Source organism: Tripterygium wilfordii, chromosome 17, assembly GCF_013401445.1.
Source record: "Tripterygium wilfordii isolate XIE 37 chromosome 17, ASM1340144v1, whole genome shotgun sequence".
Classification (NCBI taxonomy): Eukaryota; Viridiplantae; Streptophyta; class Magnoliopsida; order Celastrales; family Celastraceae; genus Tripterygium; species Tripterygium wilfordii.
The window spans coordinates 11,060,886-11,131,302 of record NC_052248.1 but is presented as its reverse complement, the minus strand read 5'-3'; the positions used below and the strand labels follow the sequence as shown (position 1 = coordinate 11,131,302).

At 36.5% G+C, this 70,417-nt stretch overlaps 4 protein-coding genes across 4 annotated transcripts; 1 reads left to right on the top strand and 3 right to left on the bottom strand.

The window, feature by feature from the left end:
- Positions 1-9,881: 9,881 nt before the first annotated feature.
- LOC119981921 (seed lectin subunit I-like) lies at positions 9,882-10,383 on the bottom strand. Its single transcript, XM_038825059.1, has 2 exons — positions 10,365-10,383; positions 9,882-10,261 (listed from the first exon to the last, which is right to left on the bottom strand). Exons 1-2 carry the CDS (start codon positions 10,381-10,383, stop codon positions 9,882-9,884), a joined length of 399 nt encoding a protein of 132 aa, XP_038680987.1.
- Positions 10,384-18,366: 7,983 nt separating this feature from the next.
- On the bottom strand, positions 18,367-23,469 carry LOC119981920 (anti-H(O) lectin 1-like). Its single transcript, XM_038825058.1, has 3 exons — positions 23,400-23,469; positions 18,850-18,942; positions 18,367-18,746 (listed from the first exon to the last, which is right to left on the bottom strand). Exons 1-3 carry the CDS (start codon positions 23,467-23,469, stop codon positions 18,367-18,369), a joined length of 543 nt encoding a protein of 180 aa, XP_038680986.1.
- A 13,132-nt stretch (positions 23,470-36,601) lies between these two features.
- Positions 36,602-36,913, top strand: LOC119981919 (probable aquaporin PIP-type 7a). Its single transcript, XM_038825057.1, has one exon. The coding sequence runs from the start codon at positions 36,602-36,604 to the stop codon at positions 36,911-36,913; it is 312 nt and encodes a 103-aa protein (XP_038680985.1).
- A 1,389-nt stretch (positions 36,914-38,302) lies between these two features.
- LOC119981918 (lectin DB58-like) lies at positions 38,303-39,221 on the bottom strand. Its single transcript, XM_038825056.1, has 2 exons — positions 39,092-39,221; positions 38,303-38,682 (listed from the first exon to the last, which is right to left on the bottom strand). Exons 1-2 carry the CDS (start codon positions 39,219-39,221, stop codon positions 38,303-38,305), a joined length of 510 nt encoding a protein of 169 aa, XP_038680984.1.
- Positions 39,222-70,417: the final 31,196 nt, after the last annotated feature.

The following is a 70,417-nucleotide window of genomic DNA, read 5'->3' as shown; positions in this document are numbered from 1 at the left end:
AGATCTGTCAAAAACAAGGCAGAACAACTCGACATAGTCCAGATTGAGCAACGACGAAGAAGGCGATGAAGAGAGGAGAAACTCGACCAAAAACGGAGAAGAAGGCAACGAAGAACAAATTCAGATCGAGAACAAGAAGAGGAAGAAGAAGAAGAAGAAGAAGAAGAGAAAGAATGAGATAACTTTTAGTAGAGAAGAAGGAGAGAAAGAGAGGAAGTTGGATAGTTGGAGGGAGAAGAAGAAGAAGAAGAAGAAGAAGAAGGAGGGTATTGTAGGTATAAACTAAAAAATATCTTAAGTCAGATGACCAAATTACCCTTAAATTGTACTTTTTTACAATTTTAAAAATGTCCATGACCTTTTTACAATTAAGTTGTCTAAAGTGCTCTTATTGCCAATTGTCCGAAAAATGGAAGCCTATTTCTTGGACCCACAAACATGCAAAAAATCCTAAAAGCCCATTTCTTGGGTCATAAGCCCATAAAAATTCAAACCCAAACCCAATACAACAAAACCCTAGAAAATATCTAAAAAATAGGAGAATTAAATAAATAATAAATAAAACCTTTAAAAAGGAAAGGTGACACCTTTTAGGTTTTTGCAAAAACATTGGAAAATACCAAAATATTAGTTTCTTAGGATTTCTAAGGGGAAAATAAATAGGGTTTGGGGGGACATTTTGATAAAATGAGAAAATAGGGTTTTATGTGGATATGGTATAAAAGAAAGAGAGCTTGTGGGAGAGAAAGGGCAGCCGACAAGACAAATAGGAAAAGGAAGGTGAAAGAAAAGAGAGGAAGTCGGCTGCACAAAAGAGGAGAACAAAAAAAAAGAAGGGTTTTTCGGGGTGAGAAAGCAGGAGAAAGGAAGGCAGCCGCACAAGGGGAGGAAGAAAAACAAAAGAGAGAAAGGGGAGGCGGCACAAAGAAGCAAAAGGAGAGAAAAGGCACAGGGGTAGTGAAGAAGTTTTGGGGCATAAAAAAAGTGGAGTCACCGGACAAAGGAGAAAAGAAGGAGAAGAAGGAATTTCACTCTCTTCGGTTTTGTTCTTCCGAGAAGGTAATAGATCCACTCAGATTGACACTTCTTGTTACTTTTCATTATTTATGTTCCTGTAGTTCTACTTTGCATCTCTTTATTTCTGATTCCTTGGATCTGGCTTTCTTTCCTTGGATTTGATTGTTGGAGGTTTATGTCCTTGTTTGCTCACTATTGAAATAAGGTTTTTTCTCACTTATGTTGGTCCGGTTGTAACATATGTTCTTTGGATGTTGTGATGTATTGTGTATATATACGAGTTTATATATATATATGTGTGTGTGTATGTATATGTATATATGCTGGGTTTTTGATATCTGTATGTGTGTGTTTGTATATATACCGGTTTATGTGTGCTTGTATATATGTGTTCATATGTGTTTGTATATGTATATACGGTGTGTGTGTGTACAATGTGTTCTTGTATGTATAGGTTTTGTGTGTGTATATATATATATATACAGTATATGGTGTGTATATATATAGTGTGTGTGTGCGTATATATATAGTGTGTGTGTATATGTGTGCAGGGTGTGTGTGTATATGTGTGCAGTACAGTGCGTATGTATACATGCAGGGTGTATGTGGTACATGTGTTTGTATATATACCTATTTGTATGTTTGTATATGTGTGTCTATATGTTTATTATGTATATGAGTATGTATGCTTAATTTAATTTGAATTTCTATGGCATTTGAGTACCAATTTGACCCCATTATTTTTGTGTTTGATGTTGGGCTTGAACCGGGCTTGATCCAACTTGGGCCGAAGGGCAACTTAGAGGACTTGGGCTAAAAGACATACATGGAGGAATTGGGTTGGATTTGAGCATTGGCCTTCATGGGTTATATTTGTATTATATTTATATATCCATCATCACCTATGGAGGTGATGATGGATATATATTCTTTTTGACCCATTTTTTACCATCAATTAGTTGGGAGTTTAGTTTATTGGCTATTCCACACGTGGTTTTTTTTTGTTAGACCTTGACAACTTATTGTGATGTTGATTGGACACGAAAGTCCTGCAGCTTGTTTCACGACTTAAAAGTTAGTTTATTAAATTATGTTAAGATATATACTCAACTTGGTCATATCCAAGTTCGATGATAAAATGAAAAAATAAATAAATTGGCTTGTTTTTTAAAAAGAAAAAGGAATGGTTTCCACCTTTAGAAATTTATTAAATTCATTTTGGGTGGTCAGACAATTTTCAATCTAAGTAAAAAGGGAAGATAAATAAATTGGGGAGTTTTAGAAATATGGTTGGTAAGGTTATTTGATCTTGTTAAAAGATAGATTTTTCTGTGTGGAGGCTAGAAATCATAGATTTTGTACTCTAGTGATTTTAACATCCTAACCTAAAAAATCATTTCAGGTGCTCGAGCAGCTCGATATGGAAAAGAAGAGAGCGCAAGAACTTAGCAAGATGAGGAAGGCTAACCAGGCAGAGTGCTTGTGGTAGAATCCAGTGAGCGAAATGAACAAAGAACAACTGGGACAATTGAAGCTCGCCTTGGAGGAGCTTCAGAAAAATGTGGCAAAACAATCTCAAACTATTCTTTTTCAAAACTTGAACAATGACACCCAGTCTTTTGGTCCTGGTCAAGTCATGCTTCCTACAGCAGGGCTTAATGACTCGGATATTTTTTGTCTTTCAAAAGCAGATGCAGATGTAGATAAAAATGGTAATGTGTTCGATTTCGACCCCAATGTGGTGCCTCCTCCTGCTGCAATGCCTTCGGCATATAATTTCGGATTTGGAAGTAATGGGTTTTATTAGCTTTCTGGTGGTCTGTGTCCATGGCTCTTTATTGTTGAAAAACTATTTCCTTATGACGTTGTGAACTTGTGATAGTCTTATAGTTATGGAGTGGGGTAGGCTGCTATTGTAAAATAATAGCAGCCCATACAGTTCGTCATTTTTGAGCTATAAAATATTTCTTAAAAGAATAAATAGAAAATATGTAAGGATTTTGATCGTTGGATCATGTATTTAATCATCGGATCTTTTAAAAATGAGATAACATGTTACACACTTTGCATCCAACGATTTAGAATCACTTAGGACATAAGACATGAGATTCAAAATCATTGATATTTATTATTTTTTAGGAATTTTAAAAAATTATTGATAATCAAAAAAATGAGGAAGAGGAGGGACTGCTATAAGCCTACCCCAGTCCCTTGTTGTTTTCATTACTGTAAAAAGTCACGCTATTTTTATTTATGGTTTTGTGTTTGTTTTAATAGATTTTTATTTATGGCTTTGTGTTTGTCTTAATTCGACCCATATTAACCCGACCCGACCTCATTTTATTATATAATGTCGTTTTATACTTGTATAGACCTGTATGCAGTATATATATATATATATACACACACTTTTATACTTGTATACAGTATTAACAAGAATCAAACATTGAGTTTGTTTCATATATATGTGTGTGTGTGTCTATATATGTTAAGAGTTAGTAGACTTTTCTTCTTTTGAATATTGTGAAGACTTCATTTATGTTTTAATTACACCAAAATGATTTAGGTGGATAATTTTAGTTAAAATTTTAAACTAATGATAAATAACCCGACCCAACCCGACCCAACCCAACCCATCTTCAAATGAGGTTGGTTAAGGGTTGAAGAAAATCTCACCCGACCTTATGCGAGTTGGATAAGGTATTTCCCTAAATCTGGCCCAACCCAACGTACCCATGTTCACCCCTATGGATAGCAATGAGGGGAAAAAAAGCCCAAAAGAGGAAAAGTAGCTTATGGATATAGGATAATATAATGCATCAAATCCACCTGACCAGCCCTTTGAATATCTTTCCAACAAGTTGAGAGTAAGGAAGTTCCAGATGTGGGGGAGCCATACCTCACTGTTAATGTTGGAGTTTTCACATATAAATTTCCTTTAATAGGACTCCCTTTCCTAACCAAAGCACCACTTCTAATTAAAAAGTAGTGCTCCATTCTTTTTCTATAGAGAACCAATTCCGAGCTCGTCCTTTTTCTTATGAGCAACCACCTTTGACCAATTCACGAAAGACCTGCAACTTATTTCACGGGTTAAAAGTTAGTTTATTTTTCACAACTAATAACATAATTTATTTTGACAATCAATAAATTTTGTCAAAAATAACCTTTGTATCCATTGTAGGGCATCGATTTAGAGTCACAATCGTCAAAAACTCTATCCAATTTCACAATTCTGTATCATTCGAGTGCCCATAGAGTTGCTCTAGCGCCAGATACTATGGTTACTATTAAGTAGTCCACCTAACTTGGCTCTCAAACTCGACTCTAAAGCCATTCGAGGGTCGGGCTTGCCCGGCCCACCCCAACAACGGTCCGGAACAGCTCACATTACACCTCCACTAATGTACAAGTCACTTAATTTAATTTTTTTAAAAAAATTATGGCATTTAACAAGATTGGTGAAAGTCAAAGGAAAGGCCACTGATTTTGAATTTTTTTATGGACAATAAAGTGAAATTCTTTTGCTACAAACCAATCCTAATTTCCCAAAAACGAACCAATGATGACTCAAGTAAACAAGAGCAGGTACATGGGCCTACAAAACCATTCCAATTGCTTGTTAAATTGGTGAATGCTAATGCGAACTGCGAGGAGTTCAATTTGGGTTGACATGATTCATCTCCAGCAATCTGGGCTACCTTTGGGTGACTCTACATACTAAGTGAGGCTCTTTGGTTAGAATCTCTTAGATTGTCTGTTTGCCATTTATTTTTCTATTGATTTCATTTTCTATATCGTTAAGCTAAACTTTGAGTTTCTTATAGTCTGTTTTGTGAAGGGTTAAGTGTAAATAGGTCACTAAAAGATAGGTCAGTTTGCAATTAGATCACCCAAAGAAAACAATTTCAAATTGGGTCACTCAATGTTCCAATTTTAAGCAATTGGGTCATTCCGATCAACTTTCGATCGATTTAACACCGGAAATTGTTGACATGTCACATTTGTCCAAATATAAAATAAAATATAATTTAAAAAGCCATGTGGAATATCAAAATATATTTAAAAAATGATATGAATCTTTTTAAAAAATTAAAAAAATGTGGCACATATAAAAAGGCAAAATAAAAAAGATTGAATAATAAAAAGATGGGGAAATAGGTAGAAGGATAAAAAACAACATTTATATCCCATCAATGACAAAAAGCAACATTTATATCCTATCTTTCTTCTTTCTTCAGCGTTTCTCTTCTTCCTTCCTTCAACGCCTCCCTTTTTCTTCTTTCTTCGCTACTTCTTCTCTCTTCTTCCTCGATCAACTCTTCTTTCTTTGCTTGCGACATAGATCGACATTTCTCTTCTTCTTCTTCTTCCTCCTTGCGACTAAGATCGGGATTGGGGCTCTTTATTCTTCATTCACTTTCGGTAGAGACGGATCTTCAAAGCAAAGTTTTGATCTAGAGAGAGAAATAGAGAACGAACATGAAAAGACATTGTTCTATCTTTAGTATATGATATTATATCTGTTTTGTATCTGTCAATATTCTTCTGAAATTGAATTTGAATATGCACATATATATGTTTCGAATATATTCTGATATGTCACGTGATATGTTTTTGTCCTTTTGAAACTTCAAACAGATAACATTTCAAAAAGACAGATAACATTTTGACAAGACAAATAACAATTGGCAAAACATATAGCATATGATAAATATCAAATTAATTGATACCGATAACATATCACCTGCGGTCTGTAGATCTCAAATCAGAACTAAAAAATCACGAAAATCACCACGGAAAATATCAAAAAATAATGATGGGATGACAGATCGAAGAAAAACAACAAGATATACAAGTCCCGTGATGAATATGAGTAGATCTAGTTCGCTCTAGTTCGAATACAAAAAAAGGATGAAATATAACTTAAAAAATGCCATATAATTATTGAATAAGTCATGAGGGGCAGAGATGAAGCTTCCGACGGCGGAGACAAAACTTCGGACGGAGGTCAGAGATGAATCACATATAGGAGAAGTGTGTTATGTTTGAGGATGAAGATTAGAGTATTTTAGGCAATAAAACCATATATTTTAACATTTTATTCTTTTATGGAATAGTGTTTTAAATTTTATGGACTTTATGGAGTAAAACTTTTAAGAGTATCCTTATTGGAATAAAACTTTTAAGTCAGGAGCTTATCACCAATTTTCCCTAAAAAGATTGAAGCCTTAGATCAGTTGTCCACACAAGGACTTGAAGAATAAAAAGAATCCTTAGATATGTATAGTAACCGGTTTCCGTCCGGCGGAATTAAAAAATAATAATAATAATAGTGAAAAATAAAATGAAAAAGAACATAAGAGTAATAAGTGCCCAAAAACCTATTTCTTAGGCTCACAGGCCTACAAATATGTAAAAGCCCGTTTTTGGACCATAAGCCCATAAAAATTCAAACTCAAACCCAATGCAACTAAACCCTAAAAGTTATCTAAAAAATAAGGAAATTAAAAGATTTTGGAAATAAAACCTTAAAAAGGAAAATGTTCCAAATTTTTAGGGTTTTGCAAAACAGAAGTGTTATGGATCCCAGCAACTGGGATCCCAGTTATCCCAATTGCTTAGGTGTATGCACAGGATTTAATGTGCATGTGGAGCCCATCACAAGCACATTAAATCTTGTGCATACACCTCAGCAATTGGGATAACTGGGATCCCAGTTGCTGGGATCTTTATCTTTTTCGTTTGCAAAAAGAATGAAAAATACAAAAAGGGTTTTTCTTAGAGTTTCTAAAGAGATAAGAAATATGGCTTAAGGGGGGCATTTTGGTAAAAAGAGGAAAAATAGGGTTTTAGTCTCATAATATAAGACCATCTCCAACCCAAGTGGTATATGAGATTGTATTCTTCCTAACTTCTAAAATAACACTTTTAGAAGAAAATTTTCTTCTCCAACCCAAGTGGTATATGGGGTTGTATTATACAACTTCTCATCATGAAGTGCTAAATATAGCTCCCAAATGGGAAGATGCAAAATTTTGGAAGGAAATAAATTTTGGCAGTTAAGAGAGAGTTTCACATTAAAAAAATTCAAAAATATAAAGAAATCATTTTGCATCCCCATTTCCCACCCACAATTGGAGTAAATGAATTATACCACCCTCACTTTTACACTATTCATGGATGCAAAATTTAAATTGCATCCCCAATTTCCAACTTATGGTTGGAGATGCCCTAAGGAAGAAGAGGGAGTCTCAAGGAGACACACAAAAGGGAGAGCCGCACAACAATTGAGAGGGGGAGGAAAAGAAAGAGGTGTGAGAGACACACAAAAAAGAGAGGGAGCCGCACAACAAAAAGAGAGGGAGAGAAAAAAAAAGGTTTTTGCTTTTGGTGTAAGAAGAGCAGCCGAACAAACAGAAGAAGGAAAAAAACAAAAGGGGTTCTTGACAGAGAGAAGCACTGTACAGAGTAAGTAGAAAGGGAGAAAGTCACTCGGTTCTACTTCACGGAAGGTAATACCCTGCACTCAATCCGATTGATCTGTGTTGGCTGGTTCGGTTTCTTTGATTATACTTGCCTCTGTTTATATTCTGTGTTGTTTATATTGTATTGTCTCTGGTTCGGGTCCTATATTGTTTATCGTTTATATCTGCAGTGTTATATTGTTTGTTGATATATTGTTTATATTGGTTCTGGTTCGGGTTCTTGATGTTTGATATACGGTGGCTTCTCCATTTCTTTCAAACACATATATGTGTATATATATGAGTTTATATGTATATATGTATGTGTGCATATATTATATGCAGTGTGTGTGCGTGTATAGGTCGTGCGTTTATATATATATATTGTCTGACTGTATATATATATATATGTTGTATGTGTATATATGGTTTTGTTCGTGTGTATATATATACAGTGTATATATGTGTGTGTATATACCGTGGGTTTGTGCGTGTATACTTTATACGTGTATTATGTGTGTATGTGTACATGGTATGGTTGTGTATATTGTATATATGTTTATATGTGTATGTGAATCTTTAAATATGGATTTGGTTTGATATTATATTTGAATACCTATTTGACCCCTCTTTGTATTTGGTTTGCGATGTGGACCAGGCTTGGCTCCATTTGGGTCGAGTCGAACTCTATTTGGGCCGGGATCAAGTAGAGCTTGAGTAATTTTAGGATTTTGTTTGAGTTATTTTTTATATTTTATTTTACGTATGTATATTTGGCCCTTATTTTTTATTTTACGTATGTATATTTGGCCCTTATGTTGGGTATCTCATACACATTGACATGCATAACTTGGACATTAATTATTTGGATTTATTATGAGTGTATGAGTTTAAAATTGAATGTAGATCATTTCAATTAAGGAAATCATAGTTTGATTCCCTTTATTTGGATTATGGGCCTTATTTGATTTCATTTATAAGTTTGTCATAAGTTGACAATAATAATTTAAATTGATAGGTGACATTTTCTCAATAGATCATTTATACCATAAGTTGGTATTTAAAATTAAACCTACTAAAAGTTGGTAGTGTATTTTCATTAAACCTATCAAAAGTTAGTAGTGTATTTCTAAACAAAAAACTAACAAAAGTTGATAGTAATATTCCAAACTGTTTTCCAAAAACTATCATAAGTTGATAGTATTTTTCATATAAACTTTTTCACAAAACAATTATATCTTACAAAGAGCAAGTTTCCATGAGATAGCCGTTAAATTAATTAGGGTAACCGTTTTCTCTGGTTCGCAGGTCTTTACGGTGTCCAATTGCACCTTAAACCAATTGGTGGCGACTCTAAACATTTTTCATCCTCCATCGCCGGTCCGCGTCGTGACTCCGGTTGCGACAATATGTTGTTCACCCGTCCTCATAGCAAGACTGAAGCCATTAGATTTTTGTAGGAAAAGCTTTGTTTAGAGTTTAGGAATGGGGAAGATTGAGTTTAAGCGGATTGAGAAAACAACTAAACTGTTCGGTCTCCCTCTGCAATAGGTGCAATGTTCGGCTTTGCAGTCGAGAAGTCGACATATTGGTTGATTTTTTGTTGCTGCTGTTGAGGAGTGGGATTTTCTGGAGTTCTGTATCTCGGCGGATCTCGTCTTTGGATTCAAGTTTTGAAAAAGCTCCGCCCTCCTTAATGACAAAGGGGAGCAAGTTGGAGAAGTTCCGATTCTAGTCGACAAGATCTCAGATGGAGAGGGTGACTGTGATGGAAGTTTGCTAGTGAAGAGAGAATGGGTGGGGGTGAGGGTGGGTGGGTTAATCTGATTTTTTTTTCAAAATTAATTGTAAAAACAAGTCAATAAAAACCCACCAGTCATCGGCAGTTAACTGACAAGTAAGCAAATTCCGACGATCAATTGATCGGAATTAGATTCCCATGGCTTAATTGCTTAAAATTGAAATATTGAGTTACCCAATTTGAAATTTTTTTCTTTGAGTGACCTATTTGCAAACTAATCTATTTTTCAGTGACCTATTTGCACTTAACTCATTTTGTGAAGATATCAAATAATCTCCGCACTAATGTAATATAACATTACCATCCATCTTCTGAAAATAGGTGTAGACTGTGGAAAATAAATGCCATGTCCATTTTTCATGATAAGGAAGACGGTGGAAAATAAATGACGTCTATATTTCATGACAAGGGCTAAAATAAGAGAAGGACATCACCATTCCTTATTGGACTTGATATATGAATGGATTACACAGCCTTCCTCCTTTATTTTTGCAAGCTTAAGAATTTATAAATTGCATAGAATTGGATAGCGTTTCTTATTGTGTGATGTATATCCCAGGAAGTAGCACATGACACTAGTTGTGCATTGATTCTCCTCATTTCTTGATTGGAAATGATGCTAAATTCCAGTTGAGAATCTGATGGCGCTCAGTGAGAAGCCCTGTTGATGCTGTGAATCCCACATAGATGAAGCTTGGTAGGGTATTTGGGATGTCAATAGGCACCTCAAGAAAAGTCTCACCTATTGGATCAGATGCATATCCAACGTGCACTCTAATTGACTTTGTACTCCCATCCAATACTATTAGAACCTTGATATCTCTTCCACTTTTCAGGTCAATTCCGGTATAATTGAGACTCCTAGCTTGAATTGGATGTATTACACTTTTAGTGACAATCGCAATGTGATTTGCATCCAAATCACCTGTATTCTTGTATGTGTCAAACTCCACAGCTAATTGACCAGCAGCATGACCTGCATTTACCTCCAAATGTCTTGGTTTAGTTGAATATATAATGTATGTATCGATGTTACATCATATAATAAAGATAGGAACCACAACTTCACATTAGATTACCGTCTTGTGTTGGATCCATTATTCCTAGATAGGAACCACAGCTGTCAGATGGCGAGGGACTACTGCATGGTGCAATAATAAATGTTAGTCCGTCTGCAGATTCAGTTGAATAAGGGGAGGTAAGAATCCTGAACGTGAATTTAGTAAGGATCACTACTGGCCATGCAAGCAAAGGGTATCTGTATAGAACCCTGCCAACTTGATTTAGTGGTAAGGTTGGATAACCTGGTTGTGGTTCTGGGGTTAGGCTTAAGTAGCCGTCGTGACTGGTAACAGAACCCGTGCAAGTTAAGTTACCATCACTGCAACTTGCTGGGGTGAATGAGGGAAAGCTGAAACCAGTGGTGATTTGAGGGACTGGAAAAGGAGCTGGGGTGAATGAAGAAGCTTGGTTAAGAAAAGCAAAGAGAAACAGAAATAGAAACATGGTTGGTTAGCATAAATTTCATCGACTATTTCGCTTATAACTCATAGTAAGCAATCGGACTTACTCCAATATATATAGTGGGGTTTGATGATAGTAGTCGATGAAATTTATGCTAGCTGCATTGTTGAAGGAAGATTAAGTTACCTTCAACAAGAAAAAGTTGGCTCTGTAGTTAGCGTAGCTTACAATATTTTTGTTTGTATTTCCTATCTGGATCCAAAGATTATATTGTTGGGTTATATTAATATCTCCAAGGCAACATTGTATTTGCAGATTGATGTTTGGAAGACTCACAAAGATATAAAGACAGAAGGTACAGTCCATCTAGAAAGACTTAGACATTTCAATCCGTCTTTCAACAGGGAACGTACCCCGCATAAGCAAATGGATGGAACCTAAGGTACTTTTGTGTTTATTTATAATTCTGCTTTTGAAATAGCCAGACGGCACAGACTACAAAATTTGAAAAATATTGTGGGAGCTAGTTCTGGTAAGATACTTTGTCATCAACTGCTTGAAGTCTATATGCCAAAAGGGCATGGATCTTGCATGTTGTTTACTATATATATATCTGCCAAACATGTAAGTCCATACACCAACAAAGGCATAGTTTCACATTGTTTCCAAGAAACTATGCTGAAATGGAAGATATTTTTAACCTTGAAGCCACAATAGTTTCTTGATTATCATAGTTCTAGAAAGTTGGCTACTATAGATGCTGCCGGATCTTTGACTAGTTCGTAGGTGTGCGTTGATGATTTTTGTTCTTCTTGCTTATTCACTTTTACCGGGTTTGGGGCGTGACAAACTCTATTATGATTGTCAACTTCCACAGTTTTTGAGTCTATACTTTCATATGAAGGATGTGTGCTCTCACATATTTTCTGGGTTTGGAAGTAGTGTTTCAAATATCGATTGGTATGTGGTATATCCGGTTCAACCGGTCAATCGACGCAAAGATAATATAAATATATTGCACAAGACCAGAATAACAAAAATCATGTTTCTTTAGTGGTTAAGTCTTAGTATTTTTTACGCCCATGTTTAATTCTCACTAATAGTATTTTTAACATATTTTTCAACCCATACAATAAACATCACATGATGAAAAAATTGAAAGAATTTTACAACCATTACTCTCCTAAATAAAATCTTAGGTTACTGTTAAATACATTGTTAAAAAGGGATAAGAAATGATAAAGCCCTTCTACTTTTTAAAATGGGCAACCTGAGCCTTGAAATTTTTTTTTCTGTCAATGAAGTCCCTCTATTTTGAAAAGTGGATCACGTTAGTCCTTTCATCCAATTTTCTGTCAAATATTGCTGACATGGACCCCATTTGTTGACATGCCTAAGTTTTAAGTAAAAGAGGAAAATAGATGTAAATTTTAATCTGTTTTTAAAAAAATAACAGAGAAATAGACAGAAAAATAAAACACAAAATCTAAAGAAAGGTGCAGCTTTTGCGCACCTCGTCCTACAGCCCCCTCATTCTTCTTATTCGGTCAATCGGTTGCAACTCTCAATTCCCACTTTTTCCAAGTACGTATTCATGTCTCCGAGCTTAGGGATATTGTTTTCAGCTATCTTCTCCAACTTTTTTAGCTCTCAAATGCAAGTTTTTTGGGATTAGCGATTTCGGTTGGGATGTATGTTTTGGGGTTTCGAAATGGGGTTATGTTTGGCATACGGGGTTTCGTTTTGATGTTTTATTATGTGGGTTTCAATTATTGGTTTAGGAACTATCTTCTTGGTTTTTATGTTGCCAGATTTAAACCACAGGGCATTCTGTAACTGATTGAAATAAGGGAGTCAATTGACCCATTTTTTAAAACCGTAGGGGCTTATTTGTTCCATTTCTGAAAGTACAAGGGCTCCAAAATATCAATAAGTTAAAGTTTCCAGAATTTCTTTCCTCATCTGAATTTAATAATGTAAATTATTGGTCAATGACATCTGGATTACATGTGGAGTATTAAAATTTTTTTAAAAAAATTACATGTCATTCATTAATTGCAATGACAACAATATTTAACGAAAAACGGGACGGAAGGGCTAATGTGGTTCACTGTTCAAAGTAGAGGGGCTTCTTTGGCACAAAAAAATTGATTTTGAAAAGTAGAAGGATTTTATCATTAGATGTCCCTATTAAAAAAGTCACTAAAGGACTCTTTTTGAAAACTTTAGGTATTAGTTTAAATTTTCTAAAAAGTTCATTTTAGTTTTAAAGAATATGTATATAAAAAATTTCAATATCAGGAAAACCATCTGGTTCAATCGATTTTTGATCAGCACAGTACAACCCAATATTTTAAATTGAATCGTATTGATGAATTGATCAATACCCGGTTCAACAAGTTGAGCTGGTCGATCCAAACCGATATTTAAAATAATTTTTCAGCATAAGTATACTGTCGATATTATTACCGTAATAAGTTTTTCAGATGCTACGCCGATTGATACACCTATGGAGGTGAATCTCAAATTGTGCAAGGAAAAAGGGGATGATGGATATATATTCTTTTTGACCCATTTTTTACGATCAATTAGTTGGTAGTTTAGTTTACTGGGCTATTCCACACGTGGCTTTTTTTTGTCAGACTTTGACAACTTATTGTGATGCTGATTGGACATGATATCCCAATAGTCCCTATATACTACTGATTGGTGCATTTTTTGAGGTTATGCTCTGATTTCTTGGAAGGTCAAGAAACAAGATATGGTTTCCAAATCAAGCTATGTTAGGCAGTCACAATGGTGAGTTTTTACTGGCCTATAGATGATAAAATTCTTAAATTTGTTGTAGTTTTGACATATAAATTTCCTTCAATAAGACTCTCTCTCCTAAGCAAAACACCGCTTCTAATTAAAAAGTAGCACTCCATTCTTTTTCTATAGAGAACCGATTCCGAGCTCGCTCTTTTTCTTATGAGCAACCACGTTTGACCAATTCACGAAAGACCTGCAACTTATTTCACGACTTAAAAGTTAGTTTATTTTTCGCAACTAATAACATAATTTATTAAATTATGTTAAGATATATACTCAACTTGGTCATATCCAAGTTCGATGATAAAATGAAAAAATAAATAAATTGGCTTGTTTCTTAAAATGAAAGAGGAATGGTTTCCACCTTTAGAAATTTATTAAATTCATTTTGGGTGGTCAGACAATTTTCAATCCAAGTAAAAAGGGAAGATAAATAAATTGGGGAGTTTTAAAAATATGGTTGGTAAGGTTATTTGATCTTGTTAAAAGATAGATTTTTCTGTGTGGAGGCTCGAAATCATAGCTTTTGTACTCTAGTGATTTTAACATCCTAACCTAAAAAATCATTTCAGGTGCTCGAGCAGGTCGATATGGAAAAGAAGAGAGCGCAAGAACTTAGCAAGATGAGGAAGGCTAACCAGGCAGAGTGCTGATTGCAGAATCCAGTGAGCGAAATGAACAAAGAACAACTTGGACAATTGAAGCTCGCCTTGGAGGAGCTTCAGAAAAATGTGGCAAAACAATCTCAAACTATTCTTTTTCAAAACTTGAACAATGGCACCCAGTCTTTTGGTCCTGGTCAAGTCATGCTTCCTACTGCAGGGCTTAATGACTCGGATATTTTTTGTCTTTCAAAACCAGATGCAGATGTAGATGCAAATGGTAATGTGTTCGATTTCGATCCCAATGTGGTGCCTCCTCCTGCTGCAATGCCTCCAGCATATAATTTCGGATTTGGAAGTAAGATGAGGTATTTCCCTAAATCCGGCCCAACCCAACGTACCCATGTGCACCCCTATGGATAGCAATGAGGGGAAAAAAAGCCCAAAAGAGGAAAAGAAGCTGATGGACATAGGATAATATAATGCATCAAATCTACCTGACCAGCCCTTTGAATATCTTTCCAACAGGTTGAGAGTAAGGAAGTTCCAGATGTGGGGAGCCATACCTCACTGTTAATGTTGTAGTTTTGACATATAAATTTCCTTTAATAAGACTCCCTTTAAAGCACCACTTCTAATTAAAAAGTATCGCTCAATTCTTTTTCTATAGAGAACCGATTCCGAGCCCTCTCTTTTCTTATGAGCAACCACCTTTGACCAATTCACGAAAGACCTGCAGCTTTTTTGACGGGTTAAAAGTTAGTTTATTTTTCACAACTAACTCGCATAAAGTCGGGTGAGATTTTCTTCAACCCTTAACCAACCTCATTTGAAGATGGATTGGGTCGGGTCGGGTTATGTGTCATTAGTTTAAAATTTTCACTAAAATTCTCCACCTAAATCACTATGGTGTAATTAAAACATAAATGAAGTCTTCACAATATTCAAGAGAAGAAAAGTCTACTAACTCTAACTTATATAGACACACACACACACATATATGAAACAACCTCAATGTTTGATTCTTGTTAATACTGCATACAAGTATAAAACCATAACATAATTTATTTTGACAACCAATAAATTTTGCCAAAAGTAACCTTTGTATCCATTGTAGGGCATGGATTTAGAGTCACAATCGTCAAAAACTCTGTCCAATTTCACAATTCTGTATCATTCGAGTGCCCAGAGAGTCGCTCTAGCGCCAAATACTATGGTTACTATTAAGTAGTAGGTGGGCCTATGAGGCCCACCTAACTTGGCTCTCAAACCCGACTCTAAAGCCATTCGAGGGTCGGGCCTACCCAGCCCACCCCAACAACGGTCCGAAACAGCTCACACTACACCTCTACTAATGTACAAGTCACTTAATTTAATTTTTTTAAAAAAATTATGACATTTAACAAGATTGGTCAAAGTCAAAGGAAAGGCCACTGATTTCGAATTTTTTTATGGACAATAAAGTGAAATTCTTTTGCGACAAACCAATCCTAATTTCCCAAAAAGAACCCAATGATGACTCAAGTAAACAAAAGCAGGTACATGGGCCTACAATACCATTCCAATTGCTTGTTAAATTGGTGAATGCTAATGCGAACTGCGAGGAGTTCAATTTGGGTTGACATGATTCATCTCTAGCAATCTGGGCTACCTTTGGGTGACTTTACATACTAAGTGAGGCTCTTTGGTTAAAATCTCTTAGATTATCTGTTTGCCAATTATTTTTCTATTGATTTCATTTTCTATATCATTAAGCTAAACTTTGAGTTTCTTATAGTCTGTTTTGTGAAGGGTTAAGTGCAAATAGGTCACTAAAAGATAGGTAAGTTTGCAATTAGATCACCCAAAGAAAACAATTTCAAATTGGGCCACTCAATGTTCCAATTTTAAGCAATTGGTTCATTCCAATCAACTTCCAATCTATTTAACACCGGAAATTGCTGACATGTCACATTTGTCCAAATATAAAATAAAATTTAATTTAAAAATTCGTGTGGAATATCAAAATATATTTAAAAAATGATATGAATCTTTTTAAAATTTTTTTAAAATGTGGCACATATAAAAAGGCAAAATAAAAAAGATTGAATAATAAAAAATGGGGAAAAAGGTAGAAGGATAAAAAACAACATTTATATCCCATCAATAACAAAAAGTAACATTTATATCCTATCTTTCTTTTTTCTTCAACGTTTCTCTTCTTCCTTCCTTCAACGCCTCCCTCTTTCTTCTTTCTTCGCTACTTCTTCTCTCTTCTTCCTCGATCGACTCTTCTTTCTTTGCTTGCGACATAGATCGACATTTCTCTTCTTCTTCTTCTTCCTCCTTGCGACTAAGATCGGGATTGGGGCTCTTTATTCTTCCTTCACTTTTGGTAGAGACGGATCTTCAACGCAAAGTTTTGATCTAGAGAGAGAAATAGAGAACGAACATGAAAATCCATTGTTCTATCTTTAGTATATGATATTATATCTAGTTTGTATCTGTCAATATTCTTCTGAAATCGAATTTGAATATGCAGATATATATGTTTCGAATATGTTCTGATATGTCACGTGATATATTTTTGTCCTTTTGGAACTTCAAACAGATAACATTTTAACAGGACAGATAACAATTGGCAAAACAGATAGCATATGATAAATATCAAATTAATTGATACAGATAATATATCAGCTGCGGTATGCAAATCTCAAATCAGAACTTAAAAATCATGAAAATCACTACAGAAAATATCAAAAAATAATGATGGGACGACATATCGAAGAAAAACAACAAGATCTACAAGCCCCGTGATGAATATGAGTAGATCTGGTTCGAATACAAAAAAGAATGAAATATAACTTAAAAAATGCCATATAATTATTGAATAAGTCATGAGGGACGGAGATGAAGCTTTCGGCGGCGGAGACGAAGCTTCCGACAGGGGTCAGAGATGAATCAAATGTTGGAGAAGTGTGCTATGTTTGAGGATGAAGATGACGGTATTTTAGGCAATAAAATCATATATTTTAACATTTTATTCTTTTATGGAATAGTGTTTCAAACTTTATGGAGTAAAATTTTTAAGAGTATCCTTATTGGAATAAAACTTTTAAGTGAGGGGTTTATCACCAATTTTCCCTAACAAAATTGAAGCCTTAGATCAGTTGTTCACATGAGGACTTGAAGAATAAAAAGAATCCTTAGATATGTTGTTCACCCGTCCTCATAGCAAGACTGAAGCCATTAGATTTTTGTAGGAAAAGCTTCGTTTAGAGTCTAGGGATTCTGTGTTTAGGGATGGGGAAGATTGAGTTTAAGAGGATTGAGAAAACAACTAAACTGTTCGGTCTCCCTCTGCAATAGGTGCAATGTTTGGCTTTGTAGTCGAGAAGTCGACATATTGGTTGATTTATTGTTGTTGCTGTTGAGGAGTGGGATTTTCTGGAGTTCTGTATCTAGTCGGATCTCGTCTTTGGATTCAAGTTTTGAAAAAGCTCCGCCCTCTTTAATGACAAAGGGGAGCAAGTTGGAGAAGTTCCGATTCCAGTCGACAAGTTCTCAGATGGAGAGGGTGACTGCGATAGAAGTTTTCTAGTGAAGAGAGAATGGGTGGTGGTGAGCGTGGGTGGGTTAATATGATTTTTTTTCAAAATTAATTGTAAAAACACGTCATTAAAAAGCCACCAGTCATCGGCTCCACATTGGTAGTTAACTGACAAGTAAGCAAATTCCGACGATCAATTGATCGGAATTAGATTCCCATGACCTAATTGCATAAAATTGAAATATTGAGTTATCCAATTTGAAATTTTTTTCTTTGAGTGACCTATTGACAAACTAATCTATCTTTCAGTGACCTATTTGCACTTAGCCCGTTTTGTGAAGATATCAAATAATCTACACACCAGGGTAATATAACATTACCATCCGTCTTCTGAAAATCGGTGTAGACAGTGGAAAATAAATGCCATGTCCATTTTTCATGATAAGGAAGTCGGTGGAAAATAAATGACATCTATATTTCATGACAAGGACTAAAATAAGAGAAGGACATCACCATTCCTTATTGAACTTGATATATGAATGGATTACACAGCCTTCCTCCTTTATTTTTGCAAGCATAAGAATTTAAAAATTGCATAGAATTGGATAGCGTTTCTTATTGTGTGATGTATATCCCAGGAAGTAGCACATGACACTAGTTGCGCATTGATTCTCCTCATTTTTTTATTGGAAATGATGCTAAATTCCAGTTGAGAATCTGATGACGCTCAGTGAGAAGCCCTGTTGATGCTGTGAATCCCACATAGATGAAGCTTGGCAGGGTACTTGGGATGTCAATAGGCACCTCAAGAAAAGTCTCACCTATTGGATTAGATGCATATCCAATGTGCACTCTAATTGACTTTGTCCTCCCATCCAATACTATTAGAACCTTGATGTCTCTTCCACTTTTCAGGTCAATTCTGGTATAATTGAGACTCCTAGCTTGAATTGGATGTATTACACTTTTTGTGACAATCGCAATGTGATTTGCATCCAAATCACCTGTATTCTTGTATGTGTCAAACTCCACAACTAATTGACCAGTAGCATGACCTGCATTTACCTCCAAATGTATTGGTTTAGTTGAATATATAATGTATGTATCGATGTTACATCATATAATAAAGATAGGAACCACAGCTTCACATTATATTACCGTCTTGTGCTGGATCCATTATTCCAACATAGGAACCATAGCTGTCAGATGGCGAGGGACTACTGCATGGTGCAATAATAAATGTTAGTCCGTCTGCAGATTCAGTTGAATAAGGGGAGGTAAGAATCCTGAACGTGAATTTAGTAAGGATCATTGCTGGCCACGCAAGCAAAGGGTATCTGTATAGAACCCTGCCAACTTGATTTAGTGGTAAGGTTGGATAACCTGGTTGTGGCTCTGGAGTTAGGCTTAAGTAGCCGTCGTGACTGGTAACTTAACCCGTGCAAGTCAAGTTACCATCACTGCAACTTGCTGAGGTGAATGAAGGAAAGCTGAAACCAGTGGTGATTTGAGGGACTGGAAAAGGAGCTGGGGTGAATGAAGAAGCTTGGTTAAGAAAAGCAAAGAGAAACAGAAATAGAAACATGGTTGGTTGGGTATATTGATGTGTGAGACTACTTCGCTTATAACTCATAGCAAGCAATCGGACTTGCTCCACTATATATAGTGGGGTTTGATGATAGTAGTCGATGAAATTTATGCTAGCTGCATTGTTTAAGGAAGATTAAGTTACCTACAACAAGAAAAAGTTGGCTCTGTAGTTAGCGTAGCTTACAATATTTTTGTTTGTATTTCCTATCTGGATCCAAAGATTATATTGTTGGGTTATATTAATATCTCCAAGGCAACATTGTATTTGCAGATTGATGTTTGGAAGACTCACAAAGATATAAAGACAGAAGGTACAGTCCATCTAGAAAGACTTAGACATTTCAATCCGTCTTTCAACAGAGAACGTACCCCGCATAAGCAAATGAATGGAACCTAAGGTACTTTTGTGTTTATTTATAATTCTGCTTTTGAAATAGCCAGACGGCACAGACTACAAAATTTGAAAAATATTGTGGGAGCTAGTTCTGGTAAGATACTTTGTCATCAACTGCTTGAAGTCTATATGCCAAAAGAGCATGGATCTTGCATGTTGTTTACTATATATATATCTGCCAAACATGTAGGTCCATACACCAACAAAGGCATAGTTTCACATTGTTTCCAAGAAACTATGCTGAAATGGAAGATATTTTTAACCTTGAAGCCACAATAGTTTCTTGATTATCATAGTTCTAGAAAGTGGGCTACTATAGATGCTGCCGGATCTTTGACTAGTTCGTAGGTGTGCGTTGATGATTTTTGTTCTTCTTTCTTATTCACTTTTACCGGGTTTGGGGCGTGACAAACTCTATTATGATTGTCAACTTCCACAGTTTTTGAGTCTATACTTTCATATGAAGGATGTGTGCTCTCACATATTTTCTGGGTTTGGAAGTTGTGTTTCAAATATCGATTGGTATGTGGTATATCCGGTTCAACCGGTCGATCGACACAGATAATATAAATATATTGCACAAGACCAGAATAACAAAAATCATGTTTCTTTAGTGGTAAAGTCTTAGTATTTTTTACGCCCATATTTAATTCTCACTAATAGTATTTTTAACATATTTTTCAACCCATACAGTAAACATCACATGATGAAAAAATTGAAAGAATTTTACAATCATTACTCTCCTAAATAAAATCTTAGGTTACTGTCAAATACATTGTGAAAAAGGGATAAGTAATGATAAAGCCCTTCTACATTTTAAAATGGGCAACCTGAGCCTTGAAATTTTTTTTTTCTGTCAATGAAGTCCCTCTACTTTGAAAAGTGGATCATGTTAGTCCTTTCGTCCAATTTTCCATCAAATATTGCTGACATGGACCCCATTTGTTGACATGCCTAAGTGTTAAGTAAAAGAGAAAAATAGGTGTAAATTTTAACCTGTTTGTAAAAAAGTAACAGAGAAATAAATACAAAAATAAAACACAAAATCTAAAGAAAGGTTCAGCTTTTGCGCACCTCGTCCTACAGCCCCCTCATTCTTCTTATTCGGTCAATCAGTTGCAACTTTCAATTCCCAAGTTTTCCCAAATGTCTCCAAGCTCAAAGTAGAGGGGCTTCTTTGGCACAAAAAAATTGATTTTGAAAAGTAGGACTTTATCGTTAGATGTCCCTGTTAAAAAATTCACTAAAAGACTCTTTTTGAAAACTTCAGGTATTGGTTTAAATTTTCTAAAAAGTTCATTTTAGTTTTAAATAATATGTATATAAAAAATTTCAATATTAGGAAAACCATCTGGTTCAATCAATTTTTGATCAGCATAATACAACCCAATATTTTAAATTGAATCGTATTGATGGATTGATCAATACCCCGTTCAACAGGTTGATATGGTCGATCCAAACTGATATTTAAAATAATTTTTCAGCATAAGTATATTGTCGATATTATTACCGTAATAAGTTTTTTAGATGCTACGCCGATTGATACACCCATGGAGGTGAATCTCAAATTGTGCAAGGAAAAAGGGGATGATGGATATATATTCTTTTAGACCCATTTTTTACCATCAATTAGTTGGGAGTTTAGTTTATTGGGCTATTCCACACTTGGCTTTTTTTTGTTAGACCTTGACAACTTATTGTGATGCTGATTGGACATGATATCCCAATAGTCCCTATATATTACTGATTGGAGCATTTTTTGAGGCTATGCTCTGATTTCTTGGAAGGTCAAGAAACAAGATATGGTTTCCAAATCAAGCTATGTTAGGCAGTCACAATGGTGAGTTTTTACTGGCTTATAGATGATAAAATTCTTAAATTTGTTGTAGTTTTCACATATAAATTTCCTTCAATAAGACTCCCTCTCCTAACCAAAACACCACTTCTAATTAAAAAGTAGCGCTCCATTCCTTTTCTATAGAGAACCGATTCCAAACCCGCTCTTTTTCTTATAAGCAACCACCCTTGACCAATTCACGAAAGACTTGCAGCTTATTTCACGACTTAAAAGTTAGTTTATTTTTCACAACTAATAACATAATTTATTTTGACAATCAATAAATTTTGCCAAATGTAACCTTTGTATCCATTGTAGGGCATGGATTTAGAGTCACAATCATCAAAAACTCTGTCCAATTTCATAATTCTGTATCATTCGAGTGTCCCTAGAGTCGCTCTAGCGCCAAATACTTTGGTTCCTATTGAGTAGTAGGTGGGCCTCGTAGGCCCAGCTAACTTGGCTCTCAAACCCGACTCTAAAGCCATTAGAGGGTTGGGCCTGCCCCGACCCATCCCAACAATGGCCTGGAACAGCTCACATTACACCTCTACTAATGTACAAGTCACTTAATTTAATTTTTTTAAAAAAATTATGGCATTTAACAAGATTGGTCAAAGTCAAAGGAAAGACCACTGATTTTGAATTTTTTATGGACAATAAAGTGAAATTCTTTTGCTACAAACCAATCCTAATTTCCCAAAAACGGACCCAATGATTAGGGGTGTACACCGGGTCGGGTTCGGGGTTATCAGACCGGGTTTGATCGGACTCGGTATCTTTTAGAGATGAGAGACCCGGTCCGGTAACCCTATTAAGAATGACCGGGTTATCGGGTTTCGGGTCTCCAGGTTACCGGGTTATCTGGTTCGGGTCCTGGGTCACCCGGTTTGATTTTGTTGTCACCAAAAAGTGGCCCAAGGTGATGATGATTTGTAAGTGTGCCAAGGCTTATAGTTTCCTACACTAATAACATGAAATGCACCAAATGTAAATAAGACTTCTATCTAGACAATTAAACGAACTATCTTGGGACCTCAATAGTTCTAAGTTCCCCAACTCTACTGAAGTGCGCATTGTTGAGATTAAAATGAAGAAGACTAACTAGACACCAAGAATAATTTACACAATAATGGTTGGCATTGAAACTTGATAAGGAATAAATACAAGAGAATTTGGAATGAACAACATAATCTTTGCTTGAAATTGACAAGGATTTGGAAATGTAATTGAAATGCTAGGAAGCTTGAAAGTGCCTTTGGGCTTGAGTTTTTGTTGTCTGTTTGACTGATTGTTGTGTCCCCTCCATCTGTCTGTCTACCATCTTTTATACCTCCTGTCCTGCACGAAATTCTTCTCCATAAACCATGATCTTGTTGCAGTTATCCTTGATTTACTCCATGTTCTATAAGTTGGAAGTTACTACCACCTTTTCACAACAACTTGCCTCATTACTCTCATGTGCTGCCACCTGAACCATCTTGTTATAACTGCCACAACTTCTCCAATTTTCATGGGCGACTTCCAGCATAACTCCACCTGGGCATTTACTACAATTGGGCTTCTCCTCCTCAATAATATGGGCTTATGGGCCATAACAATGCAAATCATAATAGGCTGCACCATGGGCCTTGCACATGTTCTAAGCCTATTAGGCCTAACATATTTTTGGTGCCAACAATTGGCCCCCAGCTTCAATTCAACTGTTCAAAGTTGGATTCCAAGCTGATTTTTCGGTCTTCGTAAAAATCCTTCTCAAATATCAATTACTATCAAATAAAATCCATTTAAAATTCAAACTCTCCACTTACCTCATTTAATTTGAGATGCTGCTTCTTAATCTCTTACGCCTCTTTACTTCTTCATTTATTTGAGAAAAACCCTGACCTCTTCCTCTCTTCTTCTTCTTCAATTGATGGCTTCCTTTCTCACAAATACTGCTTCCATTGACTCCCATCTTTCCACCGAGAAGATGACAAGTTTTTCACCACTCTCTCGTGAAGAACTCCCTGCCAACCGTGCAAATGAGTTATCGCTATTGGAACGACATCGTTCTTGGCCCAAACCACCTCTGGGAAGGAGAGACTGGGTCAATCGACTTCGAACTACCTTCGGTATACAATGGATGAAGCAAGGACTCGATTGATTTATTGACATGACTCTTGAGCCAATTCCCTTTAATCCAGCTTTGATTTCAGCGGCCTGCTGTTTTTGGTCCCGTTCGACAAATTCTTTTGCTTTCCCCGGTGGCCATATGACCATCACCCTGAGGGATATGTATGCCCCAACTGGGCTACCGATTGTAGGTCTCGATGCTCCCAGCCTCTTTACTTCTGTTAGAATCGTCGAGGTAGGAGTAATGGAGGAAAAGAAAACCTTTTCCTATCAGGGTTTAAGTTCCACAAAACATCTTGGAGAACCTACCTTCAAAGAACATGCTTTGTTCTTGTGGTGTCTACTATGCAGGTATGTTTTTGGTACCTTTGCAAATCAACCTCCCAAAGATTATCTTCCCCATGCGTGTGTCCTAGCTGAAGGTCAGAATGTAGCTTTAGGTAGTATTTGACTAGGTCGTATTTATCACTGTCTTTCTCTGCTCACCTTTGAGAAACCCTATTACAATCGTTTCTCTGGTAGCCTTTGGATTCTTCAGCCTTGGTTGTTTACTTATTTCCTTGCTTTACGTGCTCCTGGTTATCAACTACCTATCAAATTCATTTCTTATGGGCAGTCTGTCTTAGCTTGCACTAGTGATAGGTCTTTTGTAGAAATCTTCAATTTCTTCTTGTCCTTGCCTTCAGATCGACCTGATTCTGAATATTTCTTATTCACTGACACTTTGCCTAGTGGTCCTTTGATGCCATTATTGTCTTCAAAGGTTACTATATCTATGGTAATGGACCATCTCCTTCGTGATTTCTAGGCCAATCTTGTTACACCCAGGTATCTTCATGAAGGTGTCAATATTGATAACCCTATGAACCCTGCTTGTGGCTTTAAGGCCTACAATCCTCAACTCTGTGCTAGGTAATTGGGTTATACCCAAAATGTGCCTCTTAACCGCCTTTCCCATTACAACCCTCCTGGAGAATAGAGGACCAGTGTTCAGTCTAGAGAAAGGATTGTAAACCAGACGGCTGCCAATAATAACGCTTTGAGAAGATTTGTGTTTCAATTGTTACCACCATTCAGTCCTGGTTGTACTTCTGACTATCTATCCTGGAGGGAAAGATATTACAGAGGTCTGCTTCCACTTAATCCGCTGCCTCCTCTCAATACTGAATCTGAGGCAGACATTGCAGATGTAACGCCTGGTATGCTTTCTTCACCTCTTTTTCTGCTTACTTGTCTGTCTATGAGATTTTGATATGGTGACATACTGTGCAGCTATTCCTGCTATTCCAATTTCCTCTAGAAAATTGAACATTAAAAGTTAGCCAATCTCCCCCAAAAAGAAGCCAAGAGCCAATAGGAAGGTGGTGGCTGTGAGAAGATCTCAACAATCTTCTACTAGAATTAAAAAGACCACCCAATCTAGTTCAGAGCCTGTTACAATTTCAGGAGATGATGATAGTGAAGCTTCTGGAGGTGAGAGTGAAAAGATTTCCACCAGCTATACAGGAGTTCCTTCATCAGATAAGCCAATTGCCACTCCCAAAATTTCTAACCAACCTTCTGGCTCAGTTACTCCTCTCTTCTCATGTTGATATCTTTCATTTTCTTTATTTTGCTACCACAAATAATTCTTTGATACTTACGACAGTACTTTATGTATGCAGGCAGCAACATCATTTAAAATGCTTACCTCCATCATTCCAACCAGCGTGGTAAATCCATTGGCAGGTCTGGATTTCTCCTTCCTAACTCCACCTCATCTTGCTAGCAAAGTGCCAACTAAGGAAGAACTACAACATGCCACCAATAGGTTGGTCCAGCTCTTTGAGAAAAATCTTCCAGATGTTCAAGAAGCAGATGGTAAGGAAGCTTTAAAACATGTGAAGACTCTGCTGGCAGATCCTCAAATAACTCCCGAGAGTAAAGGTATGCTCATTCGTCTGGAGCATGATTTGCATCATCTACCCACTGCCTTTCATCAAGATTATTCTCTGGAGCAAACTTTATCTAACAAGTTGGAAGGTTTATCTAACGATCGAGCTGCTTATGAAATTTTACTTGCCAACTCTGAAAACCTAGCTGCTGAAGACCTTGGGATTCAGAAGAATATCATTGCTTCTCAAGAAGAAATTGAAGCTTTGGAACTCAAAATCCAAGGTTTGAAAGATAAATTTTGCAGCAATATGATGTAAGAAACCAGGTGCATGAAAAATTCCAAGATGATCAGCAAAATCTCAATACTCTGGGTGCTTCTATTAAGTCACAACTATCAGATGCTCAAGCTTGGTCTTCAAATTTACAGCTAACTCAAGCACGTCTTCAAGCACATCAGAATACTTGGTCGGGTCTGAAGCATATGCTATCTTGATTGTTGGATTTTGGCCATTGTTTGGCCTTGGTTAGTTTATTAGAAATAATTTTATTGCCATCTGTATTGGCTTCTAGTACTTGACTTTGGCCATTATTTGGTCTTAATTTCGGATATTTTCTTTTATAATTGCTAATCATATATTTGCAAATTCTTTTGTGTAACATGTGGCCATCTACTATTTTTATTCATAATATGCGGCCACTAAGGTCAGCTCGTGGCTGCGGCTAAATAGCATGCTTTCATATCCTTTATATCATTATAGATATAGATTCCCAAATGCTTGGGAAATATGGCTTTAAGTATTTGCCATTGATAAATCTCCTATGTGGCTGACCATCTAGGTCTGTCAGCCAATATGCATTGCCTTTGAGAATTCTGTGGACCTTGAAGGGTCCTTCCCAGTTTGGTGACCATTTGCCTAGCTCTCTGTCCTTGATTCCTGGTGGTAGGATCACCTTCCACACCATTTGGCCTTCATGGAACACTTTCTTCTTCACTTTCTTGTTGTAGGCCTTTGCTATCTTCTTCTTTTGGACTATCATCCTGTTCAAAGCCTCCATCCTGCTTTCATCCAACTGTTCCTGTTCCAGTTCCATGTTCATAGCTTCTGAATATTCTTCAACAGATAGACCATGTTGCTTCATGATCCTTAAAGATGGGACCACCAGCTCCATAGGTAGTACTGCATCATGCCTATAAGTGAGAGCAAAAAGACTGCTTGTAGTGTTTGTTCTCTTGGATATGCGGTAGGCCCATAAAGTCTCTGGTAGTATCTTGTGCCATGCTCTGGGATTATCCTCGATAGTTTTCTGCAAGATAGAGATGATCACCTTATTTGAAGCCTCTGCCTGCCCATTGGCCTGAGCATAGTATGGAGTAGATGTGAGCAACTTGACTTCATAATCTTCTAGAAATGCTTTGACCTCCCCTCCAGTGAACATTGTCCCCTGGTCAGTTGTGATGGTTTCTGGAATGCCAAATCTAAAAATGAGGTGTTCTTTGATGAAATCTACCACCTCAGCCTGTTCGACCTTTTTCAGGGGTATTGCCTCTACCCATTTTATAAAATAGTCAGTAGCCACCAAGATAAAATGATGACCCTTCGATGATGTCGGAAATTTTTTTCCAATGATATCAAGTGTCCACCCTCTGAATGGTTATGGTTTAATGATAGACTGCATGTCCGCCGCTGGTGCATTTTGAATGTCGCCAAATTTCTGGCATTGTTGATAGCCTTTTGCATATTTAATGCAATCTTTCAAGATGGTCGGCCAATAATAGCCGTGTCTTCTTATCAACCATCTCATCTTTGGACTGGCTTAATGTGCACCGCAGATACCTTCATGTACCTGTTGCATTATTTTTATACTTTCAATAATACTAGGGCAACGAAGTAACAAACCATCAGCTCCTTTTCTAAAGAGTTCACCCTCGATCATTACATAGCTCTGTGCCAATACTTTGACCTTTCTGGCTGCTGGATCATTGGGATATGTCAGATGGTTAATGATATATCTCCTCCAATCTTCCATCTGATCGTCAAGGGCTAGGCATTCAACTGTCATGCGTCTTTCTCTGATAGATGGATGAGATCGTCTTTCCACTATGATGATTTGTTGTATCAAACTTTCTGGAAATATTAAACCAGAAGCTAGTTGGGCCAATCCGTTGGCCTCATGATTTTGTTCTCGTGGAATGTACTTCAACTCCACCTCCTGAAAATCATCAAGCAATTGCAAGGTTATACTGTAGTATGGAGCCAATGTAAAACTAGCACATTTGTATTCTCCAGCCAGTTGTTTTAGCACCAATTGAGAATCTCTAACCACCAGAATATTTTTGGCTTTTAGTTCAAGCAAGATCTCCAAGCCAATGATCAGTGCTTCATATTCTGCCTGGTTGTTAGTACAATCAAAATCCAAATTAAAAGCCAAAATGGTTTTTATAACTCTTGGTGATTGAATGACCACCCCAGCTCCAGCAGCCATCTTAGTGCTAGACCCATCGAATTTTAGGACCCATTCACCTTCATCTTCAAAGATTGGTGTAGTTTGCGCATCTATCATGCCTAAATAACTAAATATCAGTTTATACCAACTGGACGGAGTTCTTCCAGTTGCCTAGTAAGGTCTCAGGAATTTCCAGACATGGGTGGTCAGCAAGTGCTTGCCCTTGGACTGCCTGTTGTGGTCTCCATTTGAGGTTGAATTCTGTCAAGGCCAATGACCATCGACCTATCCTTCCTGCCAGCAATGGCTTGGTCAGCATGTGCTCGATCAAATCCATCTTTGAGATCACGTACACCTTAGTTTGAAGCAAGTAGTGCCTCAACTTGGTACAAGCAAAATATAATGCAAGGTAGAGTTTTTCCACCACGGAATATCGCCCTTTAGTATCTGTCAATAATCTACTCAGGTAGTAGACTGCTCTTTCTCTTCCAACATCATCATCTTGGGCTAGTAGGCAACCAATGGAATCATCAGTAGCTGATATATATAACTTCAATGGTTTATGCCTGGTAGGTGGCATGAGAACTGGAGGTTTGCTTAGGTAGGCCTTGATGGTTTGAAAGACCTCTTCGTGTTTTGACTCCCATCTGAATGCATCCTCCTTCTTTAACTTCAATAATTTTGAGAATACCTTGGTCTTACCTGCAAGATTATAAATAAATCCTCTAAGGTAATTTACCTGACCAAGGAAGCTCTGGAGCTGTTGTTTGTTCTTCGGTGGTTGAGCTTGGCATATGGCTTTAGCTTTATTTTAGTCAACCTCCATACCTCTCTGATGGACCAAAAATCCCAGGAAGTTTCTAGCTTTAACTCCAAATGCACATTTCAAAGGATTGAGCTTTAGTTGGTACTGCCTCATTTTTTCAAATGCAAGTTTGAGATCGGCCACATGATCATTGGCCTTGACTGATTTGACAATGATATCATCAATATAAACTTTCAGTTTCCTGCCTATCATGTCATGGAAGATAGCATTCATTGCCCGTTGGTAAGTGGCTCCAGTATTTTTTAAGCCAAAGGGCATCATTACCCATTCATAGGTACCCAATGCTCCTGGACATCTAAATGCCGTTTTTGAAATATCTTCTTCTGCAATAAATATCTGGTTGTATCCAGAATAACCATCCATCATAGATAGCAACTCATGTTGAGACACACTATCTATCAGCATATCAGCAATTGGCATAACATACACATCTTTAGGTGTAGCAGTGTTTAAATCATGAAAATCAACACAAATACGAATTTTGCCATTTTTCTTAACTACCGATACAATATTGGATAACCATTCAGCATACCTGGTTGGCCGTTTGAAGCCGGCCTTAACCAACTTATGTATTTCTTCTTTGACACGCAACTCCACTTCTGAAGACATTCTTCTAGATGGTTGCTGGTATAGTTTATATCATGGCTTGATAGGCAGTCTGTGTTCTACCACCTTTCTAATCAATCCCGGCATTTCCTGGTAATCCCAAGCAAAACAATCATGAAATTCGTGAAGTAAAACTATTAATTTTACCTTCATAGATGGATCCAAGGTAGAACTAATGTAAGTGACTCTAGACTCTTCTTGCCCCCCCAAGTTCACTTCTTCCAAAGGATCTTGGGTTTCGGCCTTCAAATCATCTAATTTGGCCGGTGCTATTTTCAAATTATTCCAATTTAACTCCTCTTCTTTATTAGTGGCTAAACAACCATCATCTTCTACTATCATTTCTTTTTCACTAATTTCTTCTGTTACAATTCTGTCAATGGCAGCTTGTACTACAATTTTATTTATTGCAGCCGCCACTATCTTTTCTTTATCTTTAGACCACATCATGGAACTTCTTCAATAATTGGTTCTGACCTCCTCGGCCTATATGGAACAATGGTCGTTGGTTGCAATAATTGTCTTGCAATTTTCTGCATCTCTTCCTTCTTGTTTGCGAACTGAATTGGTCCACATTGGGCATGGTAGTAGCGAGCTTCCACCAGATCTGATGTAGTCTTGAATGGCTGGTTGTCTGGCCAAATGATTTCTGCATCATTTCCTCTCCAGTACACCAAGAGTTGATGTAGTGAAGATGGATTGCACCAATTGGAATGAATCCAATCTCTTCCCAATAAAGCTTGATATTTGGCCTGACTGTAAATGACAAAGAAAACAGTCATGGAAGATTTTTGCCCTACAGTCAGCTCCACTGGCAATATACCAACTGCCTTAGTAACTTTACCTATAAAGCCTGCCATAGTCACGTCAGTTGGAATTAAATCATCTTCTTTCTTACCCAACAACTTGAGAACTGATCGTGGAATGGTATTGACTGCAGAACCGTTGTCCACCAAGACTCTGTCAATCGGCCTGCCATTCATCTGTGCTCTGACATACAGTGGCTTGATGTGCTATGACATTTGGATTAAATGTTTCTCCAAGATAACCCTTTCGGGGGTTTCTTCATCCACTATCTGCACCGTCACTAAACTGCAAGGTTGATCACCTTTCCCTAGCCGATCAAGCTTTGGCATTTGATTTTCTTTTATGTGCTTCTTAGCCTGCCAAACAGCTGGCAAAACTAAAGTAGTAGTAGAACATTCATATGGTTCCTGAATTGTTCCCACCATAAATTTCATTGCAGGTGGTTGATCCTTTTTCACTTGATGGTTATCCTCTTGCTTCTTCTCTTTGCGAACCCATGTCTAGCTCCTTCGTTGAATCACTGGAGGTTTGTAATGGCTCCTCATATAGGCAGCATACTGCCTCTGCTTTCTCATCAACTGAGTTCTGGTTAGAGGTGCAGGAAACTTCTTATGTTTCACCAACTGCCATCTGTTGGTAATGGTGCTGGCTGGTGGTTGCACATAGCGCGGTTTCCATCCCTTCTTCTCTCCTTGTAGACTTGAGAATTTTGAGCTTTTGGTACCTGAGATTTCTCCTTCAATTTCCTTTTAAACTCCAGGTAGTCACGAAGATCTATATCAATTGCATGTATAGTGGTCGCCACTGGAGGAAATGGATCTTCATCTACCAGCATCGACTCCTTATCAGGGAATCGCAGGACAACCTTGTTTATTTTCTCCTGAATCATGTTCTTCAGAGTCCAGCAGTTGTTGGTGGTATGAGACCATAAGTCATGGTATTTGCAATACTCCTTCCCTTTCATATCCTCCTGAGATGGTATTTTGTGTCCAGCTGAAAATGTAACAAACTTTTCCTGCCATAAAAAATCAAAAATCTCCTCCGTTTTGGTCACATCAAAAGTGTAATTGATGTTACCACCCATGGGTTGTTTCTTTGCTGACTCAGTTGCTTTCGGTTTGGATAATGCGGGACAAACCCACACTTTCTTTTCGGAAGTCACCTCCGCATCAGCCATCTCTATCTCCTGGTAGTAAGTTCCCATAGAAGACTTCTTTCTCCTACTTTCTTCTTTCAACAGTTCTTCATACTCTGCTACCTTTGCTGCCATCTCATAAAAGACATAAAATTCCATACCTTGGAATTTTTTACGCAATTTAATGTCCAATCATCGCTGAGCCATTTTGACAAATTCTGACTCAGGCAGATAGATGCGGCATCTATTCCTCAGCCTTTTAAAATGAGCAATATAAGCATCGGTGGTTTCTCCAGCCTTCTGCACCAATCTGGATAGTTCAGCCACAAACACCTCTGATTCAGCTCTAAAGAACTGGGTATGAAATGACCGTTCCATCTCCCACCATGTGTTGATGGAATTTCTTGGTAATGTAGAATACCAAGTAAAAGCAGCTTCTGTCAAAGAGTTTGGAAATAACCTGAGACAAAGGTTGTCAAAGTTGTCATAGTTTGCCAATTCACCACATTGCACAGTGAAACGGCCGATATGTTCCACGGTGGACAGCCCTTCTTCTCCAGAGAATAAAGTAAAATCAGGTACTCTAAATCCTCTTGGGTAAGGATTCTCCCTATCCACAACAGCTGGATAGGGTTTGTGATACTCTGGCTGACCAACCTATCTAAGGCCGTGGCCATATAAATCTTGAACTAACTGTATGAGAGTCTCCAGATCAGCAGGTGGTGTTTGTGGTGGAATAATAGGTTGAACCCTCCGAGCAGTACCCACCCCTGCAGCGACGTTGCCTCCTGGTCCAGCAGGTTCAGTGGTTGCATAGGCAGTTGGGTTGTTCATAGGATTAGTATTTCCATATGCAACAAGCTTGAAATTCTGACCATTACCAGATGGAGAGCGCATTGGAGGAGGAGTGTGCTTGCTATAACCACCATCTGTCTGGTAGTTTGCTCCTTTCTGTGATGGGAGTTGCCCCCCATAGTCATATCTTCAAACTTCTGCTCCAACTTTCGCTCAACCTGCTTCATGGCATCTTCAATTGTTTGGTTACCTCCAGATTTTTTATGGTTTTGACCAAATGTTCAAACAAAATGGCGACTTCATCAGATAAGTCAGTTGGTCGTTCAATGAGCTCTTGCTTTTCTTCAGTGCTACCATCATTGGCAGCCTCTTCCATCTCAGCCAGTGGGTTTTCCTCCTGTGGATTCTCCCCAGCGATTGGTTCCTTTCCTGACAAGCGAGTGCCGGTGCCATGATAATTTTCAGATGCTTGATCTCCAGTCCCACCAGGTGTGCCAAAAAAGGTTGTTGTCACCAAAAACGGCCTAAGGTGATGATGATTTGCAGGTGTGCCAAGGCTTATAGTTTCCTACACTAATGAAATGAAATGCACAAAATGTAAATAAGACTTCTATCTAGACAATTGAACAAACTATCTTGGGACCTCAATAGTTCTAGGTTCTCCAACTCCACTGAAGTGCGCTTTGTTGAGATTAAAATGAAGAAGACTAACTAGACACCAAGAACAATTTACACAACAATGGTTGGCATTGAAACTTGATAAGGAATAAATACATTAGAATTTAGAATGAACAACATAATATTTGCTTGAAATTGACAAGAATTTGGAAATGTAATTGAAATGCTAGGAAGCTTCAAAGTGCCTTTGGGCCTGAGTTTTTGTTGTCTGTTTGACTGATTGTTTGTGTCCCCTCCATCTGTCTGTCTACCATCTTTTATACCTCCTGTCCTGCACGAAATTCTTCCCCATAATCCATGATCTTGTTGCAGTTATCCTTGGTTTACTCCATGTTCTGTAAGTTGGAAGTTACTACCACCTTCTCACAACAACTTGCCTCATTTCTCTCATGTGCTGCCACTTGGACCATCTTGTTATAACTGCCACAACTTCTCTAGTTTTCATGGGTCACTTCCAGCATAACTCCACCTGGGCAGTTACTACAATTGAGCTTCTCCTCCTCAATAATATGGGCTTATGGGCCATAACAATCCAAATTATAATAGGCTGCACCATGGGCCTTGCACATGTTCTAAGACTATTAGGCCTAACATATTTTTGGTGCCAACAAATTTAAAAGGGCCTAAGGCCCAAGCCCATCCCATACACATTGACTTATGTCGTCACTAACAAAGTCATCTACAACAAAGCCATCTGCATCTACCATTGCCATGCCCTCTGCATCTACCATTGCCATCTGTCACTAACAAAGCCATATGCCATTTTTAAATTTTTTCTTGAGATTATAGAAAGTAAAACCATATTCATGTTGTTTTCAAACATGGATAAGAAGAAAATACCCTCACGGACCTCCTCCATAGGCGTGTTGAGACTCTTCATGACCTGCTGAGTCATAGCCAAAACCCTGTCCTCACCGCCACCTCCAATACTCATAGTAGTTGTGCCCATACCTCCCCTTCGCAATCCTTGTTAGAGTATATGCCCGCATGCGCCAACGGGAGAGCAATTAAAAATCAGACAGATGCAGATTTTCGATTGACTATATAATTAGCGTTCCGATGAAGATGATGTTGTTGGTGCTGCCATGTTTTAGACGATGATTGCGGTGGTGACGTCTATATACCGAGAGACGAGAGAGAGAACTGGGCAACTGAAAAAGTGGTGATCTAGGTCAAAAAAACAATGAAATTTGATAAAAATTTTCTGCAAATTAGTTTTAAATGTAATTACTAATTAATAATTTAATATTATTTTAATTAGTTATCGGGTTATTGGGTGACCCGATAACAGAATAAATTCAAACCCAATACCCGGACCTGTTAACTAAGGTCTGGGTCAGGTTTGACTCGGTCCGATAAAAATTTTATCGGGTTAGCCCAATAACTACTGGGTCGGACCGGGTCACCGAGTCGGACTTGGTCGTCGGGTCGGACCGGATTTTCCAATCCGGTGTACACCCCTACCAATGATGACTCAAGTAAACAAGAGCAAGTCCATGGGCCTACAAAACCATTCCAATTGCTCGTTAAATTGGTGCATGCTAATGCGAACTGCGAGGAGTTCAATTTGGGTTGACATAATTCATCTCCAGCAATCTGGGCTACCTTTGGGTGACTCTACATACTAAGTGAGGCTCTTTGGTTAGAATCTCTTAGATTATCAGTTTGCCATTTATTTTTCTATTGATTTCATTTTCTATATCGTTATGCTAAACTTTGAGTTTCTCATAGTCTGTTTTGTGAAGGGTTAAGTGTAAATAGGTCACTGAAATATAGGTCAGTTTGCAATTAGATCATCTGAAGGAAAAATTGTCAAATTGGGTCACTCAATGTTTCAATTTTAAACAATTGGGTCATTCCGATCAATTTCCAGTCAATTTAACACCGAAATTTGTTGACATGTCATATTTGTCTAAATATAAAATAAAATTTAATTTAAAAAGCCATGTGGAATATCAAAATATATTTAAAAAATGATATGAATGTTTTTTAAAAATTAAAAAAAAAATGTGGCACATATAAAAAGGCAAAATAAAAAAGATTGAATAGTAAAAAGATGGGGAAATTAGGTAGAAGAACAAGAAGCAACATTTATATACTTCCTATTGTAAACACGTTGTTCTTCCTATTGTAACAAAGGACAAACCAAGAAAAACTTTAGAAAAAAGTACAAATATTGTTAAGTGACTAAAATGTCCTTCCTATTGTAAACACGTTGTTCTTTTCTCCTTCTTTCTTCTTTCCTTAGCGTTTCTCTTCTTCCTTCCTTCGACGCCTCTCTTTTTCTTCTTTCTTCGCGACTTCTTCTCTCTTCTTCCTCCATCGACTCTTCTTTCTTTGCTTGCGACATAGATCGACATTTCTCTTCTTCTTCTTCTTCTTCCTCCTCCTTGCGACTAAGATTGGGATTGGGGCTCTTTATTCTTCCTTCAGTTTCGGTAAAGACGGATCTTCAAAGCAAAGTTCTGATCTAGAGAGAGAAATAGAGAACGAACATGAAAAGGCATTGTTCTATCTTTAGTATATGATATTATATCTGTTTTGTATCTGTCAATATTCTTTTGAACTCGAATATGAATATGTAGATATATATGTTTCGAATATGTTCTGATATGTCACGTGATATGTTTTTGTCCTTTTGGAACTTCAAACAGATAACATTTCATGAAAGACAGATAACATTTTAACAAGACAGATAACATTTGACAAAACATATAGCATATGATAGATATCAAATTAATCGAAACAAATAACATATCACCTGCGGTTTGCAGATCTTAAATCAGCACTAAAAAACCACAAAAATCACCACAGAAAATACTGAAAAATAAAGATGGGATGACAGATCAAAGAAAAACAACAAGATCTACAAGCCCCGTGATGAATATGAGTTGATTTAGTTCGATTACAAAAAAAAAGGATGAAATATAACTTAAAAAATGCCATATAATTGTTGAATAAGTCATGAGGGGCGGAGATGAAGCTTCTGACGACAGAGATGAAGCTTCCGGCGGAGGTCAGAGATGAATCACATGTAGGAGAAGTGTACCATGTTTAAGGATGAAGATGAGAGTATTTTAGGCAATACAACCATATATTTTAACATTTTATCCTTTATGGAATAGTGTGTTAAACTTTATGGATTTTATGGAGTAAAACTTTTAAGAGTGTCCTTATTAGAATAAAACTTTTAAGAGGAGCTTATCACCAAGTTTACCTAAAAAGATTGAAGCCTTAGATCTGTTGATCACACGAGGACTTGAAGAATAAAAAAAATCCTTAGATATGTTGTTCACCCATCCTCATAGCAAGATTGAAGCCATTAGATTTCTGTAAGAAAAGCTTCGTTTAGAGTTTAGGGATTCTGTGTTTAGGGATGGGGTTTAGTTCATATAGGTCACTGAAAGATACCTCCGTTTGCAATTAGGTCACCCAAAGGAAAAAATTTCATATTGGGTCACTCAATGTTCCAATTTTAAGCAATTAGGTCATGATGGTCCAATTCCGATCAATTGGTCGTCGGAAATTGCTGACATGTCCGATTACTACCCATGTGGACCCAAATGACATGGAATTTTTATTACGTGGATGATGACAACTTATTTTGAAATTTTTTTTTTGAATAAACAATAAACAAAATCAAAGAATCAGATATACCCTCCCCACCCCCACCCGTTCTTTCTTACGTGAAACACCAAAATCAAACTCAACCTACAATTCTTCCATCACCTCCTCTCTCTTTGTGTGGATCACCTTCATTTGATCTAAGATCGGACGGTGAAAGAATAGGAGACTCTGATTTTAGCAATGGAGGGCAAGTACTCAGAAAGGCAGCCGATAGGGACTACGGCTCAGATCCAAGATGAAGGCAAGGACTATAGGGAGTCGCCGCCGGCTCCTCTGTTCGAGCGGGGCGAACTGACCTCGTGGTCGTTGTACCGGGTTGGGATTGCAGAGTTCGTTACCACTTTCCTGTTTTTGTACATCACTGTGTTGACGGTGATGGGAGTGGTTAAGTCGAACACCAAGTGCTCGTTGGTTAGGATTCAAGGGATCGCTTGGGCTTTTAGGGGCATGATCTTCGCTCTCGTATACTGCACTGCTGGAATTTCAGGATAGGTTCACAAATGACTTTTTTTTTTTACAATTAAGTGGCATACAGAGGAGGAGATGTGGGAGATGTTTCTGGAAATGACTTCTACTATTGCCAGCTAAGGGATTCATGCTCCTATAAGCAGAAGTCGAGTGCTCATCAAAACAAAGCGGAGGACTCACTCATTCGACTAAGAATCTGGGAATTCAGAGGTGGATTCTTTGGCTGATGGTTCTGCTCCTTCTGTCAGAAAAAAATTTTACATAAAAAATACACGTCATCAAAAATTCCATGTCATTTGGGTCCACGTAGGCAGTAATCAAACATGTCAGTAATTTCCGGCGACCAATTGATTGAAATTGGACCATCATGATCTAATTGCTTAAAATTGAAATATTGAGTGATCCAATTTGAAATTTTTTTCTTTGGGAGATCTAATTGCAAATGGGGGTATCTTTCAATGACCTATATGCACTAAACCCTTTAGGGATGGGGAAGATTGAGTTTAAGCGGATTGAGAATACAACTAAACTGTCCGGTCCCCCTCTGTAATAGGTGCAAAGTTCGGCTTTGCAATCGAGAAGTCGACATACTGGTTATTTTTTGTTGCTACTGTTGAGGAGTGGGATTTTCTGCAATTTTGTATCTTGTCGGATCTCGTCTTTGGATTCAAGTTTTGAAAAACCTTCGCCCTCCTTAATGACAAAGGGGAGCAAGTTGGAGAAGCTCCGATTCCAGTCGACAAGATCTCAGATGGAGAGGGTGACTGCGATGGAAGTTTTCTAGTGAAGAGAGAATGGGTGGGGGTGGGGGTGAGGGTGGGTGGGTTAATCTGATTTCATTTTCAAACTTAGTTGTAAAAACACGTCATTAGAAAGCCACCAGTCATCGACTCCACATTGGCAGTTAACTGACAAGTAAGCAAATTCAGACGACCAATTGATTGGAATTATATTCCTATGACCTAATTGCTTAAAATTGAAATATTGAGTTACCCAATTTGAAAATTTTTCTTTGAGTGACCTATTCGCAAACTCACCTATCTTTCGGTGACCTATTTGCTCTTAACCCATTTCGTGAAGATATCAAATAATCTCCGCACCAGTGTAATATAACGTTATCATCCGTCTTCTGAAAATCGATGTAGACAGTGGGAAATAAATGCCATGTCCATTTTTCATGATATAGAAGACGGTGGAAAATAAATGACGCTATATTTCATGACAAGGACTAAACTAAGAGAAGGACATCACCATTCCTTATTGAACTTGATATATGAATGGATTACATAGCCTTCCTCATTTATTTTTGCAAGTTTAAGAAATTAAAATTTGCATAGAATTCGAAAGCCTTCACTATTCTGTGATGTATATCCCAAGAAGAGTACTACATCACACTGGTTGCGCAGATTCTCCTCATTTATTGATTGGAAATAATGCTAAATTCCAGTTGAGAATCTGATGGCGCTCAGTGAGAAGCCCTGTTGATGCTGTGAATCCCACATAGATGAAGCTTGGCAGGGTATTTGGGATGCCAATAGGCACCTCAAGAAAAGTCTCACCTACTGGATCAGATGCATATCCAATGTGAACTCTAATGGACTTTGTCCTCCCATCCAATACTATTAGAACCTTGATATCTCTTCCACTTTTCAGGTCAATTCCGGTATAATTGAGACTCCTAGCTTCAATCGGATGTATTACACTTTTAGTGACAATCGTAATGTGATTTGCATCCAAATCATTTGTATTCTTGTAAGTGTCAAACTCCACAGCTAATTGACCATGAGCATGACCTGCATTTACCTCAAAATGTATTGGTTTAGTTGAATATGTAATCTATGTATCGATATTACATTATATAAATAAAGATAGGAACCACAGGTTCACATTATATATATTACCATCTTATGCTGGATCCATTATTCCAAGATAGGAACCATAGCTGCCAGATGGCGAGGGACTACTGTCTGGTGCGACAATAAATGTTAGTCCGTCTACAGATTCATTTGATCGAATAAGGGGAGGTAAGAATCCTGAACGTGAATTTACCATAGATCATTGCTGGCCACGCGAGCAAAGGGTATTTGTATAGAACCCTGCCAACTTGATTTAGTGGTAAGGTTGGATTGCCTTGTTGTGGCTCTAGTGTTAGGCTTAAGTAGCCATCATGACTGGTAACTGAACCTGTGCAAGTTAAGTTACCATCACTACAACTTGCTGGAGTGAATGAAGGAAAGCTGAAACCAGTGGTGATTTGAGGGACTGGAAAGAGAGCTTGGGTGAATGAAGAAGCTTGGTTAAGAAAAGCAAAGAGAAACAGAAACAGAAACATGGTTGGTTGGGTATATTTATATGTGAGACTACTTCGCTTATAACTCATAGCAAGCAATCGTACATACTCCACTATATATAGCGGGGTTTGATGATAGTAGTCGAAATTTATGCTAGCTGCGTTGTTGAAGGAAAATTAAGTCACCTTCAACAAGAAAAAGTTAGCTCTGTAGTTAGCGTAGCTTACAATATTTTTGTTTGTTGTTGAGTTATATTAACATCTCCAAGGCCACATTGTATTCGCAGATTGATGTTTGCGAGACTCACAAAGATATAAAGACAGAAGGTACAGTCCATCTAGAAAGACTTAAGACATTTCAATCCGTCTTTCAACAGGGAACCTATCCCGCATAAGCAAATGAATGGAAGCTAAGGTACCTTTTTTTTTTGTTTTTATAATTCTGCTTCTGAAATAGCCGGACTACGAAAATTGAAAAATATTGTGGGAGCTAGTTCTAGTAAGAGACTTTGTCGTCAACTGCTTGAAGTCTAGATGCCAAAATAGCGTGGATCTTGCCTGTTGTTTACTATATCTACCAAACATGTGAGTCCATACACCAACAATGGCATAGTTTCACATTGTTTACAAGAAACTATGCTGAAATGGAAGATATTTTTAACCAGGAAGCCACAATAATTTCTTCATCATCATAGTTCTAGAAAGTTGGCTACTATAGATATATCGATGCTGCCGGATTTTTGACTAGTTCGTAGGTGTGTGTTGATGAATTTTCTTTTTCCTTTCTTTTTCATGTTTCCCGGCTTTGGGGCGTGATAAACTCTATTATGATTGTCAACTTAAACAGTTTTTGAGTGTATACTTTCATATGAAGGATGTGTCGTCTCACATATTTTCTGGGTTTGGAAGTAGTATTTTAAATATCGGTATCGTAATTATACCATTTATCCGATTGGTATGTGGTATATCCGGTTCAACCAGTCGATCGACACAAAGATATATCAACATATTGCACAAGACAAGAATAACAAAAATCATGTTTCTTTAGTGGTTAAGGCTTAGTATTTTTTACGCCCATGTTTAATTCTCGCTGATATTATTTTTAACATATTTTTCAACCCATACAATAAACATCACATGACGAAAACTTGAAAGAACTTTACAACCATTACTCTCCTAAATAAAGTCTTGGGCCGAGGCCAAGTGCGGGAAATAGCGCAGGGTGATATTGACATACGTTGGGCTGAGTAAGGACTCTTCTCGTAAATTGCGATAATGGAAATACTCATGAGACTTGAACTCACATCCTCTCGCTTGCATCACATACACAGATATTATCCACACTAGCAATAGTTCAAATATACTGTATTAATTCTAATTGAATTATTGTTTTTTTTTTTTCATTTTCATTATATAATGTTATATTTAGACTGATATAACTCTACTAGCCTAAACATTACTCTAAAAGAATTATTATCAATTTTATTTTTAAATAATTACTTAGTATATTTAATTAAATAGAGTTATAATGAAATTACTTTTTAAATTTTCTTTTTTATTATTGTCTTATATATTTTGTCACATGTGGCACAACTTACGGGTTATAAATGTTACATTTAATATTGTATATTATCATATGATAATAAAAAATTCAACTAATTGATGTCTAAAACAAAATCAACTAATTGAATTATTGCTAATAACTTACTATTATACTTACAGAAAAATAATTTTATTTTTATTATTTCTTTTTCGTTAACTTTCATGTAGAAATATTAAATTTATGTAGTGTTTATTTAGAGTTATATAGTTGTAATGGAATGTTATTGATTTCTTTCCTTTTTAATTATTTTTAGGTACACTCTGATATAATAATTAAAGTAATAGAGGTGTAATTAATTTGCTTGTTAATTATAGTATAGGCAATGGCCAATTGGTGAAAATTTGGGAGGACACTTGGGTCGGTTCTACTCCCTTGAAAGACTGCTTCCAGAGGTTGTATGTGGTTTCTAGATTGCATTACTTTCCTGCTGAAAGTTTGGAGTGTGGGATGGAGGTAGATGGAATTGGTCAATCCCATGGAGAAGGAATCTATTTCAATGGGAGAAGGAACAGGAAAAGGAACTCTTGAACAAAATTGGCAACATTGTAATTTGTCCTTATAAAAATGATAGACTAATTTGGAGGCATGCCAGCGATGGGGTTTTCACAGTTAAGTCCCTCACCCAAGCAGTAGCTACTTACGAGTCCCCAGCTCTTGAAGATTCTCTTACCAAGGTTTGGAATGGTTGGGCTCCTCCCAAAGTTGAGTTCTTCTTGTGGCTAGTACTTGGTGGGAAGATCAATACTGGGGAGAAACTCTCTAGGCTTGGGATTGTTGAAGTCAATCAGTGTCCTTTCTATCAACTTGTTCCAGAGACTCTCGATCACTTGCCTTTACACTGCCATGGTCCCTCCACTTTATGGGATCACGTTACAAGCTGGTGGGGGATTCAACTGGTGCCCTCCAAGTTCAATCTCAAATCTCTTCAAAGAATGACCTTCTTTTGCTCATGGTCATCATCAGAAAAGGGTATGGTCATAGTTACCGGGAACGCTCTACTACCCCTCGTACCCCGAATTGGGACGCAAGTCCCGGAATGGGGTACACTAGCTACCTGGGATGCTCGGAAACTTGATCTGGGACGCCCAAATGGGTGTCCCAAAAATCTGCTATAGATAACTTGAGAAATAGAGTGGAAATCAGGTATAATTGACTCAAAATTGAAAGCAAACCCCAAAATCATCACTGATTGAATATAGATAGATAAAGTTGAGTGAAATAGAGGGAGTGAGAGGAGAAAAACTGAAAAACTGACCTTCGAAATTCATTGAAAACATTGTTTCTGATTACAGAGGCATATGGAGGCAGAATGAAGTGTACCTCACCATTTTAAATGCTTAGAGACATTAATCTAGATAACCTTTCAGTATTTAGTAGTGACCCGAAAAACCTTTCAAACCGTACCACGTTCCCAATTAGTGTACCAACTAATCCTACCCCCCAACGTATCACAAATTAATCAAGTAGCGTACCCCGTTCCTGTATGGTTACCACAACCCGGAGTGTACCATGTTCCTGGTAACTATGGGTATGGTACATGATATTTGCTGCTGTGGTTTGGACAATATGGACCGAAAGAAACAAGGTGATTTTTTATGATGATGTTGTACCTAGTATTCATCATATATGGATTATGGCTTAAAGCCATTAACATTTCAATCCCTTACAGTGGTCCAGAATTAATGGCAGCAAGTGATACGGTGAAATTCAAGACTCTCCATAATAAAGCTCCAAGACCGGTGTCCATTTGGGTTGCCCCCCTACTGGCTACTTGAAATGGAATATTGATGGTTCCTCTAGGCTGGACAAGGCAGGAATTGGTGGGGTCTTAAGAGATAGTAGAGGAAATTTCTTGTGTATCTTCTCAGGCCCAGTAGGAACTCTTGATGCATCTTCAGCTGAGATGAAGGCCATTATGAAAGCCCTTGAGATCTCAATAGCTCATGGCTCAAATAATGGGGTGAAACTCATTGTGGAATCTGATTCTCGCAACTCAGTCTCCTGACTCAAGAAGGGTTCCTCCAATCCATGGTCTATAGACAAGGACTGTAATGCAATAACTAATCTCACTAAGGTCTCTGCTGTAGTGAATTTCATTCATATTTGGCGAGAGGCAAATGGTGTGGCAGATTTCTTAGCCAAGAAAGGGGTTGATAGACAAGAATTGATGGTGTCATGGCTTCTCTAATGCCTTTGAATTTTTCCCTTCTCTTGTGTATTTCTTTTCTCTAGTGCTAGGTTTGCTTTTTTTGTTTAGGCTACTACTGGTGGTTGTAAGAGGAGCTGTTGTCCTTTGTAAATTCTCTTTTTCTAATAAATTCTGATTTATCAAAAAAAAATATTGGTTTTCTCCCAAAGACGCGAGGATGTTGATTTCAGCGTTGACATACTCTGGGATTGTGGTTGATATCCAAGAGTCGTTGACAATTGCATTGACTCATAAAAGAGACACTGTTATAGTGCATATAAATTTATTTGCAGTGAAGATAAATTTCGTTATATACTAAATATAACAAAATCGCAATAGAAAATGTCATATTGCAGATAAGCTAATGGAGATAATTTTAGTACATATAAATTTAGTGTAGATAAATTTCAATACATAACAAAACCAAACTGACAACGTAGATAAACTATCAGTAGTGTTAGGTAGCCCATGGGAGCTCAAGTCTCTTAAACGAGATTTTAAAACATTTTCATGCTCAAAATACATGTTAGATTTAAAAAAAATTACATATTCAAAATCAACACATAAAACTCTTTCTAACAAGAGCCATTGTCGATGAGTTTTATCGGCGGAAAATAAATGGCATGTCTATATTTTATGACAAGGACTAAAAGAAGAGTAGGACGTCACCATTCTTTATTGCATCTGATATTTGAATGGATGAATTACATAGTCACTCATTTATTTTTGCAAGTTTAAGGAATTAAAATTTGCATAGAATTTGAAAGCCTTCATTACATCACACTGGTTGCGTAGATTCTCCTCATTTATTGATTGGAAATGATGCTAAATTCCAGTTGATAATCTGATGGCGCTCAGCGAGAAGCCCTGTTGATGCTGTGAATCCCACATAGATGAAGCTTGGCAGGGTATTTAGGATGTCAATAGGCACCTCAAGAAAAGTCTCACCTATTGGATCAGATGCATATCCAATGTGCACTCTAATTGACTTTGTCCTCCCATCCAATACTATTAGAACCTTGATATCTCTTCCACTTTTTAGGTCAATTCCGGTATAATTAAGACTCCTAACTTCAATCGGATGTATTACACTTTTAGTGACAATGGCAATGTGATTTGCATCCAAATCATTTGTATTCTTGTAAGTGTCAAACTCCACATCTAATTGACCATCAGCATGACCTGCATTTACCTCAAAATGTATTGGTTTAGTTGAATATGTAATGTATGTATCGATGTTACATTATATAATAAAGATAGAAACCACAGCTTCACATTATATTACCGTCATATGCTGGATCCATTATTCCAAGATAGGAACCATAGCTGTCAGATGGCGAGGGACTACTGTCTGGTGCGATAATAAATGTCAGTCCGTCTGCAGATTCAGTTGAATAAGGGGAAGTAAGAATCCTGAACGTGAATTTACTATAGATCATTGTCGGCCATGCAAGCAAAGGGTATTTGTATAGAACCCTGCCAACTTGATTTAGTGGTAAGGTTGGATTGCCTTGCTGTGGCTCTGGGGTTAGGCTTAAGTAGCCGTTGTGACTTGTAACTGAACCTGTGCAAGTTAAGTTACCATCACTACAACTTGCTGGGGTGAATGAAGGAAAGCTGAAACCAGTGGTGATTTGAGGGACTGGAAAGGGAGCTTGGGTGAATGAAGAAGCTTGGTTAAGAAAAGCAAAGACAAACAGAAACAGAAACATGGTTGGTTGGGTATATTTATATGTGAGACTACTTCGCTTATAACTCATAGCAAGCAATCAGACTTACTCCAATATATATAGTGGGGTTTGATGATAGTAGTCGATGAAATTTATGCTAGCTGCATTGTTGAAGGAAAATTAAGTCACCTTCCACAAGGAAAAGTTGGCTCTGTAGTTAGCGTAGTTTACAATATTTTTGTTTGTATTTCCTATATATCTGGATCCAAAGATTATGTTGTTGAGTTATATTAACATCTCCAAGGCCACATTGTATTCGCAGATTGATGTTTGCAAGATTCACAAAAGATAAAACGACAGAAGGTACAGTCCATCTAGAAAGACTAAGACATTTCAATTCGTCTTTCAACAGGGAACCTACCCCGCATAAGCAAACGAATTTTGTTTTGTCTTTCTTTTTCATTGTTTCCTGGCTTTGGGGCGTGACAAACTTTATTATGATTGGTCAACTTCAGCAGTTTTAATTTGAGCGCATCCTGTCATATGAAGGATGTGGGTCTTGACATATATTTTCTGGGTTTGGAAGCAGTGTTTTAGATAGTGGTACCAGAATCATAAAGGTCATGTGATTGGTATGTGATATAAATGATGCAATCGGCCGACAGCACAAAAATAATATATATATATATATATATATATATATATATATATATGTATGTATGTATTACAGAGGATACGAGTAATAAAAATCATGTTGTTTTAATGTTTAAGGCTTATGATTTCCTAATTGATTGTCCAAGTTCAATTCTCACTAATATTGTTTTTAACATATTTTATGACTCTTAGGCTCCCTTTGAAACTCCGTACATGATAGTATAATTTTAGTATCCAATATATAATTTAATCCTTATATAAGTTGATGTATAATTTAATCTTATCCGATGTTTGTGAATAATCTGATATTATACTTATATAGTCTAAGATTTGTAGTATTAGAACACTATTTGGAAGTTCATCTAACTCCGAAGGGTACTTTCTTGAATCAACATAAGTATACTATCGACATTATAACCATAGTAGGTTTTTCAGATGTTACGCTCGTTGGTACACATATGGAGGTAAATCTCAAGTTGCATAAGGAAGGAGGGGATATTCTTTTTGAATCAATTCTTTACCACAAATTAGTTGGGGCTTTAGTTTATTTCATTATTCAACGCCTTGACATTGCCTTTGTTGTTTGGCAAGTTAGTCAGTTCTTGGGTTCTTCATGCCACCTCCATACAACTCGGTTCGTCGAATCATTCACTATCTACATGGGACCCCCATACGTGGCTTACTTTTTCATCAGATTCTCTAATAACCTTGACATCTTATCAATGTTATTAAAACCGTGCCGGACATTGACCTGGACAAGGGATCGAGTCACTGGTTCAAACAATTAGTCATCGGTCAAACCGCATGTTCAATTAAAAGAAGAATACAGCTCTTTGTCTTGGAACTTTAAAAAAGACTAGAGTTATAGAAAGTAATGAAATTTTGTTTTAGTGGGAGATATCCCACTTCGGAAGAAACCAAAGGAGGAGAATGAAACTTTTGCTATATATGCATGTGTTCATGCCATTGGTACTAATATTGGGCCATGCTAACCATGCGGGCCTCAATGTTTGATATTGGCCCATTACTTAAACAGGCCAACAGTTAAAAAATGAATACTTTGGTTCATATAAACCCAGCCCGGCTTAGCAGATATATGGAAAATTGCCTGGTTTGATGGTTTTTTGCTGGATCATTTGCGTAAGGTATTGTTGATGGGACAATGCCGGCTTGGTGCTTGGGTCATTGGCTTTCCAATCCAACCAATCGGCACGGTCTAGTTTTTAGAACACTGCATCTTATTGTGATGCTGACTGGAGAGGATTTTTGGACACTCTCCTATAAACTACTGATTGGTGTATTTTTTGACGTTATGCTCTAACTTCTTGGAATGCCAAGAAACATGATATGGTTTCCAAATCTTCCACTGAGGTTGAATATCGGGCTATGTCACCAGCATGTGCTGAAATTGTTTGGCTTCCAGGTCTTTTAGCTGAACTTGGTTTGCTCAGTCAAATCCAACTCCTTTTTTTGCCAATAACACTAGTGTTGTTCAGATTGTGGCCAATTTAATTCACTTTCGATAGTACAAATGCAAGTGAAAGAAATATTTGTTGTATCCAAGGAAATTAGCTAGTAACAAGTTGTACTGTTGAATTGGTAGGGGTTAATTTACCCTTAAAGAGAGCGACATTGTAACGTGCCTCGAATCTTCATCTTTACTAAATCCATTTTCCACCGATATCATTCCAAATTTCTCCAACACTTATGAAGTACAGAAGTTGGCTTCATCCCATCCGTGAAAATAAAAAGATTGACAATCTTCTGAAAGTCGGTGTAGTATAGACAATGGAAAATAAATGAGCGTCTATATTTCATGACAAAGACAAAAAGAAGAATAGGGCATCACCATTCCTTATTACACCTGATATATGAATGGATTACATAACCTCCCTCATTTATTTTGAAAATTTAAAAATTTGCATAGAATTTGAATCCTTCAGCAGTATTGTGTGATGTATATCCCATGAAGCACTACATCACACTGGTTTGCTTATTGATTCTTCTCATTTCTTGGGTATTGGAAATGATGATAACCTCTAGTTGAGAATCTGATGGCTTTCAGTGAGATACCCAGTTGAAGCTATGAATCCCACATAGATGAAGCTTGGTAGGGTATGTGGGATGTCAATAGGCACGTCAAGAAAAATCTCACGTCTTAGTTTTGATGCATATCCAACGTACATTCTAAGTAAATTTTTTTCTTTGAGTGACCTATTGGCAAACTAATCTATCTTTCAGTGACCTATTTGCACTTAACCCGTTTTGTGAAGATATCAAATAATCTCCGCACTAGTGTAATATAACACTACCATCCGTCTTCTGAAAATCGGTGTAGACAGTGGAAAATAAATGCCATGTCCATTTTTCATGATATGGAAGTCGGTGGAAAATAAATGACGTCTATATTTCATGACAAGGACTAAAATAAGAGAAGGACATCACCATTCCTCATTGAACTTGATATATGAATGGATTACACAGCCTTCCTCCTTTATTTTTGCAAGCATAAGAATTTAAAAATTGCATAGAATTGGATAGCGTTTCTTATTGTGTGATGTATATCCCAAGAAGTAGCACATGACACTAGTTGCGCATTGATTCTCCTCATTTTTTGATTGGAAATGATGCTAAATTCCAGTTGAGAATCTGATGACGCTCAGTGAGAAGCCCTGTTGATGCTGTGAATCCCACATAGATGAAGCTTGGCAGGGTATTTGGGATGTCAATAGGCACCTCAAGAAAAGTCTCACCTATTGGATCAGATGCATATCCAATGTGCACTCTAATTGACTTTGTCCTCCCATCCAATACTATTAGAACCTTGATATCTCTTCCACTTTTCAGGTCAATTCCGGTATAATTGAGACTCCTAGCTTGAATTGGATGTATTACACTTTTTGTGACAATCGCAATGTGATTTGCATCCAAATCACCTGTATTCTTGTATGTGTCAAACTCCACAGCTAATTGACCACCAGCATGACCTGCATTTACCTCCAAATGTATTGGTTTAGTTGAATTTATAATGTATGTATCGATGTTACATCATATAATAAAGATAGAAACCACAGCTTCACATTATATTACCGTCTTGTGCTGGATCCATTATTCCAAGATAGGAACCATAGCTGTCAGATGGCGAGGGACTACTGCATGGTGCAATAATAAATGTTAGTCCATCTGCAGATTCAGTTGAATAAGGGGAGGTAAGAATCCTGAACGTGAATTTAGTAAGGATCACTGTTGGCCACGCAAGCAAAGGGTATCTGTATAGAACCCTGCCAACTTGATTTAGTGGTAAGGTTGGATAACCTGGTTGTGGCTCTGGAGTTAGGCTTAAGTAGCCGTCGTGACTGGTAACTGAACCCGTGCAAGTTAAGTTACCATCACTGCAACTTGCTGGGGTGAATGAAGGAAAGCTGAAACCAGTGGTGATTTGAGGGACTGGAAAAGGAGCTGGGGTGAATGAAGAAGCTTGGTTAAGAAAAGCAAAGAGAAACAGAAACAGAAACATGGTTGGTTGGGTATATTTATGTGTGAGACTACTTCGCTTATAACTCATAGCAAGCAATCGGACTTACTCCACTATATATAGTGGGGTTTGATGATAGTAGTCGATGAAATTTATGCTAGATGCATTGTTCAAGTAAGATTAAGTTACCTTGAACAAGAAAAAGTTGGCTCTGTAGTTAGCGTAGCTTACAATATTTTTGTTTGTATTTCCTATCTGGATCCAAAGATTATATTGTTGGGTTATATTAATATCTCCAAGGCCACATTGTATTCGCAGATTGATGTTTGGAAGACTCACAAAGATAGAAAGACACAAGGTACAGTCCATCTAGAAAGACTTAAGACATTTCAATCCGTCTTTCAACAGGGAACCTACCCCACATAAGCAAATGAATGGAAGCTAAGAAACTTTTGGTTTTTTCTATAATTCTGCTTTTGAAATAGCTAGACTACAAAAATTGAAAAATATTGTCGGAGCTAGTTCTGGTAAGATACTTTGTCATCAACTCATTGAAGTCTATATGCCAAAATAGCATGGATCTTGCATGTTGTTTACTATATATGCCAAACATGTAAGTCCATACACCAACAAAGGCATAGTTTCACATTGTCTCCAAGAAACTATGCTGAAATGGAAGATATTTTTAACCTTGAAGCCACAATAGTTTCTTGAGTATCATAGTTCTAGAAAGTTGGCTACTATAGATGCTGCCGGATCTTTGACTAGTTCGTATGTGTGTTGATGATTTTTGTTCTTTTTTCTTATTCACTTTTACCGGGTTTGGGGCATGACAAACTCTATTATGATTGTCAACTTCCACAGTTTTTGAGTCTATACTTTCATATGAAGGATGTGTGTCCTCTCACATATTTTCTGGGTTTGGAAGTAGTGCTTCAAATATCGATTGGTATGTGGTATATCCGGTTCAACCGGTCGATCGACACAAAGATGATATAAATATATTGCACAAGACCAAAATAACAAAAATCATGTTTCTTTAGTGGAAGTCTTAGTATTTTTTACGCCCAAGTTTAATTCTCACTAATAGTATTTTTAACATATTTTTCAACCCATACAATAAACATCACATGATGAAAAAATTGAAAGAATTTTACGACCATTACTCTCCTAAATAAAATCTTAGGTTATTGTCAAATACATTATTAAAAAGGGATAAGTACTGATAAAACCCCTTTACTTTTTAAAATGGGTAACGTGAGCCTTTAAATTTTTTTTCCTGCCAAAGAAGTCCCTCAACTTTGAAAACTGGATCACGTTAGCCCTTCCGTCCAATTTTCTGTTAAATATTGCTGACATGGACCCCATAGGTGTAAATTTTAACCTGTTTTTAAAAAATAACAGAGAAATAAATACAAAAATGAAACACAAAATCAAAAGAAAGGCGCAGCTTTTGCGCACCTCGTCCTACAGCCCCCTCATTCTTCTTATTCGGTCAATCAGTTGCAACTCTCAATTCCTAACTTTTTCCAAGTACGTATTCATGTCTCCAAGCTCAGGGATATTGTTTTCAGCTATCTTCTCCAACTTTTTCAGCTCTCAAATGCAAGTTTTTTGGGATTAGCGATTTCAGTTGGGATGTATGTTTTGGGGTTTCGAAATGGGGTTATGTTTGGAATACGGGGTTTGGTTTTGATGTTTTATTACGTGGGTTTCAATTATTGGTTTAGGAACTATCTTCTTGGTTTTTCTGTTGCCAGATTTAAACTACAGGGCATATATTCAGTAACTGATTGAAATAAGGGAGTCAATTGACCCATTTTTTAAAACCGTAAGGGCTTATTTGTTCCATTTCTGAAAGTACAAGGGCTCCAAAATATCAATAAGCTAAAGTTTCCAGAATTTCTTTCCTCATCTAAATTTAATAATGTAAATCATTGGTCAATGACATCTGGATTACATGTGGAGTATTAAAATTTTTTTAAAAAAATTACATGTCATTCACTAACTGCAATGACAACAATATTTGACGAAAAACGGGACAGAAGGGCTAATGTGGTCCACTGTTCAAAGTAGAGGGCTTCTTTGGCACAAAAAAATTGATTTTGAAAAGTAGAAAGACTTTATGTTTAGTTGTCCCTATTAAAAAATTCACTAGAGGACACTTTTTGAAAACTTCAGGTATTAGTTTAAATTTTCTAAAAAGTTCATTTTAGTTTTAAAGAATATGTATATAAAAAATTTCAATATCAGGAAAACCATCTGGTTCAATCGGTTTTTGATCAGCACAGTACAACCCAATATTTTAAATTGAATCGTATTGATGGATTGATTAATGCCCGGTTCAACAGGTTGAACTGGTCGATCCAAACCGATATTTAAAATAATTTTTCAGCATAAGTATACTGTCGATATTATTACCGTAATAAGTTTTTTTGATGCTACGCCGATTGAAACACCTATGGAGGTGAATCTCAAATTGTGCAAGGAAAAAGGGGATGATGGATATTCTTTTTGACCCATTTTTTACCATCAATTAGTTGGGAGTTTAGTTTATTGGGCTATTCCAGACGTGGCTTTTTTTTGTTAGACCTTGACAACTTATTGTGATGCTGATTGGACATGATATCCCAATAGTCCCTCTATACTACTGATTGGTGAATTTTTTGAGGTTATGCTCTGATTTCCTGGAAGGTCAAGAAACAAGATATGGTTTCCAAATCAAGCTATGTTAGGTAGTCACAATGGTGAGTTTTTACTGGCCCATAGATGATAAAATTCTTAAATTTGTCATAGTTTTCACATATAAATTTCCTTCAATAAGACTCCCTCTCCTAACCAAAACACTGCTTCTAATTAAAAAGTAGCGCTCCATTCTTTTTCTATAGAGAACCGATTCCGAGCCTGCTTTTTTTCTTATGAGCAACCACCTTTAACCAATTCACGAAGGACCTGCAGCTTATTTCACGACTTAAAAGTTAGTTTATTTTTCACAACTAATAACATAATTTATTTTGACAATCAATAAATTTTGCCAAATGTAACCTTTGTATCCACTGTAGGGCGTGGATTTAGAGTCACAATCGTCAAAAACTCTGTCCAATTTCATAATTCTGTATCATTCGATTGCCCCTAGAGTCGCTCTAGCGCCAAATACTTTGGTTACTACTAAGCAATAGGTGGGCCTCGTAGGCCCACCTAACTCGACGCTCAAACCCGACTCTAAAGCCATTAGAAGGTCGGGCCTGCCCGGCCCATCCCAACAACGGCCTGTAACAGCTCACATTACACCTCTACTAATGTACAAGTCACTTAATTTAATTTTTTTAAAAAAATTATGGCATTTAACAGGATTGGTCAAAGTCAAAGGAAAGGCCACTGATTTTGAATTTTTTTATGGACAATGAAGTGAAATTCTTTTGCTACAAACCAATCCTAATTTCCCAAAAACGAACCCAATGATGACTCATGTAAACAAGAGCAAGTCCATGGGCCTATAAAACCATTCCAATTGCTTGGCAAATTGGTGAATGCTAATGCGAACTGCGAGGAGTTCAATTTGGGTTAACATGATTCATCTCCAGCAATCTGGGCTACCTTTGGGTGACTCTAGCTACATACTAAGTGAGGCTCTTTGGTTAGAATCTCTTAGATGATCTGTTTGTCATTTATTTTTCTATTGATTTCATTTTCTATATCGTTAACCTAAACTTTGAGTTTCTTATAGTCTGTTTTCTGAAGGGTTAAGTGCAAAAAAGTCACTGAAAAATAGGTCAGTTTGCAATTAGATCACCCAAAGAAAAAAATTTCAAGTTGAGTCACTCAATGTTCCAATTTTAAGCAATTGGGTCATTGCGATCAATTTTCAATCGATTTAACACCGGAAATTGCTGACATGTCACATTTGTCCAAATATAAAATAAAATTTAATTTAAAAAGCCATGTGGAATATCAAAATATATTTAAAAAATGATATGAATCTTTTTAAAAAATTTTAAAAAAATGTGGCACATATAAAAAGGCAAAATAAAAAAGATTGAATAATAAAAAGATGGGGAAATTAGGTAGAAGAACAAAAAGCAACATTTATATCCCATCTTTCTTCTTTCTTCTTCCTTCAGCGTTTCTCTTCTTCCTTCCTTCAATGCCTCTCTTTTTCTTCTTTCTTCGCTACTTCTTCTCTCTTCTTCCTCGATCGACTCTTCTTCCTTTGCTTGTGACATAGATCGACATTTCTCTTCTTCTTCTTCTTCCTACTTGCGACTAAGATCGGGATTGAGGCTCTTTATTTTTCCTTCACTTTCGGTAGAGATGGATCTTCAAAGCAAAGTTTTGATCTAGAGAGAGAAATAGAGAACGAACATGAAAAGGCATTGTTCAATCTTTAGTATATGATATTATATTTGTTTTGTATCTGTCAATATTATTTTGAAATCGAATTTGAATATGCAGATATATATGTTTCGAATATGTTATGATATGTCACATGATATGTTTTTGTCCTTTTGGAACTTCAAACAGATAACATTTCATTAAAGATAGATAACATTTTAACAAGACAGATAACATTTGACAAAACAGATAGTATATGATAGATATCAAATTAATCGAAATAGATAACATATCACCTGCGGTCTGCAGATCTCAAATCAGAACTAAAAAACCATGAAAGTCACCACAGAAAATATCGAAAAATAATGATGGGATGATAGATCGAAGAAAAACAACATGATCTACAAGCCCCGTGACAAATATGAGTAGATCTAGTTCAAATACAAAAAAAGGGATGAAATCTAACATAAAAAATGCCATATAATTGTTGAATAAGTCATGAGGGGCGGAGATGAAGCTTCTGGCGGTGGAGACGAAGCTTCCAATGGAGGTCAAAGATGAATCACATGTAGGAGAAGTGTGCCATGTTTAAGGATGAAGACGAGGATATTTTAGGCAATAAAACCATATATTTTAACATTTTATCCTTTATGGAATACTGTTTTAAACTTTATAGACTTTATGGAGTAAAACTTTTAAGAGTGTCCTTATTGGAATAAAACTTTTAAGTGAGGGGCTTATCACCAATTTTCCCTAAAAAGATTGAAGCCTTAGAAGATCTGTTGATCACATGAGGACTTGAAGAATAAAAACAATCCCTAGATCTATTGTTCACCCGTCCTTATAGCAAGATTGAAGCCATTAGATTTCTATAGGAAAAGCTTTGTTTAGAGTTTAGGGATTCTGTGTTTAGGGACGGGGAAGATTGAGCTTAAGCGGATTGAGAATACAACTAAACTATCCGGTCTCCCTCTGCTATAGGTGCAATGTTCGGCTTTGCAGTCGAGAAGTCGACATACTGGTTGATTTTTTGTTGACGCTATTGAGGAGTGGGATTTTCGGGAGTTCTGTATCTCGTCGGATCTCGTGTTTGGATTCAAGTTTTGAAAACCTCCGCCCTCCTTTAGGACAAAGGGGAGCAAGTTGGAGAAGTTCCGATTCCACTTGACAAGATCTTAGTGGAGAGGGTGACTGCGATGGAAGTTTTCTAGTGAAGAGAGAAGGGGTGGGGGTGGGTGGGTAAATCTGATTTTTTTTTTCAAAATTAGTTGTAAAAACACATCATTAAAAAGCCACCAGTCATCGGCTCCACATTGGCAGTTAACTGACAAGTAAGCAAATTCCCACGACTAATTGATCGGAATTAGATTCCCATGGCCTAATTGCTTAAAATTGAAATATTGAGTTATTCAATTTGAAATTTTTTTCCTTGAGTGACCTATTGGCAAACTAATATATCTTTCAGTGACCTATTTGCACTTAACCCGTTTTGTGAAGATATCAAATAATCTCCACACCAGTGTAATATAACATTACCATCCGTCTTCTGAAAATCGGTGTAGACAGTGGAAAATAAATGCCATGTCCATTTTTCATGATAAGGAAGTCGGTGGAAAATAAACGACGTCTATATTTCATGACAAGGACTAAAATAAAAGAAGGACATCACCATTCCTTATTGAACTTGATATATGAATGGATTACACATCCTTCCTCCTGTATTTTTGCAAGCATAAGAATTTAAAAATTGCATAGAATTGGATAGCGTTTCTTATTGTGTGATGTATATCCCAGGAAGTAGCACATGACACTAGTTGCGCATTGATTCTCCTCATTTTTTGATTGGAAATGATGCTAAATTCCAGTTGAGAATCTGATGATGCTCAGTGAGAAGCCCTGTTGATGCTGTGAATCCCACATAGATGAAGCTTGGCAGGGTATTTGGGATGTCAATAGGCACCTCAAGAAAAGTCTCACCTATTGGATCAGATGCATATCCAATGTGCACTCTAATTGACTTTGTCCTCCCATCCAATACTATTAGAACCTTGATGTCTCTTCCACTTTTCAGGTCAATTCCGGTATAATTGAGACTCCTAGCTTGAATTGGATGTATTACACTTTTTGTGACAATCGCAATGTGATTTGCATCCAAATCACCTGTATTCTTGTATGTGTCAAACTCCACAGCTAATTGACCACCAGCATGACCTGCATTTACCTCCAAATGTATTGGTTTAGTTGAATATATAATGTATGTATCGATGTTACATCATATAATAAAGATAGGAACCACAGCTTCACATTATATTACCGTCTTGTGCTGGATCCATTATTCCAAGATAGGAACCATAGCTGTCAGATGGCGAGGGACTACTGCATGGTGCAATAATAAATGTTAGTCCGTCTGCAGATTCAGTTGAATAAGGGGAGGTAAGAATCCTGAACGTGAATTTAGTAAGGATCACTGCTGGCCACGCAAGCAAGGGGTATCTGTATAGAACCCTGCCAACTTGATTTAGTGGTAAGGTTGGATAACCTGGTTGTGGCTCTGGAGTTAGGCTTAAGTAGCCGTCGTGACTGGTGACTGAACCTGTGCAAGTTAAGTTACCATCACTACAACTTGCTGGGGTGAATGAAGGAAAGCTGAAACCAGTGGGGATTTGAGGGACTGGAAAAGGAGCTGGGGTGAATGAAGAAGCTTGGTTAAGAAAAGCAAAGAGAAACAGAAACAGAAACATGGTTGGTTGGGTGTATTTATGTGTGAGACTACTTCGCTTATAACTCATATCAAGCAATCGGACTTACTCCACTATATATAGTGAGGTTTGATGGTTGTAGTCGATGAAATTTATGCTAGCTGCATTGTTGAAGGAAGATTAAGTCACCTTCAACAAGAAAATAGTTGGCTTTTCTTTGTAGTTAGCGACGTAGCATACTTTACAATATTTTTGTTTGTATTTCCTATCTGGATCCAAAGATTATGTTGTTGAGTTATATTAACATCTCGAAGGCGACATTGTATTTCAGGAGTTACCCTACGTGCATTTTGTTCACTATGTATATGCCAATTAACATAGTTTCACATTGCTTACAAGAAACTATATATGTAGAAATGGAAGATGTTTTTTAACCGGGAAGCCACAATAGTTACTTGATTATCCTAACTGTAGAAATTTCACTCACAGTCTTGCACAAGGCTTGAGCCACCTGATTTGATTTATTGCAATATCATTACTACTGCAAGCCCAGCACCCTATTTAGTTCTAGGATGACATAATTAACTTGTGATAATTGATATCATAAGAGTTATAGGAGTCCGCCAGTATAAATTGTAAAGAGTATCATGATGCTAGAGTGGTACATAAGGAGTGTGTGTGATACCCCAAACTTCTTTTTCTTTTAGAAATTAAGTAGGATCAACATGTGTTGAGTATATCTATATGTATAAAATCATTAGAAATTAATACCGAGTGAATTGGGGGTGTACGGGTGGGTTAAAAACTGAAAATTTGGGTTACAGGTGTAACCGTCCGGACGGCTTTTAAAGGCCGTCAGGACAGTTTTAGGAAAATGGCCCAGATCTGTCAAATGGGCAGAGGTGTCCGGATGGCCTTCTAGGGTGTCCGGACACCTCTTTAAAGAAGGCCGTCCGGACACCTCTTAAAAAAAAACAACTCGAGGATGATTTTAAACACCCATTTCTCGAATCCTCTTAACATACCCGACCTAAACAAGCCCTAAACCCTATTTTTTCTCAAATTTCCTTCCTCCCATCAACCTAATATCATCAATCAAGGTAAGATTGTTCTCTTTCAAGTTGTTTCAAGTTGAATTCATGACTTCTCTCTCTAGCTGACATATTCCTAAATTCTTCTCTTTGTTCTAATCTTTCAAGGTTTAAACCCAAACTCAAATCCATGAGTTCCTACATCATGTGAGGCCTAAAGGAAGCTTGAATCTCTTCATTCTACTTGTTTCTACAACCTTGGTAAGTTTCTTAAACCTAAAAGCTAGTATTTAGAGATTGGGTGATTTGGGATTCTAGGGTTTTGTGGGTTTTGTAGATTTGGGGGAAAATCTTTAAATTAGATGAAATTAGTGATCTAATAGGTTGATTTAGACTTGTTTATGGTTGTATTGCTAGATTCTATTGTTGATTGGAGTAGCAAGCTTGAGTAGGTGAAGTTCAAGAACTTGGGAAGTTTTGGGTAAGAGAAGGTAATGAGTTCTTGATTTATTGGATTAATTTGTGTTAGATATGTGAAATTGAAGTTGTTTGTATATTGATTGGAGGATGGGTAGTAAACTGTCTGATTTGAATTATGCTAAGGACCCCTCCATATCAGTGTTTCATGGGCTCTGGAGAGTCCAGGTCAAACCCCACTCTAACTGTCCAACATGCCCAAATAGCGTGGATCTTGCATGTTGTTTACTATATCTGCCAAGCATGTGAGTCCTTACACCAACAAAGGCATAGTTTCACATTGTTTACAAGAAACTATGCTGAAATGGAAGATATTTTTAACCAGGAAGCCACAATAATTTCTTCATTATCATAGGTGTAGAAAGTTGGCTACTATAGATGCTTTCGGATTTTTGACTAGTTCATAGTTGTGTGTTGATGAATTTTGTTTTTTCTTTCTTTTTCATGTTTCCCGGCTTTGGGGCTTGATAAACTCTATTATGATTGTCAACTTAAACAGTTTTTGAGTGTATACTTTCATATGAAGGATGTATCCTCTCACATATTTTATGGGCTTGGAAGTAGTGTTTTAAATATCGGTATCGTAATTATACTGTTCATGCGATTGGTATGTGATATATCTGGTTCAACCGGTCGATCTACACATAGATATATCAATATATTGCACAAGACAAGATTAACAAAAATCATGTTTCTTTAGTGGTTATGGCTTAGTATTTTTTTACGCCCATGTTTAATTCTCGCTAATACTCCCTCGGTCCCAAGTTGCTTGTCATCCTTCGAAAATCCAACTGTTTAAGGGGTCAACTCCACAAAATAACTATGTTATTCCAAATTTGCCCTTATTGATTTAAAATATCTTTTTTTCCTTGAAGTTTGGTGTTTTAAAGTAACAAGGTTAATTTTGGAATAGATGAACAAAATTAGTAATTAATGAAGAAAAGTGACACTAGTTTTGGACAACCCAAAATAGAAAGATGGGCAAGCAAAATGGGACGGAAGGAGTAGTATTTTTAACATATTTTTCAACGCATGCAATAAATATACAATAAACATCACATGACGAAAAATTGAAAGAATTTTACAACCATTACTCTCCTAAATAAAGTCTTGGGCCAAGGCCAAGTGTGGGAAATAATGCAGGGTGATATTGACATACGCTGGGCTAAGCATGGCTCTTCTCGCAAATTGTGATAATAGAAACATCCATGAGACTTGAACTCACAACCTCTCGCTTGCATCACATACACACAGATATTATCCACACAAGCAATAGTTCAAATATACTCCATTAATTCCAATTGAATAATTTTTTTTTTCGTTTTCATTATATAATGTTATATTAACTCTAGTAGCCTAAATATTACTCTAACAGAAATATTATCAATTTTCTTTTTAAATAATTACTTAGTATATTTAATTAAATAGTGTTATAATGAAATTACTTTTTAAATTTTCTTTTTTATTATTGTCATATATATTGTGTAACATGTGGCACAACTTACGAGTTAAAAACGTTACATTTAAGTATTGTATAAAACTAATTATTATCATATGATAATGAAAAATTCAACTAATTGATGTCTAAAACAAAATCAATTAATTCAATTATTGCTAATAACTTACTATTATACTTAATTACAGAAAAACAATTTTATTTTTATTATTTCTTTTTCGTTAACTTTCATGTAGAAATATTAAATTTATGTAGTGTTTATTTAGAGTACTATAGTTGTAATGGAATGTTATTGATTTCTTTCCTTTTAAATTATTTTTAGGTACACTCTGTTATAATAATTAGGGTGCGTTTGGTATGTGGGTAAGAATTTAGGGGTATAATTTGTTACCCATGTAAATGTTACAAGGGTATTAACAATTATGGAGAATAAGTGTTACCCTTGTTTGGTAAAGAAGGGTAAAATTTACCCTAGTATTCATTACTCTTGTTTGTTACGACTATACATTATTGGTGTAATACCATTACCTTTGTTTGTTATTATTGTAATGAACCAAACTAGAAAAAAGTGAGATTATGTTTTTTATTGTTACGACTATCATGTACCAAAATTTTAAAAATATAGATACATATGCATATATATATATATATATATATATATATATATATATATATATAACAACAATTGTTAACAATTTCAACAAAATAATCTGATAACATTCAAATCCATGACAAAGACGTAACACAAGAGTAGGGGTCACCATTTGACCCGCGGGACTAGGTCCGAGCCCGGCCCTGCCCGACCTCTTGGGCAGGCATGGACTCAATTTTTTGGGTCAGCCCGACACTTTGGGCCAATTTTGGCCATGCCCGAGCCCGACCCATGCCCGACATTATTTATATATATATATAATACACACACATACACAGAAAATGCATGCACTATATGTGTATATATATATATATAATATTTATTTATATATATATGTAAAATATATATATATATATATATATATATATATGCAGACAGTGCATGCACTGTCTGCGTATGTATATATATACATATATACACAGACAGTGTGTGTCTATATATATATAATACACATACATATATATGTATATATATATGTGTGTGTATATATACACAGACAGTGTATATATATATATATATAATATGCAGACATGCACTGTCGCACTATCTGCATATATATATATATATAATACACATACATATATATATGTATATATATACACAGACAGTGCATATGTGTGTGTATATATATATATGTGTGTGTGTGTGTATATATATATATATATATATATATATATATATATATGTGTATGTATATATATATATATATGTGTATATATATATACATATATATAATATATAATATATATGTGTATATATAACTTATGAGCTTTTAGAATTTTTTATTTAAAGGGGTAATAGGTTGGTGTAAAACTTCTCATTACTTTTTATTACCCAGGTCCCCCACTAGTAAACTTTATGTGTAAAAAATAAGCTCAATTATTAAAATTTATTACAGGAGTAAAAGTTATACTGACATAACAAACACAAATAAACTTAAAATTTAATTACCCTTGTAACCATTACACCTCATTACCCATGTACCAAACGCACCATTAAAGTAATAGAGCTCTAATTAATTTTGCATGTTAATTTTTTTATTTGGTGCCATGTGGTTCAACATATTGGCTCTAAATTATTTTACTTTTAAGTTTTAAGTACTAGTAAAAGATAATTGGCTACTGTAGGAGCTAATTCTACAATCACGGAATACTTTAGAGGGCCACCAGTGATCTGCGAAATAAACGCAAAGTGATGATCATAATTCTAGGACACCAGTGAGGTGTCAGCCAAAAATCCTTCAATGATCAAGTTAGCATAGGTTATCTAGCTAGATGACAGTTAGATTGTAAGATTGATATATATACAAACAAAAGTTGCATAGAAAGAAGTAATATAGATTGAGAGTTAGCAAATGCTCGGATGGCTCGGAATATCAGAGGTTTTGCGTTGGAGAAGATATGGTTGGCAGTTAAATAAATTGGGGAGTTTTAAAAATATGGTTGGTAAGGTTATTTGATCTTGTTAAAAGATAGATTTTTCTGTGTGGAGGCTAGAAATCATAGCTTTTGTACTCTAGTGATTTTAATATCCTAACCTAAAAAGTCATTTCAGGTGCTCGAGCAGCTCGATATGGAAAAGAAGAGAGCGCAAGAACTTAGCAAGATGAGGAAGGCTAACCAGGCAGAGTGTTGCTGGCAGAATCCAGTGAGCGAAATGAACAAAGAACAACTGGGACAATTGAAGCTCGCCTTGGAGGAGCTTCAGAAAAATGTGGCAAAACAATCTCAAACTATTCTTTTTCAAAACTTGAACAATGGCACCCAGTCTTTTGGTCCTGGTCAAGTCATGCTTCCTACTGCAGGGCTTAATGACTCGGATATTTTTTGTCTTTCAAAACCAGATGCAGATGTAGATGCAATTGGTAATGTGTTCGATTTCGATCCCAATGTGGTGCCTCCTCCTGCTGCAATGCCTCCAGCATATAATTTCGGATTTGGAAATAAGATGAGGCATTTCCCTAAATCCGACCCAACCCAACGTACCCATGTGCACCCCTATGGATAGCAATGAGGGGAAAAAAAGCCCAAAAGAGGAAAAGAAGCTGATGGACATAGGATAATATAATGCATCAAATCTACCTGACCAGCCCTTTGAATATCTTTCCAACAAGTTGAGAGTAAGGAAGTTCCAGATGTGGGGAGCCATACCTCACTGTTAATGTTGTAGTTTTCACATATAAATTTCCTTTAATAAGACTCCCTTTAAAGCACCACTTCTAATTAAAAAGTAGCGCTCAATTCTTTTTCTATAGAGAACCGATTCCGAGCCCGCTCTTTTCTTATGAGCAACCACCTTTGACCAATTCACGAAAGACCTGTAGCTTTTTTGACGGGTTAAAAGTTAGTTTATTTTTCACAACTAACTCGCATAAGGTCGGGTGAGATTTTCTTCAACCCTTAACCAACCTCATTTGAAGATGGATTGGGTCGGGTCGGGTTATGTGTCATTAGTTTAAAATTTTCACTAAAATTCTCCACCTAAATCACTATGGTGTAATTAAAACATAAATGAAGTCTTCACAATATTCAAGAGAAGAAAAGTCTACTAACTCTAACATATATAGACACACACACACACATATATGAAACAACCTCAATGTTTGATTCTTGTTAATACTGCATACAAGTATAAAACCATAACATAATTTATTTTGACAATCAATAAATTTTGCCAAAAGTAACCTTTGTATCCATTGTAGGGCGTGGATTTAGAGTCACAATCATCAAAAACTCTGTCCAATTTCACAATTCTGTATCATTCGAGTGCCCAAAGAGTCGCTCTGGCGCCAAATACTATGGTTACTATTAAGTAGTAGGTGGGCCTATGAGGCCCACCTAACTTGGCTCTCAAACCCGACTCTAAAGCCATTCGAGGGTCGGGCCTACCCAGCCCACCCCAACAACGGTCCGAAACAGCTCACATTACACCTCTACTAATGTACAAGTCACTTAATTTAATTTTTTTAAAAAAATTATGACATTTAACAAGATTGGTCAAAGTCAAAGGAAAGGCCACTGATTTTGAATTTTTTTATGGACAATAAAGTGAAATTCTTTTGCTACAAACCAATCCTAATTTCCCAAAAACGAACCCAATGATGACTCAAGTAAACAAGAGCAGGTACATGGGCCTACAATACCATTCCAATTGCTTGTTAAATTGGTGAATGCTAATGCGAACTGCGAGGAGTTCAATTTGGGTTGACATGATTCATCTCCAGCAATCTGGGCTACCTTTGGGTGACTTTACATACTAAGTGAGGCTCTTTGGTTAGAATCTCTTAGATTATCTGTTTGCCATTTATTTTTCTATTGATTTCATTTTCTATATCATTAAGCTAAACTTTGAGTTTCTTATAGTCTGTTTTGTGAAGGGTTAAGTGCAAATAGGTCACTAAAAGATAAGTAAGTTTGCAATTAGATCACCCAAAGAAAACAATTTCAAATTGGGTCACTCAATGTTCCAATTTTAAGCAATTGGGTCATTCCGATCAACTTCCAATCTATTTAACACCGGAAATTGCTGACATGTCACATTTGTCCAAATATAAAATAAAATTTAATTTAAAAAGCCATGTGGAATATCAAAATATATTTAAAAAATGATATGAATCTTTTTAAAAAATTTTAAAAATGTGGCACATATAAAAAGGCAAAATAAAAAAGATTGAATAATAAAAAATGGGAAAAAAGGTAGAAGGATAAAAAACAACTTTTATATCCCATCAATGACAAAAAGTAACATTTATATCCTATCTTTCTTTTTTCGACAACGTTTCTCTTCTTCCTTCCTTCAACGCCTCCCTCTTTCTTCTTTCTTCGCTACTTCTTCTCTCTTCTTCCTCGATTGACTCTTCTTTCTTTGCTTGCGACATAGATCGACATTTCTCTTCTTCTTCTTCTTCCTCCTTGCGACTAAGATCGGGATTGGGGCTCTTTATTCTTCCTTCACTTTCGGTAGAGACGGATCTTCAAAGCAAAGTTTTGATCTAGAGAGAGAAATAGAGAACGAACATGAAAAGACATTGTTCTATCTTTAGTATATGATATTATATCTAGTTTGTATCTGTCAATATTCTTCTGAAGTCGAATTTGAATATGCAGATATATATGTTTCGAATATGTTCTGATATGTCACGTGATATGTTTTTGTCCTTTTGGAACTTCAAACAGATAATATTTTAACAGGACAGATAACAATTGGCAAAACAGATAGCATATGATAAATATCAAATTAATTGATACAGATAATATATCACCTGCGGTCTGTAAATCTCAAATCAGAACTTAAAAATCACGAAAATTACCACAGAAAATATCAAAAAATAATGATGGGATGACATATCGAAGAAAAACAAGAAGATCTACAAGCCCCGTGATGAATATGAGTAGATCTGGTTCGAATACAAAAAAGGAATGAAATATAACTTAAAAGATGACATATAATTATTGAACAAGTCATGAGGGACGGAGATGAAGCTTTCGGCGGCGGAGACGAAGCTTCCGACAGGGGTCAGAGATGAATCACATGTAGGAGAAGTGTGTCATGTTTGAGGATGAAGATGACGGTATTTTAGGCAATAAAGCCATATATTTTAACATTTTATTCTTTTATGGAATAGTGTTTCAAACTTTATGGAGTAAAATGTTTAAGAGTATCCTTATTGGAATAAAACTTTTAAGTGAGGGGTTTATCACCAATTTTCCCTAACGAAATTGAAGCCTTAGATGAGTTGTTCACATGAGGACTTGAAGAATAAAAAGAATCCTTAGATATGTTGTTCACCCGTCCTCATAGCAAGACTGAAGCCATTAGATTTTTGTAGGAAAAGCTTCGTTTAGAGTTTAGGGATTCTGTGTTTAGGGATGGGGAAGATTGAGTTTAAGAGGATTGAGAAAACAACTAAACTATTCGGTCTCCCTCTGCAATAGGTGCAATGTTTGGCTTTGCAGTCGAGAAGTCGACAAATTGGTTGATTTATTGTTGTTGCTGTTGAGGAGTAGGATTTTCTGGAGTTCTGTATCTAGTCGGATCTCGTCTTTGGATTCAAGTTTTGAAAAAGCTCCGCCCTCCTTAATGACAAAGGGGAGCAAGTTGGAGAAGTTTCGATTCCAGTCGACAAGTTCTCAGATGGAGAGGGTGACTGCGATGGAAGTTTTCTAGTGAAGAGAGAATGGGTGGTGGTGAGGGTGGGTAGGTTAATCTGATTTTTTTTTCAAAATTAATTGTAAAAACACGTCATGAAAAAGGCACCAGTCATCGGCTCCACATTGGCAGTTAACTGACAAGTTAGCAAATTCCGACGATCAATTGATCGGAATTAGATTCCCATGACCTAATTGCTTAAAATTGAATTATTGAGTTATCCAATTTGAAATTTTTTTCTTTGAGTGACCTATTGACAAACTAATCTATCTTTCAGTGACCTATTTGCACTTAACCCGTTTTGTGAAGATATCAAATAATCTCCACACCAGTGTAATATAACATTACCATCCGTCTTCTGAAAATCGGTGTAGACAGTGGAAAATAAATGCCATGTCCATTTTTCATGATAAGGAAGTCTGTGGAAAATAAATGACGTCTATATTTCATGACAAGGACTAAAATAAGAGGACATCACCATTCCTTATTGAACTTGATATATGAATGGATTACACAGCCTTCCTCCTTTATTTTTGCAAGCATAAGAATTTAAAAATTGCATAGAATTGGATAGCGTTTCTTATTGTGTGATGTATATCCCAGGAAGTAGCACATGACACTAGTTGCGCATTGATTCTCCTCATTTTTTGATTGGAAATGATGCTAAATTCCAGTTGAGAATCTGATGACGCTCAGTGAGAAGCCCTGTTGATGCTGTGAATCCCACATAGATGAAGCTTGGCAGGGTATTTGGGATGTCAATAGGCACCTCAAGAAAAGTCCCACCTATTGGATTAGATGCATATCCAATGTGCACTCTAATTGACTTTGTCCTCCCATCCAATACTATTAGAACCTTGATGTCTCTTCCACTTTTCAGGTCAATTCCGGTATAATTGAGACTCCTAGCTTGAATTGGATGTATTACACTTTTTGTGACAATCGCAATGTGATTTGCATCCAAATCACCTGTATTCTTGTATGTGTCAAACTCCACAGCTAATTGACCACCAGCATGACCTGCATTTACCTCCAAATGTATTGGTTTAGTTGAATATATAATGTATGTATCGATGTTACATCATATAATAAAGATAGGAACCACAGCTTCACATTATATTACCATCTTGTGCTGGATCCATTATTCCAAGATAGGAACCATAGCTGTCAGATGGCGAGGGACTACTGCATGGTGCAATAATAAATGTTAGTCCGTCTGCAGATTCAGTTGAATAAGGGGAGGTAAGAATCCTGAATGTGAATTTAGTAAGGATCACTCCTGGCCACGCAAGCAAAGGGTATCTGTATAGAACCCTGCCAACTTGATTTAGTGGTAAGGTTGGATAACCTGGTTGTGGCTCTGGAGTTAGGCTTAAGTAGCTGTTGTGACTGGTAACTGAACCCGTGCAAGTTAAGTTACCATCACTGCAACTTGTTGGGGTGAATGAAGGAAAGCTGAAACCAGTGGTGATTTGAGGGACTGGAAAAGGAGCTGGGGTGAATGAAGAAGCTTGGTTAAGAAAAGCAAAGAGAAACAGAAACAGAAACATGGTTGGTTGGGTATATTTATATGTGAGACTACTTCGCTTATAACTCATAGCAAGCAATCGGACTTACTCCACTATATATAGTGGGGTTTGATGATAGTAGTCGATGAAATTTATGCTAGCTGCATTGTTTAAGGAAGATTAAGTTACCTACAACAAGAAAATGTTGGCTCTGTAGTTAGCGTTGCTTACAATATTTTTGTTTGTATTTCCTATCTGGATCCAAAGATTATATTGTTGGGTTATATTAATATCTCCAAGGCAACATTGTATTTGCAGATTGATGTTTGGAAGACTCACAAAGATATAAAGACAGAAGGTACAGTCCATCTAGGAAGATTTAGACATTTCAATCCGTCTTTCAACAGGGAACCTACCCCGCATAAGCAAATGAATGGAAGCTAAGGTACTTTTGTATTTATTTATAATTCTGCTTTTGAAATAGCCCGACGGCACAGACTACAAAATTTGGAAAATATTGTGGGAGCTAGTTTTGGTAAGATACTTTGTCATCAACTGCTTGAAGTCTATATGCCAAAAGAGCATGGATCTTGCATGTTGTTTACCATATATATATATCTGCCAAACATGTAAGTCCATACACCAAGAAAGGCATAGTTTCACATTGTTTGCAAGAAACTATGCTGAAATGGAAGATATTTTTAACCTTGAAGCCACGTTAGTCCTTTCGTCCAATTTTCTATCAAATATTGCTGACATGGACCCCATTTGTTGACATGCCTAAGTGTTAAGTAAATTAAAAGAGAAAAATAGGTGTAAATTTTAACTAGTTTGTAAAAAAGAAACAGAGAAATAAATACAAAAATAAAACACAAAATCTAAAGAAAGGTGCAGCTTTTGCGCACTTCGTCCTACAGCCCCCTCATTCTTCTTATTCGGTCAATCAGTTGCAACTCTCAATTCCCAACTTTTTCCAAGTGTCTCCAAGCTCAAAGTAGAGGGGCTTCTTTGGCACAAAACAATTGATTTTGAAAAGTAGGACTTTATCGTTAGATGTCCCTGTTAAAAAATTCACTAAAGGACTCTTTTTGAAAACTTCATGTGTTGGTTTAAATTTTCTAAAAAGTTCATTTTAGTTTTAAATAATATGTATATAAAAAATTTCAATATTAGGAAAACCATCTGGTTCAATCGATTTTTGATCAGCATTATACAACCCAATATTTTAAATTGAATCGTATTGATGGATTGATCAATGCCCGGTTCAACAGGTTGAACTGGTCAATCCAACCCGATATTTAAAATAATTTTTCAGCATAAGTATACTGTCGATATTATTACCGTAATAAGTTTTTCAGATGCTACGCCGATTGAAACACCTATGGAGGTGAATCTCAAATTGTGCAAGGAAAAAGGGGATGATGGATATTCTTTTTGACCCATTGTTTACCATCAATTAGTTGGGAGTTTAGTTTATTGGGCTATTCCAGACGTGGCTTTTTTTTGTTAGACCTTGACAACTTATTGTGATGCTGATTGGACATGATATCCCAATAGTCCCTATATACTACTGATTGGTGAATTTTTTGAGGTTATGCTCTGATTTCTTGGAAGGTCAAGAAACAAGATATGGTTTCCAAATCAAGCTATGTTAGGTAGTCACAATGGTGAGTTTTTACTGGCCCATAGATGATAAAATTCTTAAATTTGTCATAGTTTTCACATATAAATTTCCTTCAATATGACTCCCTCTCCTAACCAAAACACTGCTTCTAATTAAAAAGTAGCGCTCCATTCTTTTTCTATAGAGAACCGATTCCGAGTCCGCTTTTTTTCTTATGAGCAACCACCTTTGACCAATTCACGAAGGACCTGCAGCTTATTTCATGACTTAACAGTTAGTTTATTTTTCACAACTAATTACACAATTTATTTTGACAATCAATAAATTTTGCCAAATGTAACCTTTATATCCACTGTAGGGTGTGGATTTAGAGTCACAATCGTCAAAAACTCTGTCCAATTTCATAATTCTGTATCATTCGAGTGCCCCTAGAGTCGCTCTAACGCCAAATACTTTGGTTACTATTAAGCAGTAGGTGGGCCTCGTAGGCCCACCTAACTCGGCGCTCAAACCCGACTCTAATGTACACCTCTACTAATGTACAAGTCACTTAATTTAATTTTTTTAAAAAAATTATGGCATTTAACAAGATTGGTCAAAGTCAAAGGAAAGGCCACTGATTTTGAATTTTTTTATGGACAATGAAGTGAAATTCTTTTGCTACAAACCAATCCTAATTTCCCAAAAAGAACCCAATGATGACTCATGTAAACAAGAGCAAGTCCATGGGCCTATAAAACCATTCCAATTGCTTGGCAAATTGGTGAATGCTAATGCGAACTGCGAGGAGTTCAATTTGGGTTAACATGATTCATCTCCAGCAATCTGGGCTACCTTTGGGTGACTCTAGCTACATACTAAGTGAGGCTCTTTGGTTAGAATCTCTTAGATGATCTGTTTGCCATTTATTTTTCTATTGATTCCATTTTCTATATCGTTAAGCTAAACTTTGAGTTTCTTATAGTCTGTTTTGTGAAGGGTTAAGTGCAAATAAGTCACTGAAAAATAGGTCAGTTTGCAATTAGATCACCCAAAGGAAAAAATTTCAAATTGAGTCACTCAATGTTCCAATTTTAAACAATTGGGTCATTGCGATCAATTTTCAATCGATTTAACACCGGAAATTGCTGACATGTCACATTTGTCCAAATATAAAATAAAATTTAATTTAAAAAGCCATGTGGAATATCAAAATATATTTAAAAAATGATATGAATCTTTTTAAAAAATTTTAAAAAAATGTGGCACATATAAAAAGGCAAAATAAAAAAGATTGAATAATAAAAAGATGGGGAAATTAGGTAGAAGAACAAAAAGCAACATTTATATCCCATCTTTCTTCTTTCTTCTTCCTTCAGCGTTTCTTTTCTTCCTTCCTTCAATGCCTCTCTTTTTCTTCTTTCTTCGCTACTTCTTCTCTCTTCTTCCTCGATCGACTCTTCTTCCTTTGCTTGCGACATAGATCGACATTTCTCTTCTTCTTCTTTTTCCTACTTGCGACTAAGATCGGGCTTGGGGCTCTTTATTCTTCCTTCACTTTCGCTAGAGATGGATCTTCAAAGCAAAGTTTTGATCTAGAGAGAGAAATAGAGAACGAACATGAAAAGGCATTGTTCAATCTTTAGTATATGATATTATATTTGTTTTGTATCTGTCAATATTCTTTCGAAATCGAATTTGAATATGCAAATATATATGTTTCGAATATGTTATGATATGTCACATGATATGTTTTTGTCCTTTTGGAACTTCAAACAGATAACATTTCATTAAAGATAGATAATATTTTAACAAGACAGATAAAATTTGGCAAAACAGATAGTATATGATAGATATCAAATTAATCGAAATAGATAACTTATCACCTGCGGTCTGCAGATCTGAAATCAGAACTAAAAAACCACGAAAATCACCACAGAAAATACCGAAAAATAATGATGGGATGACAGATCGAAGAAAAACAACATGATCTACAAGCCCCATGATAAATATGAGTAGATCTAGTTCGAATACAAAAAAAGGGATGAAATCTAACTTAAAAAATGCCATATAATTGTTGAATAAGTCATGAGGGGCGGAGATGAAGCTCTATAAAGTTTAAAACACTATTCCATAAAGGATAAAATGTTAAAATATATGGTTTTATTGCCTAAAATATCCTCATCTTCATCCTTAAACATGGCACACTTCTCCTACATGTGATTCATCTTTGACCTCCATTGGAAGCTTCGTCTCCGCCGCCAGAATGAGTAAAACTTTTAAGAGTGTCCTTAATGGAATAAAACTTTTAAGTGAGGGGCTTATCACCAATTTTCCCTAAAAAGATTGAAGCCTTAGATCTGTTGATCACATGAGGACTTGAAGAATAAAAAGAATCCCTAGATCTATTGTTCACCTGTCCTTATAGCAAGATTGCAGCCATTAGATTTCTATAGGAAAAGCTTTGTTTAGAGTTTAGGGATTATGTGTTTAGGGACGGGGAAGATTGAGTTTAAGCGGATTGAGAATACAACTAAACTATCCGGTCTCCCTCTGCAATAGGTGCAATGTTCGGCTTTGTAGTCGAGAAGTCGACATATTGGTTGATTTTTTGTTGCTGCTGTTGAGGAGTGGGATTTTTGGGAGTTCTATATCTCGTCGGATCTCGTTTTTGGATTCTAGTTTTGAAAAAGCTCCGCCCTCCTTAATGACAAAGGGGAGCAACTTGGAGAAGTTCTGATT

What these genes read in the sequence shown, in the direction of transcription:
- LOC119981919 (XM_038825057.1), top strand. Translation starts at nt 36,602, where the DNA reads ATGGAGGGCAAGTACTCAGAAAGGCAGCCGATAGGGACTACGGCTCAG.
- LOC119981918 (XM_038825056.1), bottom strand. Translation starts at nt 39,221, where the DNA reads ATGTTTCTGTTTCTGTTTCTCTTTGCTTTTCTTAACCAAGCTTCTTCA. An exon ending in TCCAGCAAGTTGTAGTGATG is followed by an intron (nt 38,683 to 39,091) that starts GTAACTTAACTT and finishes AGGTAAATGCAG; the next exon opens with GTCATGCTCATGGTCAATTA.
- LOC119981920 (XM_038825058.1), bottom strand. Translation starts at nt 23,469, where the DNA reads ATGGGAGTCAATGGAAGCAGTATTTGTGAGAAAGGAAGCCATCAATTG. An exon ending in GAAGAAGAAGAGAGGAAGAG is followed by an intron (nt 18,943 to 23,399) that starts GTCAGGGTTTTT and finishes CTGAATCTGCAG; the next exon opens with ACGGACTAACATTTATTATT. An exon ending in AATGGATCCAGCACAAGACG is followed by an intron (nt 18,747 to 18,849) that starts GTAATATAATGT and finishes AGGTAAATGCAG; the next exon opens with GTCATGCTACTGGTCAATTA.